The sequence below is a fragment of the Lycium ferocissimum genome, chromosome 4, assembly GCF_029784015.1.
Source record: "Lycium ferocissimum isolate CSIRO_LF1 chromosome 4, AGI_CSIRO_Lferr_CH_V1, whole genome shotgun sequence".
In the NCBI taxonomy this organism is placed as follows: Eukaryota; Viridiplantae; Streptophyta; class Magnoliopsida; order Solanales; family Solanaceae; genus Lycium; species Lycium ferocissimum.
Window position 1 is genome coordinate 32,568,258 of NC_081345.1, and position 54,614 is coordinate 32,622,871.

A 54,614-nucleotide genomic window follows, 5' to 3' on the forward strand; every position below is an offset into this window, starting at 1 on the left:
AATGATTTTTGATATTTTTTCTCTTTCTTTTCACAACCCCCCTTCATGAACGGTTTCCTTTATATGGGGCAGGCGAGCTTCAAACCTGAAGACAACCCCAACAAAGCCAGCATCCCGTTGGCCACCGCGCCGTCGCATTGGACGCCGAAACATCCTACGAGGGATATTTCGGTCTTGGCACGGCGGTAAATCACGCTACTTTTATCGCCTCGTGCCGCTCCGAGCTGGAGACCTCGTTCCCGGTGAGGTGGTCGGGATTCACCCGAGCATAGCCATGACAACGGGAAACCGAGCATGCTTGTATTCTCGGTTTTACCCGTATACACTTTTGTTTAAGGAATTCAAAATTTATATATGTACATAAAAAAAATACCTTATACATACATCGTAAATTTTTGCTAAGGAATTTAGGTGAACACCCTTACCCCCTCCTAGATCCGCCCATATCCCGAAATTTCCAAATCCCGACCGTCTCTGTCCGCAATTTATTTGCAAATATGGATATGTTTTTCAAAGTCCTTTGCCTTAACCTACGGGTCTTGTGTCCTCGTCCACTTAGTTTTATGGACAGTGTAGAGCAACTGTGGAGTGCACAAAAGGACATACAATATGTGACCTTTCAACCATCATATTTGATACTATTAATTTTCATGGATGGTGACTTCGTACGTCTTGTCCTTAATTACATTTCCAGATTAGTCCAAATTAAAGCTTGCATGCATTAAGTTGCATAACATATTTTCCCCACATAAATCATATGAACATCTCTTCTCTAGATATTTATTTTTTCACATATAAAAAGGGTTTAAGCCAGCACATAAGTAGATTCGACAGCAGCACCAACTTTCTTTTAATTTGTATTGTTTTTGGTTCAGAAAAAGATTAAATAAACTTTTTAAAATCTTTCATGAGCTAATTATTGTTTAAATCTGCCACCATCAGAAATTTCATTTCCTTAAGCACATTTCACAGATTTATAATAAATTTGTTATTTGTCTGTGATCTTTGTTCATTTGCTAGAAAGTATGCATATTGATTTTCCTCCCTCATCATGATATGTTTAACAGTGACCTTGTTGGCTTCAATTAAATATTTAAAATTTTCAACAATAGACATAAGAGGCTGGAATTGTATCTCCTCCTCTTCGATAAGCTTGTTAATATGTAGGCAGTGTCTTGTTTCCATTTCAATTTTTTTTATAATTTCTTTTGCCAGATATTTGTTTGATACTATATAACTCTGAGGCTTGAAGTAGGGTTCAAATAAGCTGCTATTCTATTCCTATTTGTGCGGACTTGACCAAAGTAAAATGTGAACTTCTAATTTTCTTGTTTTTTTTTTTTTCTTCCGAATTTTGTTTTTCTTTGCCATTCTTCGGATAGATGATTATTTTGGTAAAACTAGAAGTTACGTAATTGTTTTTGTATTTAGTGCTGTCTGGATCCAAATCGAGTGGTCAATTACAGCATGGAAAGAAGAATAAAGGTTTGGTACCGTCCAAGACTTTGTAACAAAGACGAACAGAAATGGATAGTATTTTTTTCATCCCAAAGGCCTCAGACATCAAATCATATTAGAGTTGTCCAATAAATTGACCTATCCTTTTTATAACCATTCCTATTTTAATAAGTACGATGATCATTTTAACCAACTGCTTGTACTTGAATTGCATTATACTTAAATATCATCCAATATACTTCCCATCAAAGATTAAGAAAAATAAACATATTGACTTATTGTTGTTCTAACATATGCTTAATATATTATATACTCCCTCTGTCTCAATTTATGCAGCATTTTTTGCTTCTAGAGATTCAAACTGCATAAACTTTGATTAATATTTTAAGATGTATTTTTTCATCAATTTTATATGGGAAAAGTTATAACTTAAAATATTAAGTTAATGTAATTCAATTTAGCTTGTCAAATTGACTTTTGAAAAACGAAAAATGTTATATAAATTGATCCGGAGGGAGTATTAGAAATTGTTAAAAAGGAAAACGTCGGCTTATTGTTAATTGTTCTAATATTCGGAATTTTTTTTGGGAAAAGTAAACGTGGCTCGGCAAGTTCTAACATCGTACGGACTAGAATCTGTTTGAATGTATTTGACTTGCACTAAAAGATACGGACTAATCAAATAAGAGCCCGTTTGACTTAAGCTGTTTTTGAATGTTTAGCTAGCCAACTTATAAGTTATTTTGTACTTAAAATAAATTTTAAAAAATAAGTTGATCCGTTTAATTTAGCTTGAAAAATAGGCTCTAAGCGTCTTTGAGATTGCTTTTGACTCTTTTTTAAAATAGCAATTAGTCTAATTGACTTGAAAAGGCATGTTCCATTTTCTCAAATATTCAACCGACAGGCACGGCACTGATATCTGTTTTTTAATATAGGCAAATTTTCTGGCATTTCGTCTTTGGGAACAGCTGAAAGTATTTTAAAATAGTCATAGTACATCTCGCTAATCCTGGAAATTAGAAAAATAGTTGCTGTAATTACAACAAATTAAACTAACGTTCTATCAGTTTAAAAGTCAATTTGAAATGAAAGATATGACGGAAGCCTTAATCAAATTTGGTTTCATGCATTCTAAGACCTCCACTGCCCCTTCTTTGGCCATAGCAATAATAATTCACTGATTCGACCAATACATATCTGATGGCGAACTTATTAATTGGACCATCTACATGTGAAAATTTGTAAGACATAATAACTAAATCAAACTATAACCTTACATCAATATATATACCTACAAGCTCTTTAACCTAATAATTGAACTAATAAAGAAAACATTTCTAAATACTTGTGATCATAAAATCATTACACTAACTTTTTTTATGACTAAAACTATATAAAGTTTAAAGAAATTTTCTGTAGAAACAAATACTTAAGATCATAAAAGCTTATAAACTAATACAGTTATGTTAAGTCAAATCTATAATTATCTGTTTCTGTATTGAAAGTCAAACAAAATTGAGCTAAAGTACAAGTCAATTTTCTGCGTCAACATAAATTGATTATTGTTTTGCTGAACAAAAATGATTAATCCTTTTCAATATCTCTCTAATCATGGGTGGGATTGTGAATTAACAACCGTTGCCGCCAGTAACCCATTATATTAATAAACAAAGAGGAGTTAGGGGCAACGTGGCAAGCTGTGGATCAGTTGTATCTGACACCAAGCTTACCCACTACAGAAATATCGTATTGGCCGACAACGCGACACCCTATGATTCGTGGACGGTATAATCTAGTCACTGTCCTCCGTCCACGTGTCCCTCCTTCTACAACAACACAAAACATCCCATTTTCACCCCTCCACGGACCGTACGGTCACATCACGGTCGAACTCATGTCGAGCGCTCTCTTAACACAGCCAAAATGGACTCCACATTTTCCGTAGAGTACCCTATGCTAAATTGAAACAGAAGGAGTGTATAGATTTTCTCATAACTTGTACGCACACTATCTGTTTTAATTTATGTAAATTTTTTTGACTAAGCACACAATATAAGAAAGAGGATGTTTTTTTAGATTTATTATTTAAAATAAGTCATAGATATCAGTGTAGCAATAATTTATTTCAAAAGGTGAATTTATTTTCAAATTTAGAAAGAAATCATTTTTTTCTGCACTCTCTAAAAAAGAAATAACTTCACATAAAATAAAATTAATAAAATACTATTTATTATGTAGGATTTTAAATTACAAACCAAACATCATAACTCCTAACCAGCTACCAATGTAATACTATTATTTATACTCCATATAGGATTTACTCCGCATAACTCACCTCCAAACCAAACTATCAAACGAACTCTTATAAGACATCATGTGGCCTCCACAGTTATTATCACTGTGCATAAGGGTTATTGTTGTCTTTTGAACTTATTTCCTTTTTTAAATCATAAAAATCATTAAGGTACCACTAGTTATGGAAGATATCCAAGGGATATTTGTCAGATAGGTTCTCTTTCTATTAAATCAACAAGCTGCTATACTTACAGTTGCAGATTCTGATGTCGGCAAATGTGAAATCTCGCCGGAAAAATTTCACCTGAAAACACTAATCTAAGTCCTTACATCCATTTTCCAGCGTTTGTTTCACCCAGAATAATAGCGTAATTTTGTGCTGTTTTGCGGTTTTTTGAGATATGCAAGATATACATCCGATCGGAGGTGGAGGCGGACGGTTTTTCCACGGTGGAGACCGTAGACTAAGGCCAAACCATCACCTAAACCACCAACAAGCCTTAAAATGTCCACGTTGTGATTCACTCAACACAAAATTCTGTTACTACAACAACTACAATCTCTCTCAGCCACGTCACTTCTGCAAGAGTTGCCGGCGTTACTGGACTAAAGGCGGTGTCCTTCGTAACGTCCCTGTCGGTGGTGGTTGCCGGAAAAGCAAACGTTCCAAACCTAAATCCACTCCTACTACCGAACCTGCTGACGTGGACGCTCAAGAAGAACATAAGTCCGATGATCATTCTAGTAGTGAGAGTTCTAGTCTTACTGCGACAACAACAGCTGCAACCGCGGTGAATGCTACTTCTGGTGGGCCTACCACTGAAGATGTGTCGGCCACTTCATCAAACTCAGCTTCAACTTACCTCAACTTTCATGAGTCCAACTTTTTCTTACCTCAAAGTACTAACCAAACTTTCGTTGATCATCAGCCATTAATGGAAAATAACTCAGCAGAACCTCAGTTTCAGGACATTGGGAACTTTACAAACATGATGGCGTCATCGAATGATCAATCTATGTTAGGGTTTAACATGTCTGATATTCCGGGTTACCGGTTGCCGGAAAACCAGAACTCAAATGAGCAGTGGAATCAACAAATGAAGATCCCATCTGATGACTTGAAGATGGAACAGATGGGTACGAGTTACTTGAATCAAACGGGTCGGGTTGAGTTTCCTGGGTTACAGCAGAGCATGGTAAACAACAGTGAACTTGCTTCACTGGATCAGGGGATGTATGATTTAACGGGAGCCGTTGATCATTCTTACTGGAGTCAAACACAGTGGGGTGAAAATGATCACTCACTCAATTTTCTACCTTGATCTTTTCTCCTTTTCTAACAAAAAACATTAAACAAAATAAATGAAGTTGGAAAATTGAGAAAGAGAAAGGGAAAAAAATGGGGAACAAGAGGAATATGCTTCTTTTCTGATAACTATATGTTGGTATGTATATTCATTTCTGATGACATTTTTAAGTTTGGCCTTGTTTTGATTTGGCTAGCTGGAGTTAGGGTTTGGAATTTGTAATTTCTATTATTATCATGCAAATGTAACTGACCTCTCCACGCTTATTACTTTTCCTTTTTGTTTAACTTCCCTGCCGAGGGTACGTATATTTAGATATTATTGCTTCAAGTGTATCGTAATTGTGAAAGTCAAGTTAATCAGAATATAGAGGGCAATTTATGAAGCATTAATTGTGTACTGTTCGTTTCGACTCATTACATATTTGTATGACTTTCTTCTCGACTGGTCGATCGATGAGATCTGTGTATTGTTTTAAGTTCATGATCAGGAAAAATAGTCCTTTGCGCTAATATTTTTCTGCTTACCATCAAAGAGCTTAGGAATAAGCAAAGTATAACTGTATAAGTTGCTTCCTTCAGCACCTTCAAATTAAAATTAGAAGGTATTTATATTACTTGGTAAGTGCTCAATGATCGTTTTGCTGTACTCGATTTTCCACTCAAACTTTGGATCATGTTTCAATTGTTTAATCTAATGTATGATTATTCCTATTGTTTACTAGTAGTTGATTGAAGCTGTTATTTAATGAATTATCTTGGAATGCGAATGCAGTTGGAGATTGGCCACGGAGACATTGTTGTTGAATTAGATCTTTAGATAATATTATAAGATAGGATAGTTTTATTAGGGAAATGTACGGAGAGCAGAGGTTTTGGCTTCGGGGAGTAATGAATAAGTGATGGGGGGCTGGTGAAGGGGGGACGGGGACGGCCATTGTAGAAGGATCGAAAGGGGCCCTAGCTAGCTTCGATTATGGCCTTAACGTGGCATGGATTTATGGAAGTGGAGGTACGTGTGATGATGTGATTGGTCAAGTAAGTGGGCCATCTAGGCCGGTTTGTTTTGTAGTGACCGCTCTGACAGCCTAAGTTTAATAGGGAACTGTAATTGTGCAGTAGTACAAACTAGCAGTGGGGTAACCACTTGGGAGCCTTGCAATGTACACATGTCGGACCCGTTTGGCCATGAAAATTATTCAATTTTTTCCGGAATATTTTTTACTTTATGGTGTTTGGTCATAAAAATTTTAAATGCAAAACTTTTTTCTCACTTTTCTGTTTTTGACCTTTACTTTTATTTTTCTATTTTCAGTTCTTACTCCAAAAGTTTTTATGTTAGCTCAATTTTATCTTAAAAGTTCATATAACTTTTTTTAATTGATCAAAGACAACTTATGTTACTCAGTTGCCCTCCATTCCAACAAACCTTGAACGTCATGTATTAAAAAGCCTTTAAAAGAAAAAGAAGTAAGTGAAAATTTTGCAATAAAGTCATATTTAGAACTACTATGTTTTTTGTGTACACCCTCAGGCTCCCTAGTTGCAGTTTTTTTACGGAAATAAATTATTTTCATAAGCTGATCTCGAGTATAGTTGCTCTGTTTTTCACACTGATTATGTTTATTAATTGGTTAGAGTGATTTTGCACGTTTTTAGAAATTTGGGGGTACTCATATTTCATGTTCTTTAAGAAAGTACATTGCAATAACTAAATATTATTTGAAAATTATGATAAAAAACAACTCTAACTCCAACTCTAATTTCAAAAATTTCAAAAAAAGTTTTTTTTTTTTTTTTTTTTTAGTTTCTATGATCACACGCCCACTTAAACTATATTGTACCATGGTATTATCTTCTAATTATCTTTGGGATCGCTTGGTGGCTGGTTAAAGATGAGTTATTCATGTATTAAGATTTACATAGTTTTATACTTTTTTCGTTTCAATTTATGTGAATCTATTTAACTGGACACGATATTTAAGAAAGAGTGAAGACTTTTGAAACTCGTGGTTCAAAATAAGGATTTCATAAAGTGAATTTGTTTCCAAATTAGGAAATAGATTCACATAAATTGAAACAGAGGGAGTATTTTATTTGGTTATAAAAATGAGAAGTGTGGTAAAAAAAAAAAAGGAGAAAAGACAATCCCCATAAAATATAGTAGCATTAGAAATACAATGTTTAGTTTATATTTTTTTCTTTCACAAAATTAATATATGTATAAATTATGAAAAAATTTATATATTATTTTATGCAGAGTAAAAAATAAAATAACTAATACATCAATAATTAACTCTTGCGCATTACTAATATGTGCACAATTAATTCATATATTTCCAGTACCTGAACATCTAATCTAAATGTTATCAATATTTATATAATTCTAACCAGCAATCAAACGGCTCCGTAATGAGTAGCAACAGCAAGATATATACACTAGTAGAAAAGGAACATTTTACCCTTCGACAAATTAGAGTACAAGTTCTCTAGAAAATATCTCTTAAGCGCCAAGAAAAACAGGGAGAGAGTAGTAGTAAGTGGGGAGAGGGGTTTGATGTGAAATGATGTAATGGAGATGACATGTGATGCGACACATATTGATATAGGCCTATAGGGTATTGGTGGGACCAGCTATTATAAGGAGGGTGGTTGTATTATGTCACTTGCATGTGCATATGCGTGGTCTTCAGTCTTACTCATGCATTTGTTGTGTGCGTCCCTCCCCCGTTGTACTTCACTTCCCTATTGAGCCCCCACGCATCATCCATTTTCTTGCTTTGGTTCCTTATATTTTCCTCTTTTTTGTCCTTTTGCACAGAGAAATATAGCTTTGTTAATGGGAGTAGTTTCTGTTTCATAATCACTTGTGTTTATAGACGGGATATGACCCTAGATAAGAAATTGTGAAGAGCGTTGTCCTGCTTATCCTACCTTACTAGCAGTCTTAGTATTTTTTCTTTAGTTTCTTATCCTTCAATTTTTTATTTGCTGTCTTTTGTTCTTCGCTTAATATACTGTTTTATTGCAGTTATTGTTTTCTTTTTCCTATTTGACCTGCTTTGTTATTGGTTTATCTTGAGCCGAGGGTCTATCGTGAACAGTTTCTCTACCTCCCAAGGTAAAGATAAAGTCTACGTACACTATACCCTTTTCAAATCCCACTTGTAGAATTACACTGGATATGTTATTATTGTTAAACCATCTGTTGATTATTATGCCTTGCTAAGACATGTAACGGAAATTGATGCTATAACAAGCTTGTGTTTGGTCGTTATTCCAAATAATCTTTTTTTATAATTGAGACCAATGGTGCACGGTAGGAATAATGGATCTGTACTCTTACATTTCTCGACTTAAATAAATAGCAAGCTTTGTTTATGATAAAATTCGAATTCGTGACGTGCGATGAACCCACATATCGTTGTGCTGTTAAAATTTCATAATTAACTTCAGTAGAAAATAAAAGAAGAATAAATAAAGTTATGGTCGCCCATTTCCTGTCAAGTGGTCATGCATTAGCATATTGATTGATGAAAGTCTTCGGTAGAAAACGTACGCTAAAAGGCAACATAGTCAAGACATGAGAAATCAAGGCGTTTAGCTTAAATAAGAACTTTGAAAATTACAGTGATTAACCTAAACACGAAAAACTTCCTAGCTTTTATGTTACTCAAGCATTTCACCGTAGAAACTTTGAATTGATAGTTAATGAATACTTTAAAGTTTAAATCATATATTTACTTAAAATAAAGGAGAAATGTAAAATAATCAGCCAAAAAGAATCAGCAGAAGTCACTCGGCTTCCCAACTTTTATGTTCTGCTCTGCTAGAAATCCCGCTATAGCATTTCTTTGCCAACCTTTGAAACTTCTGCTTCCACAGACAAGAAAGCTAAAATCAGTGGTTGAATGGTCAGTATTAAAAAAAAAAAAAAAAAAAAAAAGGAGTCAAGTGTGCATCGAAGCGTCAAGCGTTCGCGCGGCCTAACACGGGGGCGCCCGCATCCCTAGTGGGTGTAACTAACGGATAAGCACTCCAATAGGAACAAATGTTCCTATTGAAGTAGTGAACAAATGTTCCTCACTACTGAATGAAGATCAATTTCCATGATCCGACGCTTCTCATATAGGAACAAAGTTCTTGATCAGAAAGCAACCATATTCCTGATAACTCTTTTTAATGGATAGAGTAATATTTAGTTGTACAAATTTTGTGCTCAATTTGATGCATTATCTCCTCAAAGATAACTTACTTGTTATCAAGATGTACTAGTACTTCTCCTTGAGGAAAAGCTGATCTAGTAGTGTCAAAAGCAACTCTGATTGCTTGTCTCCAGGTTCCACCCACCTCCAAGTTGGCCTGCGCTTTAGATGGACCAGGATCCTCCATTAGTAATGAATATCCAGCAAGAAGGTGTCCGACCCAAACTCCATCTTTCCTGCATTATTCACATAATCACAATAATTACATGAATTGAAGTAAACTATGCAACAAGTCTTCGTCTAGAACCCAATCAATATATGATGATTCATTCTACATTCAATAGCCACTGCAAACAGTTCAAAAAGAAGCCTCAGCTTGTAGCAGCTAACATGAAATCTTCCTCTCTTTTTTCTCCATGAGGGGAAGAGGGAATCGTTTCCCTCTTTTTAAAAGTTATAGGGATTAGGGAAGCCAAGGAACAGGAGAAATTTCAACAAAAGCTGCTGCTTACTTACCATCTAGTTGTGCTGAACATATACAACACAAACAGATTTCTCTAACATTTACTTGAACTGTCTTAGTAACCTGTAATGTTCCTCGTAGAATCATCCAACTTTAATAACATAGACGAAGACAAAGATTTGGATGGTAGTAATCAAAGGCCATACATCTGAACTGCTTACTTGATGCCACATCTGTTTATTTGCTCATTATTTTGAATTACAGTTTCAGGTGACTGAGGAACTTACCGAACTACATCCATATGCCGTGGTACATAATGTCCCCCACCAAGTCCCAGGAGGACCTTTTGCTGACTACAACTTCTGCATTTTATTAAAAGTAGATATTAATAATTGGAGAAGGCTCAGAAATTAATATTATATCAAGCTAGTACGATTTATTTTTTCCTGAGGGATCATATTTCATCATTCTTTTTTCCCTTGTTGAAGAAGTAAATTTATTTTTCCTCGGGGTCTCGGGGTCTCTTTTTTGAGCTTGAATTTATTCTAGCCATGATATTGCGTTCCTAAACAAGAAATGCAGATCAAAGCTACACAAGTTATTATTAAGGAGACGGAAGAACTTCTAGCTTCACAAACGTTCATGAGGTCCGAACTCTGTAAAAAAAGCTGGCAATACATAGAAGTAGAAATAGCAACAATATGACCAATATACAATTATTTGAACTGTACCTGCTCCAATCCCCGACCGCAGCTCCTCCACCGAGCCCTAGTCCTTCCCAAACTAACTGCGAACACCACAACTAGGGAAAATTACGAAAGATCGAACAAATAACGAATAGTTCCAGCATTATTTTAGTCATGCCACCAATTAAGCATAAAAAATATCAGAAAGAGCTAGCTCTGAGATACCATAGGAGCTATCAATATTGTTGCATAAGACAAAGGTTTGAGAGTTTACTTGCAACAGAAACAGACAAGAAACTAAATAAATACTGCAAAAGAGCTTGTGCCGTAAAGGATACCGAACTAAGGCAATGGCTTGTGCAGCATCCTGCCTCTTCCAGTACTCCTCTGTGCTACCTACACAATAAACAGCATTTCAATTGAATAGATAAGGAAATTACTATGGAGAGGATTACAAACATAGAAACAATTGACTTCCATTTGTCTTTGCTATTAGATGAGGTCATATCACCCTAACTATGAAAGAAAATACACAAATCATTTATCTTGTTATATATTGCAGAAGGACAAAAAATTATGATGACATGAAAGGTAAAAGAAAGTATACCGATCTCGACAAACATTGTGGGTGCATTAGTTACAGGTCCATGATGTGTAGCTTCCAATGTGACCTACACCAATAAATAGATAAAGAAAGGTACCTATTACATACAGATGCTTATGCAATAAAGTAGATTAAATTAGAAAAATCAGAAGCATTGCACTTGGTACTGAATTGGAAATCCACGCAGCAAGGGAAAGATCAATCCTAAGGTCATATCCAGTATCAATTCATAATCATTAAAAGCAGTGTTATTGCTCAGCAATCTACTAAAAAATCGGTGTACACTGATAATCTTTGTTCAATTTCTAAACTAACATGTTCTCAAGTTGGTCCTTTGTCATACTAAAATTTCAAACAATTAGTTGTCTTGTACGACAATCCTTTCTTATGACTGATTATTTCATAATCCACATGAAAAAGTGTACTTGTTCTTGCTATAGATTTACTTGTATTATAAACATCAAAGTGTATGACTTTAAATCTATAGATGTGAACTTCTAAGAAAATAATATTCCAATTAGTCATTTTATCTTTTGCCACTTCTCCCTCTGTCCCATGTTTATCATCTCGCTTCATCTTTCCCTCAGAGGGTTTTATTTAAGAAGTGATTCAGTTAACACTAATAATTAATCAAAATTTTGTTTCCACTTTTAATTATTTGTAAGATGTGTCAAATGTATTTTGTGATGTCACATAGCCAATGGAACATAGAATGGTCAGTAACTACTTAATGTCACTCAAAAAGGGGAAAATGTGAGTTTACTCAAGCTAACACAGAAGTTATCAACCCCGTTAATCTGGAATCCTATTAAAAGCAGAATGCTGAAGACTAAAGACTAAGTTAGGAAGTAATTTAGCTTAGTCAGCATTCCAAAAGCGACCATGACAAATCAATGCCGGTAGTTAAAAGAGGCAGAAAAACCAGTTTCCTTACCACTCAAACAGGACCTGTGAAAGTAGAATAATAGCCAACTATTGACTACTGAGAATTAAACTTGAAACAGTTTACTCTCCACAGAGAAGGTTGCAAGCACAAGAAACCAAAATGAACATGTTCACAGAACATTAATTAAGAAGTGAATAAACCAAATGATTCTCCAGTATAAACCCCAACACTGAGTCAAAACCAACAAGGATGTCCAATATAAAAGAACCTTTATGAGCTTATTGAAGTAGAAAAAGAATCTGAGTTGAACATACACTCTGCAATAACTAGTCATCCTAACAGAATCACCTCAACGTTAATAAAAATGCCAAAGTGAAAAGTCACTTAAACAAGGATGTTACCTCGAATTCAGGAGTTAGATTATGTGAGTCAGCAATAGATTTCAACAGTCTAAACCATGGTCCTATACGCGGATTAGGCGGTGCAGCCCAGGCAGGCTTCCCACCTACCGGCAGCTGCTCCCCTTCTGTTAGGTGAGGCACACCTAATGTTATTCATCCCAACATAAGTAACAGGAATTGAGTACTCCACAAATCCAAAGAAAAAATAAACCATATACAGCAAAAACAATGTTATACCTATGGGGTGAACTGTGAGTGCTGGACGGTTAGATGCAGCAGTGTGCTTGCTGAGAAAGATAACCTCATCAACCGTCTCGCCTGTCGTCTCTTTCCAACGTGTGTCCAAGTGGTCCTCTCTCACAATGCTGCTATCAGTTTTCAATAGCCTTACATCTTGATTCGCAAAACTTGGCATATCCTAAGCTTATGCACAAAACCAAACAAAAATTACAGCTTTATCAGTTCAAGAATGTCTTACAACTCTCCTCTCATTTCATCTAGTTCCTTAGCACTGATACCATACTTTTAAATTTACAATACATGAATTAGGGAAAGTATGATATATCTGCTTGAATTTCTACAAAGGAAATAAAGGACACAGATTTATAATGCATCCTTTTACTCTTTCTTCCTTTTTGCAGTTCTCATGGTAATATGACAGCCAGTTTAAAAATAGTCAAAGTATATGCACACTCTGGACCATGTGTAGAATTCATATAGTCGAGCCGATCAACTTGTTTCGATGGTTGTTACATATTGTTTCATGACGTATTGTATTGTACTGTACTGTTTTGATGAATACAATGTTTGAATAGATTGTATTATTTTATATCAATTACATAATACCATACATTAACAATTTGAAGGAGAAACCTAAAATAGAAGGAAAAGTGGGGTATGGGGTAGGGGTAAAGGATAAAATAGGATTATTCAATGAGAAAGAAAAAACAAAAAAATAACGACGCGACAGCACCAAATAGGTTTGTCAGGTAAAATGAGACATGGTTACATAACGACGGTTTTAACGACATGATATAATAAAATTTAAGTAACAATTAGACCAAACATTGTCTTTAAAGTAACAACACAATAAAATTCAATAGGTAATAACCATCCAAAGTAGCTGTTAGTTTAATTGATTAATGGTATTAAAAGGGACTGGTTTCAAGAAATTGGAAAGGGGTAAAATGATAACCAGTGAAAAGGAAAGAGATTGAATTGTAACCTGGATAGGAGGACCAGGGTGCCAGCCAGGCATGGCTAAAAGGGCAGAGGCAGGGCCAATGGAAGCCGGGTCTATGGTGGTGGCCACTATTAATGTCACCATTCCTCTGCAACAGCTAGGGAAATCTTTTATATTCTTGATGGAAAATGTCCTGAAGCAATGTTTTGTTCTAAAACTTGATGTTATTCTATGAGGATGAAGGAGTGTGCTGGTTCTTGCCAGTTGACGAAAAAGCCCAATATTGATCATCTATTACTGGTGGTGGATAACTTGGGATTATAGAATGTTCAACTTAGGGCCGTTTTGGTTCAAAGGTTATCTTCTCCTTATAAATTTTGAGACTGAGTTTATTTAATATTTACTTAGAGATATTGTTTAAAATTAAGTATTATCTTAACAAAGAACATACTCAATGTAGTCCCATAAATGGGGTCTGGGGAAGTAGATGTACGCAGGTCTTACCCCTATCTTTATGGGGTAGAGAGACTGATTACAGAAAGATCCCCAGCTCAAAAAAGAAGACATTAAAATAGCAAGATACAAAACTACGCCATAATTGAATGCTACTACTATGTGGGCTATCGCCCCACACCCTCCCACACAAGGTGTGAAAACATACAACTACTTACTAGCCTTCTACCCTAATCCTCGACTTCCATATTTTTCTATCTAAGATCATGTCCTTAGTCAGCTGGAGCATTGTTATGTCCTGTCTAATCGCCTTTCCCAGTACTTTTTGGCCTACATCTACCTCTTTTAACCCCTATAAAGGCTAACCTCTCGCACCTTCTCCCTGACGCATCTTCGGGCCTCCTATTCACATGCCCGAACCATCTCAGTCGCACTTCCCTTATCTTGTCCTCCACTAATGTCACCCCCACCTTGTCCTGTATAACTTTGTTCCTAATCATATTTCTCCGAGTATGGGGGCACATCCATCTAAGCATCTTCATCTCTGCTATCCTCATCTTCTAAACGTGTCCGTTCTTAATTGGCCGACACTCTCCCCCTTACATTAATGCTGATCTAACCACCACTTTGTAGAACTTAACTATATTATCTTATACAAAATTTTTAGTATAACTTGTCCTATGTATAGGAAGTGAATTAATTATTCAGGTTAAAAGTTTAGAATTAAAATCTTGAAGTTTTTATTCCGATCATAATTTAAAAAATATAAACCTAAAAAAGATGTTTAACTCGCCAGCAAGGATTTCAAGTGTCTGGTCAAAATTAGGATATTTCGGAAACAACTTCTCTACCTTCATAAATGTAGTGGCCTAATAAGGTCTGTGGACACTTGTTTACCCAAAAAATGGTTCTGTTGAATTTGTTTACGTGATCAAGGACACGTGGACCAATACAATTGATAATCAAACTAACGTAGATTGAATATGAAGAAGGTAAATAATTAGAAATAGCCTGAGCTTAGATGCAGATTTCGTGATGCAGATCCGGACTGGCTACTCTAAGACAAAGGAATTATGAGGAAATAAAGAACAAAGTGCGGAAAGTATTCTGTATATATCTCTTGGTTTCCGTCTCCTTTACAATGAAATGATAGTCCATATTTATGCTGGGACCTAGGGGGTACACACTTCATGAATAGCGCCCTGCTAATAATTTATATTACTGTTGTAATAATGATGTAAAATAAAGAGGGAAACAAAGCTTATTAATACCCCGTAGTAGTGGATGGCGTGTGCCATTCCTACGGTTGACCATTGCACTTCCACGGTGCACGTTGCCATGACGTACGGGCAACGGATCACCTTTCTCCTCTACTAATAGATCATTATTGAAGGCGCTGTGTGCTGACACAGATCTGAGTCACGCTTACTGACACGTGTCACCATAGCATTAGTCCAGCTGTATTCCACGAATTTAGCCCAATACAACACTATATCCTTCTCATACTCTACTGAGATTACACTGTATGGTGTTGTCGTTGGTCAAAATTAGGATAATGTTGTTGTCGTTGGTCAAAATTAGGATATCTCAGAATTATGTGTTGGAACCCGAATAATACGTAGAGGAAAAATTCATTAGTTTAATATTTAACAAAATAGACAATGATGCAGCTGTAATAGACTATACTACAGGGAGTAGTATATTATACTAGTACTAGATTAGGTATATCCCGTGCAAAGCACGGGCCCAACACATGATGCATGTAATTTAAAGAGATATATATAAAAACATAATTTTTTTTAATTTAAAGTTTAACTCTTAATTCGTTTGTTCATTTTTTTTTTTTTTTGAGTACCTATAGTCGCAAACTCCTCCTCAACTTTTCACATCAAATTCCAAAAGAGTTAAATGCTCACCACCTTCAAGCAAAGCTTTAAAAAATCTCCATCTTAAGTAAAACACCTTATTTTCTTAATTATTTGTCTAACTTTAACTTCAACCAAAGAGCAAATACTCAAAATACCCCTCAACGTTTGACTAAAATCCCAACTACACACCTAACCTTTGCATTGGTCCTATTACCTCCCTGGACAATTTTTTTCAATATTAAAATGCCCTTTTTTTGCTGATGTGACAGTTCAATATGATAACCCCCAATTATTAACAGGTGCTTGTCCACACGCGTCTGGCCCACGTGCCACATCTTTAATTTTCCCTCATTTTTTATTAATTTCCCCCCTTCCTCCATCCATCTACTCTTCTTAAAAATAAAAATAAAAAATCTCTCAATTTTCCATACTCCATTTTCAGTATGAGGATCCGAAAACCCATACCCAATTCTCCTTCATCTTCATCATCATCTTCATCAACATCATCATCATCATCATCGTCATCATCATCATCTTCATTAGGAGTTGAAAAAAAAAATCACACCAACTTCCTCAAATCGATCCAAAAAACCCAAATGTGAAAGGAAGTTTCCTAACACCAAGTAGAACAAAGTTCATCCATTAATTTGATCAAACAATCAAGAATTTAAAGAAACCCACTTGGTGTTCTTCATAGCTTTCTCCAAAATTCCTAGCAATGGAGTTTAATCTTCTCCCCAAATCAACTCAAAGAATTAGTGCTTAAACAACTCCAACCAAGCAACAAGTAGCAACCCCAAACAAGCAACTTCCAATCAGATTTTCTTTAACAAGATTAGATTTTCAACCTTGTTTTTTTTTTTTTTTCCAGATTTTCGTTTTTTTTTTTTTGATTTTTTTTTTTTAATTTGATTTGGGAAAACAGTGATTATGAGAATAATCACTATCCTAGCTCTAAATTTATAATGGGTATTATTTTGACAAAAAAAATAGAGATGGGTATTAAATAGGGTGAAGAAGAAGATGAAGTAGCCTAAAAAAGGAGAAAATTTAAATTTATCTATGTGGCAGTCCAGTTAGCATTTTAAAACACGTCAAATGCTTTTTTTAAAGGCTATAACGCGCCACTGAGCGGTGTAGTCACGCTCTTGTCCACATCAGCAAAAAAAGGGCATTTTAATACTGAAAAAAATTGTCCAGGGGGGTAATAGGACTAACGCAAAGGTTAGGTGTGTAGTTGGAATTTTGATCAAACGTTGGGGGTATTTTGAGTATTTGCTCTTCAACCAAACTTACTTTTATCTAATTTTAACTTCTTCTTCTTCTTCTTCTTTTTTCCAGATTTTCAAATGTGATCTAAACGAACTTCTCATTAATTCATCATTTTATATGCAAAACATTAGAAAATTTTGATTGACATTTTTTTTTTCATATGTACTTGTATAACAATGTTCAGCATTTTCTAATAGAAAAATTAAAAAAAGTATAATATTTAAAATCACGGTTAATCGATATATATTCTCATTAATTTTTTAACCTAACCATGATAAAGTTTTATCCTAGTCAGAACTCCGTCACCATAACATTTTACCACTTTTATATAAAAAAAAAATGATTCTCGAAATTACTTCTATTTCGTTAAATATTTAAGACATATTCTTTTTACTAATATGTAAGTAAATTCTTAATTTAAACATTGAAGTTATATAAACATAATTTTGCTCAAGTAGAAATGGATATGAAAGTTTAATATTTTTTTCAACCACATGCAGGCAGTGGTTTGGGATTTTTTCGTTTAAATAATTTATTAAATATATTTTCGCAAAATGATTTATATTTGTTTTATTTAAATAGAAAATGTTATAGAAATACAAATGAAAGTATTTAAATGATATCTGCTTGTAATGAATTTATTAAATTTTATTATTGAACTCTATTTTGTATGAAAATATGTAAAATTGTCAAGAACCCTAAATTAAAAAAAAAACTACATCAAGAATTATTGGAGCACTTCTAATAAGTTGTAGACATAGGAACAATCCCCTGGAATTTGGCATTTGATCTAATGGTTTTTATAGGGTTGTTCGTCATTGAACCATTGCAGTTAATCAAAGCTTTTACATTAAATTATAACTCACTCCAGCTCAAAATAAGTGTTCACTTAGTCTTTAGCACATTCTTAAGAAAATATCAACTCCTGGAAAAAACATTAACCCTAATTAAATACAACTACCTAATTAATATAGTTTTTTGATTTCACAAAAACTCACTTGTCTAAATAGGGATAAATTTGGAAAAAAAAAATTCTCTTAATTATGTAAGTGGACACTTAGTTTGGATCAAAATAGAAATGTTAAGTGGACACTAATTATGAGTTGGAAGGTCGCAAAATAAAAATAACTGTTATATAGAAGAGCTGTAGGATGAACGACTAAGGGTAAATTAGTAATTTAGCTCACCCATTCATGCAATTCTTTCCCTGCTTTGTTGTACGTGGCACTCAATCTAGGTGTTTTTTTTCAACAAAAACTTCTAGAAGTAGTAGTTCTTGTTACACCTCGTGGTTTTGTACTTTCGAGATTAATGCCGCATTAGTAGTTCTAGTCTTGGATACGCGGGGGGGGTTATTAAGATAAATGAGATTAGACAAGTTTATCTCATAGTTATAAAGGGTTAAGTTCATGTTTAAAGGTATTGACGGATTAAAAGTCAACAAATTGACGAGAAAATGTTTCAGTGGAAAAAAGTGGGTTTTACGGCTGGATATACGGACCGTATAATTTTTACGGGTCGTATATCTGGCTGACTTCCACCGTAAATTGATTCCAGAAAGGGGTGAATCACTGGTCAGGATTTATGGTCTAATTATATGGATCGTATAATTTTTACGGTCCGTAAAGTTGACCATAACACTGGGTCGGCCCAGACTTTTTTTTAAGTTATATATTCGACCCTTACTCATTTTATTTATTTTTCAACATTCCCCAAATTCTTGAGAGCTCTAGAACTTTCTCCCAAATATATTTAACAAAACCCAAGTGAAATCAAAGATCAAGAGGCAAAGATTAAGAGATTCAAGTGTTGGGAGGCTCACTAGGGTTTGTAGAACCCAAGAATTTCTGTGGTGTTGAAGTTGGGGTTTCACTCAAGTGGAATAGTTGATCCAAAGCTTGCTCTTGTGTGGTTAAGATAAGTTTTCACATCTATTTTCATGTTATTAAGAATGCTTGGTTGTTGAACAACTTGATTGAGGGAAGAAAGTAAAAGAGAAAGTTCAAATGTGATTTTGATGATGTTTTGAGTATAATCTTGTTATGAAGGGTAATAATGATGATGAGGAAGTGTTGTATATAAGTGTATGTTAAGTTGTGTTGAAACTGTTGCTATGTGTTGATTATGAAAAGGGGTTTTGGGCATTGAATGAAGTCTCTTGATTATGGTATTGATGATAATGTCATTGTTGATTGGGAGTTGTTTTATGATATAGTAGAAGTCGATAAAATAGGGGAAACGCTGCTCAAATTTCGTCAATTCACTGATTATACTAGTTTAAACTTAAGAGTGTGTTCAAGACTTAACCTTAGTATGATTCCTCTTGGATGTAGATTTCTTCAAACTTGGTAGGAGAGCGTTAAGTGATTGAGGAGGCGTTAAGGTATGTTAAGGCTATCCTTTCTTTCACTTTGGCATGATGTTATTGTCACGACCCAACTCCGTAGGCCGCGACACGTGCCCTAGATGGACACCCATACGTTCCTTAACCTAAATTAGCAAAATATTACAAATAAGCGAAAATAATAATTTAACAAGGACAAGGGGGCATGCCGCACGAAGGCCGATAAGGCCGTCACAAAACATAGATAAACTCTAAACGTACGCAAATCTCACGAAACATATACAGAACCCACACCACATGTCTACGGACCTACGGAACAAAACATAATCATATGACGGGACGGGCCCCGCCGTACCCGTAATAAATACGTACATATACGAAAAATCTTATACCAAAATACGGGCTCTGGGACAAGGAGCACTTCAACAGGCGAGATAACCTAAGCAACGGATCCACGGATCGGTCGTACGCCTGCGCGGCACGAAACGCAGCCCCCTGAAGAAGGGGCGGTACGGAAAATGTCTTGAATATGTAAAGCGAGAGATATAATAAACAAAACTAAAATCAGAACCGAAAGTGCGGAAAACGAACGAGATGCATAATTAATCAAAAATGCGTACCAGAAATCATACGTAATGCATGCAGAAAACATATGCAAAAGCCGGCCCCGCTATGGGACTCGGTGAACAAAACAGAGGCGCTCCCTTCGTCGCGCCAAAACACATCATACTTCGAGTAGGGAATATCTCCGAAACAAATCATAACATACCAAGCGAGCCGCATCACATCACATAATCGGGATGTCGACGAATATACGTACGGCACATCATACACCGTAACCCATGTACGTGAAATACCGCCTCACACGGGCGCGGCGAACAATGCGAGACATACGCTTGAGAACATATCCTGGCCGGGCTCGGGGAAATTGAGGCATCCACGAGTGGAGTAGTGAGAAACTAAATGCAATAAAAAGATCACATATATATGTCCAGAGACTCGATGAGGCATATCAAATAACAGAACAAATCAATGAAATCGGACGGAGTCATAGTACGTACCTTTCGGACATCACGGAGGGTTATGTCGGAACAGAACGTTCGGATTCGTGATACAGATCAGAACACATCATAGGACTTAACGGAATATTTAAAGCGATTTTTAAGTAATAAATAGAAGAGTAGTTAAAACATTTCCTTTAAAGCTGCTCAAAGACAAGTCATAAACACAGAAGGGTAAAATCGGAAATAGTAGGCCCACCTCGGATCAAATGAGGTGGCGTACTTAAATCACGTTGGGCTCTTCATAATATCATTAGTAAGTGTGTTGGAGTGATCGGATTAGATTTGTACAATTTTAGATGTCAAAAAGACAATCTAGTCAAATGGAGCCTAATTGGGTTCAATTCGATTGAATGAAAACGGCTCAACTTTAAATGTAGATTCCGAGGGATAGGAGCAAATCCAAGAGTCAAATCCGAGACTAACACCCCTACGTCGTGCCATGAAAAGGAAATAAAAAGCTTTACATACCTTTCCTGCTCTTCACGATTGCCAAAAATCAAATCCCGTTTCGTCGAAAATGCCGCAAATGGTCGTCTTTACCAGTTACTATTCATGCAAGTTGACATTTCAACCTTTGGTTTCTATTTGGCTACCGAAATTTCGGCAGCACTTCCCCTATAAACATGACACCCCGAGATTCAGCTCGGCTCAACACAACTAACAACAACCCAACAACAACATCAACAACCACAACAAAACACAATATGATACAACTAATCAACTTTCCAACATAATGCGACGCTTTCATTCCGATTCCACGAGTTCAAATCAATATCGATATTTCCATATACACATATCAATTTGAGATCATTCAACGCAAGCCAAGAATATTTTAAACCTTACCTTCAATATTCGACAATTCCATATTCTATCCAAACTTCTTATATATGCCTCCAAATCATTCCGACACATTTTCTACATACTAATTCATTACCAATAACAACAATCTACACTCAAACGACTTCATTAACTTAATATCATAAAATCACATTAATGCGACGTAATTCTCTACATCTTATTTTCATACAAATCTTAACCCATATGTGCTCCATTTACATTGTAACGATCATGACAACACAATTAGCATATTAAACAAAATAAATCCATCATTAATTCACCATTACACATCCCACGGCCAACATGCAAAATTCCCACTTCATCCAATTTTTGTTCAACTTTCATTTCCAATACAAACTCCACAATAACCACAACTAAAATACAACATAGAATTCAACATCACTTATACACACACCATAGCAACCACACGGCCACATGCACACATACACTTCCACCATGCAAACTTCCATATCTTCATATATTCTACTCATTTACATATTCTACAACACAAATAAACCTTCATAACATAACAACAAAGGATCAATTCTTACCTTTTTCCTCAAGTTTCTTCACTTCACCAATTCATCCAAACGACGAAACCAACGGGTTATATTCCGAAATAATTGCACCACGTTGTAGAGGGACCTTGAATTGGTATAAATACCACAAGAGAATAATTTTAGAGGCAAGATTTTAATGGGATAGAAATGGAGGGGCTGGCCGAATGCCCCTCTCTTGTTCTTGACATTTTTCTTGATTTCTCCTTCTTTCTCTTGTCTTGAATTTTCTAGAAAAATAATGAACCTTTGCCCCTTTTATCTTTAATTGTCACATGACCATGCACATGGCATGGATTTAATTAAATTCCATGCCATGGCCGGCCACCCATTCTTGGGTTGGGCCAAATTCTTTCCAATTTTCCAAGCCCAATTTTCTTAGTCCATATGGTTGGCAATTCATGAAACCATTTTCCGACATTCCAATTTTGCCCTTAGTCCTTTCCGATATTTCCACATCTACATTTCCCATAGCCAACTTATGAACCCAACAAAATCAATACATTACAATGTCCTTAACCTTCCTTAATATTTCCGCTTCAATATTTTCCTTAAACATCCCATGCACACTAAGTAGAATCCAATTAGAACCTTAATTCCTACCATTCCGACTTGTTTCCAATTTTTTCCGAATACGCATAAAATGCAAGGTGTAACATCCTCCCCCCCTTTAGAACATTCGTCCTCGAATGTACAACTGACCTTATGGGGCTTCATAGCACTTTGGGGAGGTTTCTATCTTTCAACTCCTTCTATCATTCGTCGACATCCCCTCGCTAAGGCTGCTCGGGATCTTAAACCGGGTGTACGGCGAACGGAATCCGCGTCGGAGTCAGAGGATCAAACGGACGTCGGACGGAGTCGTATCCGGAATCAGAAGCACAACAGTACAACAGACAGAATCAAGCAGACTCAAATTCGGAGCCAGACGTACAGATACGTATCGAACAGACCCATAATCAGAGTCAGGCGTACGTACACATTTACCGGTCGGATTCGTAGTCGGGGTCGGACGGCGAACGCATATTGGACGATTCATGATCGGAGTCAATCGTACGAGATGTATCGGACGAATTTGTAGTCGAGTCGGAAGTATAGAGGTACGTGGATAGAAACATAATTAGATTCGAAGTATCGGGTATAATAGACGAGTTTCGTCGAAGTCGAGAGGCGCAAATATGGCATACGGAATCGCGTTCGGTGGTCGAGGGCTACTTTTATACTCCTTTAGAGACCTATGGAAATTTCCTCGTCACGTTTACTCCTCGCTTGATTGCAAACTTGTTTTTCTCATTCCTACACAATGATTTCCTACTTGCTTTGTCGGCTCAAAGGCTTTACTTAATCATAGTTCTTATCCATAATTCCTTCCAATACTCCAATTTCTTTACTCTCAATATCTTTACTCAGTTGCTTTTCCAAATATCGTCATGTTGGAACTCTTCCAATCACTATTTGGTAACGCGATCAATGCCGAGTCGGTCTTCCGTAACATTTATTTCTCACCTTTCACTTCACCCCTTATGTTCCGTTTCGTAATGCCTTCCGTCAGTTGCAACATCTTGTCACTGGGACTCGCCTTTCGATTAACGTAATCACCAGGGAAAAAGTCCTACACATACATACACATTCATTACCGTCCCACTTACCAGCATTCTCAGCCATTTTCCAAATTTGCTCTAAACCCCAAGTGATCTCGTACTTTCCGCGCCCACTTTTTGTTATCTCCGCGCGCTTCTGTAAAGGTGCTAGCCGCTTCACATACTTCCTTTTCCTTTAGGTCACCCCAAATTTTCCATTTATTTCTTGTATCCTTCCCACTGCGGTCTTACCTCTACATTCACACCTGTCGCAACTCTTTTTTTTTTTTTTCCGTCCATATTCTTATCGTAACCCTATTATCATCTCCTTAAACTGGTGCTTGTCACAATCCATCCCGTGTACCATAGTTGTTCTTAGGTCTATCTAACTTCTCATTTATCCCTTAAACTCCAAATTTGCAAAATTTTCCAATTACTTCCCAGGGGGGTCACCCATCCTAAAATTGCTCCCCTCCTGAGCACGCTTAACTTCGCAACTTCGACGGATTCTAGTCCCTTAATGTCGGTATAATCATGTCCATTTCCACACACGACCTTTATTACATAATACGAGGCTAATCGAGGCCTTACAGATCCCGAGGCATATTCACAACACGTCCTTCCTTGTACAATTACTATTTTACCCTTCTTGAGCTTCGGCAGTCACCTTCGCAAATTCTTATTACTTCGAAATCTGCACGCCGCAAATACCCATAATACCGTACAGAATATATAGCCTCGTATCCCACTCTAACCATTCAGGACCTGCTGTTTCAGGTAACGGAACAAATATATTCGAACTTACCTGTGTGACCTTTCCCGTCACCACTTACCATTTTCTGCCGTATGCAAAACTCACGCAAGGAATTTTATTTCCTATAACTTGGCTCTATCGCACGATCTAAGACAGAAAGAAGGTCAACAATTCCTAGATGCCCTGTAGCCTCCTGTTTATAAATGTGGCGCGCTTCACACCATAAACAGGACTCTACTAGACACGGTCTGTAGACATTCCGAGGACCTAACCGCTCTGATACCACTTTTGTCACGACCCAACTCCGTAGGCCGCGACACGTGCCCTAGATGGACACCCATACGTTCCTTAACCTAAATTAGCAAAATATTACAAATAAGCGGAAATAATAATTTAACAAGGACAAGTGGGCATGCCGCACGAAGGCCGATAAGGCCGTCACAAAACATAGATAAACTCTAAACGTACGCAAATCTCACGAAACATATACGGAACCCACACCACATGTCTACGGACCTCTACGAACAAAACATAATCATATGACGGGACGGGGCCCCGCCGTACCCGAATAAATACGTACATATGCAGCGAAAATCTTATACCAAAATACGGGCTCGGACAAAGGAGCACTTCAACGGTGAGCGGATAACCTAAGCAACGGATCCACAAATCGGTCGTACCGCGCGGCACGAAACGCAGCCCCCGAAGAAAGGGGTCGGTACGGAAAAATGTCTTGAATATGTAAAGCGAGAGAATATAATAAACAAAACTAAAATCGAACCGAAAGTGCGGAAAACGAACGAGATGCATAATTAATCAAAAATGCGTACCGAAAATCATACGTAATGCACGCGAAAAACATATGCAAAAGCCGCCCCGCTATGGGACTCGGTGAACAAAACGAGGCGCTCCTTCGTCCCGCGCCAAAACACATCATACTTCGAGGGGAATATCTCCGAAACAAATCATAACATACCAAGCGGCCGCATCACATCACATAATCGATATCGGAATATACGTACATGGCACATCATACACCGTAACCCATGTACGTGTAATACTCGCCCTCACACCGGGGCGCGGCGAACAATGCAGAGACATACGCTTGAGAACATATCCTGGCCCGGGCTCAGTGGGGGAAACATTGAGGCATCCACGAGTGGAGTAGTGAGAAACTAAATGCAATAAAAAGAACATATATATGTCCAGAGACTCGATGAGGCATATCAAATAACAGAACAAATCAATGAAATCGGACGGAGTCATAGTACGTACCTTTCGGACATCACGGAGGGTTATGTCGGAACAGAACGTTCGGATTCGTGAACGGACAGAACACATCATAGGACTTAACGGAATATTTAAAGCGATTTTTAAGTAATAAATAGAGGAGTAGTTAAAACATTTCCTTTAAAGCCGCTCAAAGACAAGTCATAAACACAGAAGGGTAAAATCGGAAATAGTGGGCCCACCTCGGATCAAATGAGGTGGCGTACTTAAATCACGTTCGCTGAACTTCATAATATCATTAGTAAGTGTGTTGGAGTGATCGGATTAGATTTGTACAATTTTAGATGTCAAAAAGACAATCTAGTCAAATGGAGCCTAATTGGGTTCAATTCGATTGAATGAAAACGGCTCAACTTTAAATGTAGATTCCGAGGGATAAGAGCAAATCCAAGAGTCAAATCCGAGACTAACACCCTTACGTCATGCCATGAAAAGGAAATAAAAAGCTTTACATACCTTTCCTGCTCTTCACGATTGCCAAAAATCAAATCCCGTTTCGTCGAAAATCTGCAAATGGTCGTCTTTACCAGTTACTATTCATGCAAGTTGACATTTCAACCTTTGGTTTCTATTTGGCTACCGAAATTTCGGCAAGCACTTCCCCCTATAAACATGACACCCCGAGATTCAACTCGGCTCAAAATAGTCAACACAACTAACAACAACCCAACAACAACATCAACAACCACAACAAAACACAATATGATACAACTAATCAACTTTCCAACATAATGCGACAGTTTCCATTCCGATTCCACGAGTTCAAATCAATATCGATATTTCCATATACACATATCAATTTGAGATCATTCGAACGCAAGCCAAGAATATTTTAAACCTTACCTTCAATATTCGACAATTCCATATTCTATCCAAACTTCTTATATATGCCTCCAAATCATTCCGACACATTTTCTACATACTAATTCATTACCAACAACAACAATCTACACTCAAACGACTTCATTAACTTAATATCATAAAATCACATTAATGCGACGTAATTCTCTACATCTTATTTTCATACAAATCTTAACCCATATGTGCTCCATTTACATTGTAACGATCATGACAACACAATTAGCATATTAAACAAAATAAATCCATCATTAATTCACCATTACACATCCCACGGCCAACATGCAAAATTCCCACTTCATCCAATTTTTGTTCAACTTTCATTTCCAATACAAACTCCACAATAACCACAACTAAAATACAACATAGAATTCAACATCACTTCTACACACACCATAGCAACCACACGGCCACATGCACACATACACTTCCACCATGCAAACTTCCATATCTTCATATATTCTACTCATTTACATATTCTACAACACAAATAAACCTTCATAACATAACAACAAAGGATCAATTCTTACCTTTTTCCTCAAGTTTCTTCACTTCACCAATTCATCCAAACGACGAAACCAACGGGTTATATTCCGAAATAATTGCACCACGTTGTAGAGGACCTTGAATTGGTATAAATACCACAAGAGAATAATTTTAGAGGCAAGATTTTAATGGGATAGAAATGGAGGGGCCGGCCGAATGCCCCTCTCTTGTTCTTGACATTTTTCTTGATTTCTCCTTCTTCTCTTGTCTTGAATTTTCTAGAAAAATAATGAACCTTTGCCCCTTTTATCTTTAATTGTCACATGACCATGCACATGGCATGGATTTAATTAAATTCCATGCCATGGCCGGCCACCCATTCTTGGGTTGGGCCAAATTCTTTCCAATTTTCCAAGCCCAATTTTCTTAGTCCATATGGTTGGCAATTCATGAAACCATTTTCCGACATTCCAATTTTGCCCTTAGTCCTTTCCGATATTTCCACACCTACATTTCCCATAGCCAACTTATGAACCCAACAAAATCAATACATTACAATGTCCTTAACCTTCCTTAATATTTCCGCTTCAATATTTTCCTTAAACATCCCATGCACACTAAGTAGAATCCAATTAGAACCTTAATTCCTACCATTCCGACTTGTTTCCAATTTTTCCGAATACGCATAAAATGCGAGGTGTAACAGTTATGATATGAACTAATCAGTGAGTAAACGAGCTTCCATATTACTTTACTCTTAGAAGCACTAAGAGTACTTCAGTCTTTGATATTCCTGTACCCCGTTTATGACTGTTCCTTCTATTCATGGGTCTTGAGATTGCTTATATTTGATGGTTTTAGCTCAAAGGATGTCTATCAGAGGTATTACGACCTTATGTCACTCCGAGAGTTCTATGTATTCAGTTTATTCATGCATTGCATTATATACATATGCATATTGACCCGTGATCAGAAGGCATTATATACGTGTATATTATATGTATATGGGGTATGAGGGAAAGAGATAGGCGTTATATACACATTACCCCCTGATCAGCTGGTGTACAGTGATGATGATATTGATGATGGCCGCAGAGGGGCCGACGGGATATGAGATACGGATTGGGCTGAACGTTCCTCAGCACTATGACCTATATATACATACATATATACACGATTATCATTGAGAGCATGCCTATTATACGCCCACAAAGGCATTGTCGGTTATACAGAGTTATATGGATGCATTCAGACAGTCAGTTTGGCTTTTGAGTTTCAGATTCTGTTTATGATTCTCATGTATGTGTTACTCTTATGCCTTGCATACTCAGTACATTATCCGTATTGACTCTCCTATTGCTTGGGAGAGCTGCATTCGTGCTCGCAGGTTCAAGTAGACAGACAGGCGGTCTAGCTCAGTAGGACTTTCATCCAGCTGTGGTCAGTGCGCTCCACTTGATCCGGAGCTGCAGTTCATTTTGGTATGCTATTTTTGAGATGTAGATATGCATCTTTGGTATGACGAGTGGCCCGTCCCCGTCCTTTCTACACTTTGTATTCCGAGAGGTACGTAGACGGTTGTATGTATTTGACATATGATGCAGCTTTGTCGGCTCCTATTCTTTTGTGTACAACATATGTAGCGGCCTAGTCGGCTTGCACTGTTCTTTTCAGCATATATATACAGATGGTACAGAGTTCATGATGTTATCCTTTCGTGAGTCAGTATATTTCAGATTGAGTTACTTGTAGGCCACCTTGTTATTCAGTGTTGTCCAGGTACGAGTATAGGGGTGTTTGGTCGCTAGACATCAGGCACTCGTCATGACTCATCAGTTTGGGTCGCGACAGTTCTTCTATCCAACGACACAGCTAAGCTAACATGAAATGTGTATTCCTTCTTCATTAATTTTCAAAATACTTTTATCTGATATCTTAAAAAGCACTACACCTGTGCACCAACTATGAAAGGCAATATACATTCTATATAGAACCGGTTTGTATTAGCTAGAAAAAAAGTGGCTTTTAGGCATAAGTACTTAAAGTACTTTTAAGTGCTGAAAGTTATTTTATAAATAAGCAATTACGTGTTTGGATAAAAATGCTTAATGGGTTTTTAGAAGTAAGAGTAGTATTGGAATTAACAGAAAATATAAGAGATAAAAGGGTAAAGTTGTTGGTCAAACCAAAATGACTTTTAAGCCCAAAAAAATAAGTTGGGGTTGAGCAACTTCTTGGTTTTGGCTTATTTTAAGCACTTTTAACTTAGTTTAAGCTGTTTTCTATTTTTGTCAAACATTCAAATAAGTTAAAAATGACTTATAAGCTGGTTTGACCAACTTATAAGCCAATCCAAACGAGCTCATAGTTAAAATGGAAAATAATCATGCTTTTTATCAGGGTGCGGAAAAGATGGAGCCACCTTAGGTCAAGCAGTGTCTAATGACAGCATTTGGTTAGAAAATTTTATTATATACAAATAAAATTGAAAGAATAACATGTATTTTCATGTTTTAATGAGGAAAAGATTTTTATAGAATTATATTTTTTAATGATGTTATCATAAGTACATTATTAGAAATAAAAACTTAGTAAAAAAATGTTATAGTAATATACTTTAGTTGTGTATTATTAATTATGTCGGAATTTATCTTTGATTTGTTCATTTGTTCGATTCTTTAAATGGTAACACTGCTTACAAAAATCCTATGTGCGCTACGGGATGCGAATCTGCTCTAGTAAAAATACTTTCAATTTCTTCTAGCTAGTGCTAGTTCAAAAACTTTCGAAAAAACACATTTTTGTGAGAAACTTTTGGTAGAAAGCGCTTTTTCCTGTTAATGAATTTTATACGGTGCGAATTTAAATTCGTCAAACTAGTGAATATTGAATATCAAGATGATTAATTGAAAAAAAAAATACATGAAATTTCTCTTGTTCTAGAGTAGAAGTATATCTTATTGGGTTTTAGATAAGTTTCAAGCCAATGAACTCATAAAGCAATTCTAATGGTAGTGAAAAAGTAGGAAAGAGTTGAAAGAAAATCCTTCCAAAAATCATAGGGAGAAAACTGAAAAGCAAGTAGAACAAGAAATCTATAAAGCGTGAAGACCGCGGTAATTATTTGATCCAGACCACCACATTTTCCGCATCAAAATCATAATTTCACTTTTCTTATTTTTCAAGTTATGTTTGATCCATAAAAAAATATCTTTGTTTTCCAAAATAATTTTTTTTTCTTGTATCGTGAAACGTTGCAACGGTATGGACATAACAACGTACTCCTTTTGTTTCAGTTTAGGTAACCCAATTTGATTTAATACATAATTTATAAAAGAAATGAGAATTTATAAAATTTATGACTTTAAACAGAATTTATAAAAGAAATGAGAATTTAAAAAATTTATGACTTTAAACATGTCATAACATGTGTTTTGTTACAAAAGCTTATCAGTAAGAATAAAGAGAGAAGTATAAAATCACTTATTACTGAATTTAACAGTGTGTCGTTTTTTAATAACAGATTAAGAAAATATGTCACATAACATAAATTAAAACGGAAGCAATACATAACAAACCAACAAACAAGATTGCTTTTTGGACAAAGCTTTCTTACAAGCCTATTTGAGTTTCCTTGTTTAAACTTTGACCCATCCATGTGAAATCGCCCAAATGCGCGTAGAAGACTGAAGACTTGGCACTAGAGTTGAAAAGAAAGAAAAAACAATGAAAAAGAAAAAGTAAAAACAATTTGTTAATTATACCTCAATTTCAAATAAGTTGCACTCAATTATATAAATCATCAGATCGATAGACTAAGTACGTAATACTCCCCCTGTCTAAATTATTTGCCCTTTCTTTTTGTTTTATACGCCCCTTAAAAAAATTTAATTAAGAGGAAAATTTGACTAATTTTATCTTTATTTATGTCTTAATTATAATCTCTCTTCATTAAATATTTGCTCTATTTATGTGTCATCTCCATTAATGACAAAATTTATTAAGGGTAAAATGGAAAAAAAGGTAATCAATTGTGTATTGAACTACTAAAATGATAAATAATCTGATACAACTATTTTTAATAACCTGATAAATAATTTGAGATGGAGGGAGTATCTGTTGCTATTCCAGCATGTCAGATTTTGTCCCACTTAATATTTTTATCTTTAATTAATTTGTTGAATATTCTTTTCCCACTTGGTACTTTATCTTTCTTGACTATTTTTTTCCATTAGCTGGCTAGAATTTGCAGTACTACCGTCATCCGTGTTTTTCTAAGTGACATATGTAACAAGTAAATCGAATATCAGGAATTAAATTTATCGTAAATACTATAATTTTAATATTTAATTAAGTGAAAAAACGTATAGGAATTAATATCATAATATTCACCGAGTTTTAAATTATATCGTTGCTTTTCGAAGATTTATCAATTAATAAAAAAATTATATTACTATTCAATATTCGTGCAACATGTATCGATGAACAAGAGTTGCAGTAAGATGAACAAAATTTTCTCATATTTAATAAGAAGTTTCGGGTTCGATCCTGCAATTGAAAAAATTCTAGCTAGCCAATGCTTTCTTCTTTAATGAGTCTTATATGTTGCGAATTTAAATTAGTTTGATCGAAATTTTAAAATGAATACTGAATACCTGATAAAAAAACAAATGAAATCCAAGGTGCATATATTAAAGCAAGTATTCATCTTTTGGTACATGCAATAATTCATCATCTTTCTCGTAGCTCCTTTAAAAGCATGAGTATTTTCCATTTTAACTATGAGCTCGTTTGGTTTGGCTTATAAGCTGGTCAAATCAGCTTATAAGTCATTTTAACTTATTTGAGTGTTTGACAAAAATAGAAAGTAGCTTAAACTAAGTTAAAAAGTACTTAAAATAAGCCAAAATCAAGAAGTTGCTCAACCCCAACTTATTTTTTGGCTTAAAAGTCATTTTGGTTTGACCAACAACTTTACCCTTTTATCTCTTATATTTTCTGTTAATTCCAATACTACCCTTATTTCTAAAATCTCTTTAAGCATTTTTATCCAAACACGTAACTGTTTATTTATAAAATAACTTTCAAAGACGTAAAAGTACTTCAGCTAATCCAAACGGGTTCTATATAGAATGTATATTGCCTTTCATAGTTGGTGCACAGGTATAGTGCCTTTTAAGATTTCAGATAAAAGTATTTTGAAAATTAATGAAGAAGGAATGCACATTTCCTGTTAGCTTACCTGTGTCGTTGGATAGAAGAACTACTACTTCTAGAAGTTTGTGTTGAAAAAATCACCTAGATTGAGTGCCCCGTACAACAAAGAAGGGAAAGAATTGCACGAATGAGTGAGCTAAATTACTAATTCATCCTTGATCGTTCATCCTACGGCTCTTCTATGTAATAGTAAAAGTATTGGTATCCGCTGACATTATTGGAGAAAGAACCTTACCATTTAGAGAGGAAAATATTTGTTTAAACCTCGAAAAGGGGAGACGTTAACGGACCGATTCATCCTCGTAACTGTTCCAAAAACCAGGGCTAATCAACTAGTAGTAGTTTATTCAACATATGAACAAAAACCACCATATCGTGGCGTTATTCATTTTCTCCCTTACAATCCATAACTAAAGCACGAGAAGCAACGTTATTTTGTTGCTTTAACGTGCTATAGTAATATTGGTGAGTACATGCATATATGGGTTGGGCAATCGCATTGCATGGTGGTGCTGGTGACATTCCCCGTGATCTTCCACTGGAGTTGCGTGAACTCAGAGAATCCTGTCTCCACCGTTGCTTAGACATCGCCATTGACGCTTTTAATGCCTGCAAATCACCTTTGGACATTGTTGAACTTGTGGTATGTATATTAGTACTTCTCTAGTTTTTTGTGTACTTTAGTTTTATTTCAACCTATTATCATATATTCGCAGAGTGTATGTTGATTCTGATCCTTAGTTTATTTTGTTCTTCCTTGAGTTGGACATAAATTCCATTCCCACACAAAAGTGGTACTAATTTCTTAAGATTTGATTTCTTTTATTATAGTAATGTTTATCCTTTGTACCGAACATGACCGGATCTATGATTTAAACATGGTTGGTATGTATGTATGTTTGTATAATTTGGGTTTGAGAGAGGTCAGTGTACCTGCGCTCATAGCTTATATGATGGGTGGCCGTTGACCTTAAATTAATACTCCTATTAACTTCTTTGAGGAAATAAATCTTGTAAATAATAGAACTATCATGTTAAAGGTCTCAAAATGTTTTTGTCTCAAAATGTTTTAAGGAAGATACCAAAGATTGCTCCTTTATCGATTCTGATCACCACCTCAAGGATTTGCTATGGGATGCTTTAGCTCCCGTTTGACCATAGATTTTGAGAGCATATTTTGAAAATTTGTTTTCAAATTCTTGTTTAGCCACTAAGTTTTGACAAATTTTGAAAACAAATAATCAAATCCCAAATTTTTGCTCAAACCTATTTTTGGGCCAAATCTATGTTTTGGCCTTTTAAAAACTTTTAAAAACTACTCCAAACTTTTGTATTTTATAAAAAAAGCCTCATCTATTTATGATCAACTAATTTTATCTATCATGTTCCTCCATTAAAGTCGTATCTATCATATTTCCACAATTAAAGCAGTCTCTTCTATAAAGTGAACGAGCTAATTTGTGCCCAAGTAGAAGAAGAAACCCAAGAAAATTGTTTTGCCAACTGTAGAAATCCGCTGTGAAGATAAAAATAGATCTTTGTATTGTAATTTGAATTGTAGTAGCTAGTAAGTGTTTTATTAGCAATTGTCATTAAAATATCATGTTCTGCATAATTTCGGATTAACAAGTATGTATGTTTTGCATGGTTGGGTATTCTTGAGAGTTTTTAGAACTTACGGGTACAAATAATGTTTCATGTTTTCCAAAACAAAAAGTGAAATATGTTTTGAAAAACTATGGCCAAACACATTTTCAAAACTTGAAAAATTTCACCCAGATAAAATTTTTCAAAACTTTTTTGGGAATCTATGGCCAAACACTAGCTTAATTTGTCATAACCCCTCAATAGCATGTTGAGTACCCTAAAATGTGGCTTGTTTCTGTGGAAACAGTTTTGGATGATGTTCTGCCCTTACACACTCCTTCAGATTGTTGAATGAATATATGCATTTATATTTGCAAGTCTACTCCTAGCTGATACTTTTCCAAGTCCATAGCTAGGCTGACCACATAAGCTAGTGGCAGATCTAGAATATATGTGCATTTTGCTAGGACTATATATGTGTATGAGAAAATTGACACATAAATAACAGATGACACATAAATAACAGAACCTATTGACTCTAAATCCTGAATTCATCACACAAATAACATTGATATTCTATGAATGCAATGGGAACCATGGGCAACTTCACGGTACTCTAAGTTTGTGGATCAGAAGCTTCTGGTTTTTGTATACTGTTGCCAAATAGTAGTGATACTGAAAGAATATAACTTGAATCAAACAGGTGCGAGAACTGGAAAATGACCCACACTTCAATGCTGGTAGAGGTTCGGTCTTGACCGACAATGGCACCGTAGAAATGGAAGCTTGCATCATGGATGGAACTACAAAGAAATGTGGAGCTGTTTCTGGCCTCACCACAGTTGTTAATGCTGTATCTCTGGCTAGGCTAGTCATGGAGAAAACTCCACATATATATCTTGCATTTGAGGGTGCAGAAGCATTTGCTAGGGAACAGGTTTGTGATAAATTTTCATTAGCTTATTCTCTTTCCAGACATCGCAAATAAATTTGAGACAGTGGCATTTGCCTAGTACCTTGACTAAATTAATTTCATAGTTAGCAGTAATTAAACTCTTCTCAGGTTTGTGAAAAAGTATGCTTGGTTAATTGTGGTAATTTTGTTATCTAGGGGGTTGAAACCATAGACTCGAGCCATTTTATCACTCCGAAAAATATTGAGAGATTGAAACAAGCAAAAGCAGCTAACAGCGTTCAGGTATGCTGCCTCATCTCATCAATTTCATCGTCGTTGCTGCAATGTGTCATCTTCGTGTTTGATTAGACCTTGAATTTCACTTGCATCGATATTGAATGAAGTTTGTCTTTCTCTTTATATACAGTATTATGTATGATTCGTCTTGTTTTGTGCTAACATCGAGCGATTCTCAGCCCCGGAGTTAAAGACTAAAGTGTATGCTACCAATTTTTCAGGTAGATTATACACAGCCTATACCAATAGTTGATGAACCACCAGTTCCCAATGGGGATAGCCAAATTGGGACAGTAGGATGTGTAGCTGTCGACAGTTCTGGAAATTTAGCGGCTGCTACGTCTACTGGAGGACTAGTGAACAAGATGGTTGGTAGAATAGGAGATACTCCCCTTGTTGGTGCTGGGACATATGCAAATAAATTCTGTGCAGTGTCTTGTACAGGCAAAGGAGAAGAAATTATCCGCTCGACTGTAGCAAGAGATGTGGCTGCTCTAATGGAATACAAAGGGCTAACTCTGAAGGAAGCAACAAATTACGTTATAAAAGAATGTACACCACAAGGGACTACTGGCTTGATTGCTGTGTCTGCCACAGGGGAAGTTGTTACACCATTTAATACCACTGGCATGTTTAGAGCTTGTGCTACTCAAGATGGAAGATCAGAAATAGGAATTTGGTAACTTCGAATTTATTTTGTTGTATTTGCTTTGCTTTTAACAATGCTTAGTTGAGGCGTTTGTGTATTTCCTCAAAGTTAGAGACATTGAAGATGTTCCTTGATATTTACTTAGATTTTATTTCAATAGCTACTTGCAAATGCTTTCCTTGCCTTTTTTTCTTGATTTTGCAACAATGAGCTCATGGGAGCTATTCATTACTCAATATCTACACTATACCTTATTGCTCCATCTGTAATTCAAACACCAGCGAGTTATGAAAGAGAGTGTGTATAATGGAGTCATAATTGGGCTAATTGTTATTTTCAAATAATGAAAATCAGAGGCGGATCCAGACTTTAAATTCTAGGGGTTCAATCTTAAGATTTTTAGTATTGAACCCATTATATTCTTAAAGTTATGGGTTCATATCTACTATTTGTTACAATTCAAATAATTTTTTACACATAAACTTATGCTCCACGACGAAAGTTAGGGGTTCAATTGAACCCCCACTTGCTATGCTACAAACGCCACTGATGAAAACATAATGAGATATTTATAGATATAGAATATGCGGCCAACTATTGAGGACATGATGCGTTTTGAGTCCGGAACTTTTTTAACCCAAAAAATAACTTTTGGAACCAAACTAACCCTTTAAAAAAAAAAAAAAAAAAAAAAAAAACCAAACTAGGCTTCACGCACAGAATCTGTGCGTGAAATCCTCTTTCCCCCAACCCCAACCTTTATTATTTGGAAATCAAACTCAAAATTAAGCTTTTTTCCATACTTTGACAGAAGATTAGTTACGTTTCAAAACATCGGAATATAAATATTTTATATAGAACTTAATATTTTTTTAGCTTAAAATAATGTCAGCTCATTACATCAAGTATACATATATGTTTGGATCATCATTTTAGGGGTTGTAAAGTGCCTCGAAGTAAGTTTGGAAACTTGTTATCTTTAAGTTTTTTTTTTTTTTTTTTTTTTTTTTTTGACCGAAGATTACTCACGTTTCAAAACGTCGAAATATAAATATTTTATATAGAACTTAATATTTTTTTTAGCGTACAATAATATCGGCTCATTACATCAAGTATACATAACATTTGGATCGTCGTTTTAGGGGTTGTAAAGTGCTCCGAAATAAGTTTGAAAGCTTGTTATATTTATGTTTAAGTGTCATATTTTATAGGGTTTTGATTAATCTCTTTTGTTTCATTCCGAAAGCTATGAAAGTACTTTTCTGGTTCAACAAAGATAGAAAAGAAAAAATTACTCTGCTTTGTATTAGGTTATTTTTTTCTTTTATGTCTTTTTTATTTCGTTATTGTGTTGTGTAATCCGCACCTTTTTAACGTGCAAAACTAAATATAATATTTAAAAATAATTCATCCAATATGAGAGGTTCATAATAATTGAAAAATATTTCATTCCATTAGCAACGAAATACATCATTAAGAATGCATATTTACCAAGTTTGATTAAATTGTTGAGTTAGATTTTCCAGCGGCACCTGGCCATTCAAAATGTCCCCGTAAGAACTAATATCTCCATAAGCGTTAACTTGACTGGGTTGTTCTTGAGGGGCCTCTTGGGGCATCTTTTCAATATACATCTCAAGAACATTAATGACGACTAAATGTTTAGATCCAAGTGGGATTCGGACTGTGAAATGTCCAATGAAGATTAATATTTTTCTTATAATAAGGTAAGTAGATAGGGTCATAAAGACCCCTCCCCCCCCCCCCCCGAGGGTAGTTGGGGGTTTGCAACTATATAAGTAGCCATTTCTTTTGTTATTATTAGACTACAACATATTCAATGTCGAGTAGTAGAAATGCAACTTAGTCTTTACTCCTTCCAAAGAACCAAACAACAGTAATGATGAGAGTTCAAATCATAGCAATTTGTATTTTTATTTTATGATGAAGTCATCAATTTGAATTAGTTTGGCATGTTTTTAATTTACTTTTATTATTAAAGTCTATTATTAATTGACAATTTAATAAAGAAACACAAATAAATTAGTACATAAAGGGTGCGGATTACATTATAGGGAAAAAGGTACAACGAGTAAAAAAACATAATCCATAGAAATATTAAACTTAATAAACAAAATACATATAAATAATAAACAATAACAAGATAGCACAAATAATCTTCCACAATTTAAGTTTTTCTTTCAAACCTATTTTCTCGTGTTGAGCGTCTCTAAGGTTAGCCTTGAGCAAAATTCATTTTTTTTCAGAACCGGTGAGCAAGACCTCCAAAAGTTCAATTTTTTCTTCAGCTTCCACATTGCGAGTCCAACTTAGCGGTATCTCTAGAGATACGTGAAGTCGCGGTATCTCTATCAAAAAGTAGAATTTTAAATTTCGCCGCTACCGTTTTATCCACGTGAATGTTATCTTACCACCGAAAGTGTTTGCAACTGCCCATATCCTATAAACATTACAAGAAAATCAGTTTTTTAAAGTAAAATATATAGATAACGTAAAAAAAAATATTAAAAAATGTAAAAATACTTACTTCGGGCACTTTACAACGCCAAAAACGGCGATCCGGATTATCTTGGGTCTTTGATGTTTTTAGTTTACAGTAATAACCGCATTCACAAATATAGGGTTGTATAGCAAACTTTGAAGTTTCAAAACTTTGAGACATATTTTTGGGAGTGCAAAAGTGTGTTGAAAGGGTGAAAATGGAGAAAATGAAAGAGAAGAGTATGCTGGAAATGGGAGGTTTCTGGTGGGTTTTTGTTTCGCCTTTCACTGCGCATTAAATGCGCGCGATTTTTTTTTTTTTTTTTTTAATTTTTTTAAAGGCTTAGTTTGGTTCCAAATATTATTTTTTGGGTTAAAAAAGTTCCGGACTCGACGCGTTTTAGGATACTTGTCATAAGACAATGACATGTGTCACATTGATTCACCACACTTGTCCAACATAGTGACAAGTCTCAATGGTTGTCTTGTCACTAACCTCCATTTTGGCCAATAAATCGTTGAAATATTTTATTTTGCTGACAAAGCAAAGCTCAACACTAGAAGTTTCTGATTAGTTAAGGTCTCAAAATGAGTATTGGAGAACAAAACAAAAACTAGAGCATTGCTCTAAGCATATTGTTTTATCAAAACTAATTAGATGACAATGTTACCTTCGTCATCTTGCTTACAATTTAAGCTTTGTCAAAGTAATTTCAATACACATGATGCAGAGAATGACAAAGACATTCAGAGAATAAAAAATAAAAAGCTTAAAAAACAAGAGTCAGTTTGATTAGTAGGTACAATCTGCAAGATCAGTTGTACCTTTCAAGACTGGAAGTGGTTATAATTTGTTGGCCGGCAGTCATCGGATATTATTATTTACTCCCATTATTGTAGTCAAGAAATTGAATCGGTGAAACCAAGATATCAAAGAGACAAAGACTAGGAAAAAGATAAATAATCTCTGTACTTTAAGCTACTGGCCTATCTGCTAGGTAGTTCTTTATCTGAAAGTCTGAACCATGGCAGAGGAGCCAAAGAAGGTCCCTGATGAACTTCCTAAAGAATCATCACCAGCCCCATTACCCATTCTTGGTCAGCTGCTCTACCCCTTACTCCTTGTAAACTTTTTTTATGTTATGTGTATGTCCAATAATTTAATATTCAACTAACTAATTCTAGATCTTGAATTCGCATACAATCTTAGCCTTATTTGATACTCCCTTTGTCTCAATTTATTTGTCTTAGGTACTATTTAGACAGTCAAAACATTATTTTCTTTGATCATGTTTTTTTAAATACTTCATAATATTCTGAATCGTTAACCATCATGAATTATTGTACTTTTTATGTAGTTTTTTAACTTTATCTCAAAGAAATTGAAAATTTTATGTCCGAATTCACACCGAACCTAAATTAGTTGGACCTTCCTGCTCCGGAACCAAGCCAAACAAATTGAAACAGAGGGGCTGGTATTATATTACAATAATTAATTAAGAAAGTTTTGGAACAGATTGGAGTAACCCACCAACACCAGCTGGGAAAATGTCATGGCCAGAATTACTAGGAGTGGCAGCAGAGGAAGCAGAGAGGAAGATAAAGGAGGAGAAACCAGAGCTGAATGTACATATTATTCCACCTAATTCCATGGTTACTATGGATTACCGTTTAGAAAGGGTTCGTCTCTTTGTGGATGAATCTGGAAAAGTTGCTCAAGAGCCTAGACTTGGCTAATCATATTTCCCAAAAGCAGATTTGTAAACATTGTTGAGAATCAAAGTGCCTCCTTTGATTTTCTCTGTGAATTAATGTTGTACTACTATGTCCAATGTGTGTGTATATGCCTATCCTATCTGGTTGTCTATGGATTATGAATAAAGGTTGGCACTTGAACTATCATGTTCATAGGTTCTTGTTTTTATCTGTTTTCCATACTGTTTTACTTGCTTCATTATTCGTTGGGCCACGCACTATTACTGAGACAAATAAGCATGTTCTGTGTAATCAAGAATGCATTTTGGTGGTAGAATAGTATAGTTTTATGGCCCGGATAAGTATTTTTGTTCTTGCTAGTCTCTTCTCTGTCATGATTTATTGCCAGTAATGGATTTGATACTCACCATCTATATATGCTCTCAACATTTTCTGTTTTAGTCTGCATCGCTGGTATTGTATTTGTACCCCCATCCATTGTTTCTAACATACAGAACCAGTCTTATACTACTACTAAATATTTTGGAAGGCAACAACCAACTATTTTATTAATGGAAAAATTGGTTAGATATTCATATAACGGATAGTATGGTAGGCCACAAATCCGAGGAATTTGGTCATATTACATTTTAGAGGACGTAGAAAAAGTGATAATTGATCTCGTCTTGGTTACACAAGTAGACAAGTGGCTACAAGGGATTCACCTTCCTGGCGGCACATATGACATGGCTTTAGGCTGCAGCACGTATTGACCACTATCCATTTATTGGTATATCCCTCTCTCCAACCCTGTTCTTTTTACTGATTTATTAGTTAAGTGGTAGAATTTCACATAAAAGATATGTATATGACCTTCAGCCACCACAGAAGGCATCAGATGGTGATACCAAGCACTAACTCTAGCCTTTCAATATAAGAATTGTAACTTTTTTTCGTCGATGAATTTAAACCTCACAAGTACACTTCCTGTTTTTTTGTTTTTTTCCTCTCATCTCCAATTAATAATGAAAAGAGTAATTAGTGTGTGAATAAAGTTCCGCATTAAAAGTTGATAAAATTATTTTATATTCCTTCCTTCTCAAATTATTTGTTGTTTTTATATTTTATACGCCCTTAAAAAAATACTCCGTATTAATTAGTTGGGCTATTTGACTAACTTTAATCTTATTTATGTCTAAGTTATAATATCCTTCCATTAGACGGTTACTCTATTTATGTGTCATCTTCATTAATAACAAAATTCTAATAAGGATAAAATGGGAAAAAAATTGAGTCTTGAATTTTTAAAATGATAAATAATTTAATACAACTATTTTTAATAATCATGATAAATAAAGATGTGAAAAGATTTCTTAATAATGCAAGGCTATAGAAGAACTAATACATATTTGACCCAATTGACTGGTGAAATGGTGTGAATACCAATTGACTCGTCTGAAAAAAGAAAAGAAAGATAAACATTAGTAGTAAAAGAGGATGACAATAGAGAAATGAAAATAATAAATAAAATAAAAAAAGGATAAAGACAAGAGCGAAGTTTATGGGATTGCACATTTCGACGCCAAAAATAATGTAAGAAGGCACAAGAGAACAGACCCCTCATATAATGTAAGACATTCATAAATCTAAAAAAAGAGAAATAGCAAACCACCCTTTTTCTTTCACCTTCCGCCACCTCCCTGGTGGTTGGTGACCTCTTCAGGTAACTTTATTTCTTGTCTTTCTTCATCCTGTTGCGTATTTCTATTACCCAAGTTTTTTGTTCTTTCTTTTGCTGGATTTATCTCCCTGAATCCTGGATTTCCAGAAAATGTTGATAATAGAGGTGTAAACAGATTTTAATTGACTTATTCAAGAAACCAAGTTGAAGGCAGGTGGTGAAGGTTAATAACAATGACATTATTTGCAAGTTTAAATCTTTATCAACGTAAACCTCGTAAATGGCTTGTTATATGGAATTCATTTTTGTGGAACTTATTGTTTAAAATATGAAGAAATGTCAGCTCTTAGATACAACAATAATAACTACGTGTCAATCCCAATTATGTTGGGTTCATTCAACTATATTAATCTGTTTGGTTAAGTTTGGAAGCCAAAAGTGTTTTTTATAATGCTTATTTTAGGGGGAAAAAAATAGTAAGTGTTTTTTAGTAGTAGCATAAGTTGTTTTTCAGAAGCCAAAAAAGTAGCTAACTTTTGGAACCTTGGCCAAGTAAAACTTGTTGTTCTAATATTGATAAAAGTGGTTTTCAAATTGATTAAACCAAACACAAATTTTCACTTGTTGTGTGTAGTTGCTTGTATGATGTTTGTGGTCGTGGATTGGGATCATGATGATAACATCCACCAGGAAAGTAGGTAAGAGGCTTTAAGTTGGAGAGTTCTATTTGTTGAGATGTTTATGCGCCTCGGGTTGCTTTTGCAGGATTAAGGAGAAAAACTTGGGGCCTAAAATGGAAAATAGATCAGAAAAATTTTCTGTGGATTTTCTGATGGGAGGAACGGCAGCCATTTTAGCAAAAAGTGCTGCAGCACCAATTGAGAGAGTAAAGCTTCTGTTGCAAAATCAGGGAGAATTAATGAAGAGGGGTCAACTCAAGAGACCTTATTTGGGCATTGGTGATTGCTTTCGAAGAGTTTTGCGGGAGGAGGGTTTTTTGTCAATGTGGAGGGGAAACCAGGCCAATGTTATAAGATATTTCCCAACTCAGGTGGCGATTCCTCCTCATTCCTCTATTATTCCTTGTGATGTTAGGGACCGCTATCTTTATATTACTTGACTTTCTATGTCTGTTACTAGCATACTGAACAGTTAGTCTTCATGTTCCACTTTCTCCTGAAAGACACCTAATATTAGATTGATGAGGCCCCACTTATTCATTAAAAATATGTTTACAATCTGATATATTTGTAATGCTTTAGGAAGTTGGCAACTCACTTGAGTTGTCAAACTAGTCAGCGTTCTGCTATTCCCCCTGATAGCCGCTAAGGTTTAAAAAATAGTTTTGTTTGCTTCAGCAATCTTGGAGATAAGCTCAAAAACTTTTCTTTGCCAAACATTTTCCTTATCCACTGTAAATTATCGCAATCTTTTGCCTTGGACTTGGACAGTTCGTGATGATTACTCTAGTAAGTAATCCTTTACTTGTTTCTGGATTGGATTCACAATGTTCTCTGTATGATTCAGACCCCTCCCGGTTCCCCGAAGCAAGGTCTTTCTGAGGTGCCCGGCCAACTTCACTGGAAAGCCTACAGCTATTTCGTTAATGCTCGTTAGGATTATACTCATCTGTACATGTGACCTAAGATAGCCACTAACATTTTATACATATGATTATGGTAGCTGCATGTATGTATTTACCAAGGAATACAAATATTCTTGCATTTTGAAACTAAGTGAGAAATATAGATATTATTATGAAACTAAGGTGAATAAAGAGAATGCCAATAGGCACAGGCTGTGACGGGGCGAATGCCCACTTATTGGGGTGTTGGGCCATGAAACGATTACTCCATGCTCGTTGAGGACATTTTAGAGCACGCTTTGCATTAATGCAAGTTCGAGCCTGGAGTTTACTGTATAAATATTGGTTACTCCTATTCATTCTAATTTAGCACTTTCTGGGCAGCCCTCCGTAGACTCAACACATCAGGTCCTCAAGCAGATGTACTAAATATCACTAGATCCAATATGTTCTTCTCATAGCTTAGTCTGAATGGAATATTACTGTTTACTGTCGTGTCAGATGTACTATAGAAGAGTATGGTATGCATATTATCTATTAGATTTCCGCCTAGAAGATTGCTCATACACCTTTACAACAAAGAAGAAATCCGTGATTTCTGCTGTTATTATTGTGCTGGGATGCGTTCGGTCAAGCTACATTCATCTCAAATACTTAGGGGGGATATTGCCGAGTTTTGGTTGAAATAAGGCTGTTAATGCCGAAACATACTGCATATGCGGTGCACTCAATCTATAATAAAGTCCTCGTGCATCACTCAAACAGTCTAATGCATTGCTTTTCCTTTTTGTTTCATCTATCAGTGCTTTGCTTTACATCCGCAAAAGGATAGTCCTCTTTAGTCTTCACAATTGCATCAAGTGCAAAAATGAATATAGTATCAAATAATTTATGGGAATGTTTCTGTATTTAAATCTTAATATTGTAAATTATAATTATGTCTTCATATGCATTTTTTTTTATCAGTAAATTCTCATAGATAGCATTTTCAATCTTTCAACTAATATTTGCTGTGCTTACACAATTGTTTGTTTCATAGGCTTCCAACTTTGCTTTCAAAGGTTACTACAAGAACCTTTTTGGATATTCAAAAGAGAAAGATGGATATGTCAAGTGGTTTGCAGGCAATGTGGCTTCCGGTAGTGCCGCTGGAGCAACTACTTCCATGTTCCTTTATCACTTGGACTATGCAAGGACTCGGCTAGCAATGGATGCTCACCATTGTCCACTTCATGGTAAACGTCAATTTAAGGGGCTAATAGACGTTTACGGTAAGACATTGTCAAGTGATGGAATTGTTGGCCTCTATCGGGGTTTTGGGGCCTCAATTATGGGAATAACCCTGTACCGAGGCATGTACTTTGGGATCTATGACTCCATGAAACCAATTGTTTTAGTTGGACCCTTAAAGGTAAGTTCGATTCCTACTGATTGGATTTTTTCTCTTTGTTATTGCACCATTTCCTTCTTTTCGTTGTAGTTCACCCAACATACTAAAACCCTAAACAGCTTGAGCCTGTGTATGACTTGAAACGTTACTTGCTATTTGTTGGTTTTTATAAGATAATGCATCAATAAAAGATTAAAAATGATTGAAATTTTCTCTCAACTTAAATCAAGCATAGAGGGCTTTAAATAGCCAACTAAAAAACAGAAATCTGCAGAATAATTCGAAAACCTAAAATATCTCAACAACCTAATCTATCTGACAGAAATTTAAATTTATATAAAACTCCTACAACTAAATTACTTATTATTCTAGTAAATCAGCGGTAACAGAATCAATTTTCAACACTATTTACATTAAGTTATGCGGTATTTGTGGGGAGGGAGCAGGGAGGGAAAATTTGTTATGGTGCTGATCTTCTTTAACAAGGGCCAAGCATATGGCCGGTTAAATATGGCTGAACTAATCTCAACATTCGTTTGTATACACAGGACAATTTTCCTGCCAGTTTCATGTTGGGTTGGAGCATAACCACTTTCTCTGGAGTCTGTGCCTACCCATTTGACACTGTCCGCAGAAGAATGATGCTAACTTCAGGACAAGAAACAAAGTATAGGAACTCCATGCATGCACTCCGCGAAATAATACGCGTTGAAGGTTTTGCTGCACTTTTTAGAGGAGTGAGCGCAAACATGCTTTATGGTGTGGCAGGGGCTGGAGTACTTGCAGGGTATGACAAATTACACCAAATTGTATATAGACCGAGTCTCATAGAGCCTTCAACAAATAAGAGCTTTGCATGAATACTGTATATGTATACAACACTAATTTGATGCATATGGAGGGATGAGTTGTTAACAGAAGCAGTGGCAGCATTCATTTCACCAACTAACAAAAAAGAGAACAACAACATGCAGGAACAAATGTTGTAGTTCCATTAATATGAAGTTCATCGCTTGTGCTACTGTAGACTACTCACTTAGATGCTGTGGACCATTTGAACAGAATAATGAAGTGCAGTGGCATACACGATTACACCATGAAGGAGACTTGGTTGCATCAGACTATTGTCTATACCCTCTTTAACTTTTTTGTTTTGAAGCTTGGAAAGAGTTCCCATGTGCATATACAAGAGAAAACAAGGCAGAAGAATTGAAACAAGGGCCTACATCCTGTATTTTCTGTACAGTCCATTCTAAACTTTGTTTCTTTCTTTTTTTTTTTTTTTTTTTTTTGCTCTCTTTTTCACCCCCAACTCCCGGTGAAATTAACCATTGGTACTGTAGGCTTTCTTTTTCTTTAGACAATTATGTTGAAAGTGCAAATATTAGATCAATTCACTTGTATAAATACATTGTTTTCCTTGGCATGATGTGATTCTGTTGTGGTGTTAATATCTTCACTTTCGTGATACTAGCTCCAGCTGAAGTTTGCTTAGTGGTCGCTTTTGTTCTTCTGAGTTCTGACCTTGCTATAATGAGATTACCAGATTGTCTACTTGAATTGTTTCTCAACCATACATTCTTGCTTTACTTTTGGATTTGTCTTTGTTATTGCTTCTTTCTTACACATCTTTTCAAGTTTCTCATTCTGGTTTCCTATAGTCTGATTTTGCGAGAGAAAACAACCTTGGGCAGTGAGGGTTGTTGAAATTAGTACTTGATCGTGTGTACAAAAAAACAATTATAGCACAACCTGTTGTTTATAATTTATTGCTAGTTTTTCTATCATCTTTCAGGTACGCATAATCGGGTGCAGGTAGGACTCGGAGCGTGGAATAAACTACCCTCTCTGTGTTTATACCAAATCCAATAGTTTACTATGGTTAAATGGTAGATTGAAGTGATAACATATGTTACTTAACTACGATTAACATAGGTTAACTACGATTTTGGAGATAAGGGTGCATATGAAAGATACTTGTCAAATGTGTATTGGTTTGGTTTAAATACTGGAGTGAATAAATTTTCTCTCTGTGGGCGTTTTAAGGTTCTGACAGATCTGATACCTATATATGCCAATTATCTCGAACCAGGAAGAACAGAAAATATTCATGTCGAAATGAAAATAATTATTTTCTTTTGCAGCTAAGTGCTTCCTGCACAGGACAACAGAATCAAAATAGAACTTGCAAGAACCAAAAAGGTGGATTGAATCATCAAAATTAAGTTCCATTAAGCCAAAAGCCAAAAGTTCTTATGACGCTTAGTAGTAATCAGATACCCATACTTGCTGCTCTTCCTTCTCACAGCAATTGTCATGCAGTTTGCTTTTTGAATACAATATTCCACAACTCTACTTGACTTTTTCCCTGACCATATCCTTAGCAGGCGCCACATTATCGATCTTTTCCTCTGTCCTAACACCAGTAAAGACACCTTATGTTTCTTTGCTTCTTCAACAATCACAGGCCCTTTCTCTTTTCCTTCTTGCATTACAATCTCCACTTGCACCTAATGTGATGCAGATAATGAAATAATTAGCAGCTGATTGAATTCTAAGGACTTCTCTTTCAAAATAAGAAAGTCACTGTGACTTAAAGATGTTGGACTTAACCAACCCAAAGCACTCTAAACATGGGGGTACTTTCAATTTGGGCCGATCTTTCATGGTTTTTTTAAAAGTCTCACGTCATTAAGAGTATCTACATCATAAACGTGGTTTCTTTTTTCTTATCTATTTCAAACGTGGGACTTTGTCGGTACATCCAACCAAATAATCTGAATGATTATTTTGATACGATCAATTTGGATTAAGATTTTTCCCGTTAACCTTGCGCACTAATTGACTCGGGTGGATTAAAAATAGGAAGAGGGTCAAATTTGCCGCTTTACTATGCGAAAAGGATCGATTTTACTCTCCAATATACTATCCCTATAGAAATATCACCGCCATTACTTATATGATTCAAATATACCCTCCTTCGTTAGGGATATCCAGCGTGAACACTCAAGTGACACTGACATTTTGATGATGTGAACACTGCGTGGCATGTCACCTCAACGCCCTAGTATATTTTACCCCTTCCCTCCACTTGGCGTCTTGATCCACTGTTAAGTTTCCATATAATTTGATTCTGAAGCTACAGAATATTTTAGGTGAACCAGGTTCTATCGATCAAAAGCTAATATACTAATACATTGCAATTTAAATATACTTACTCCTGGTTTCCTTGTCTGGCACATATTTTTCATGGAGAAAAGAAGTTCATACGCCTTCTGATTAATTTCGCTGTTGGCTTTTTCACCTACAACATATTAAACAGAACATAATAAGTACTTATCAAATAAAGAACCGTTTCATATGTGTTGGATTCGCTGAGGGTTAAAGGAAGAGTAACAAAAGTTTTTACCATCTTTTGAAATCTTGCCAACATAGAGAAGAATAACAGTATCCTGACTTTGGACAGTATGAGACAGTGCCCATTGCAAAGCACAATTGGCATCAAGACTAGGATCTACCACAACCATTACTCTGTTATTATTATTGCCACTACTCTCAGAATCCGTCCTCGAATCAACGCTGTTAAAGCTCATTTCCGTGCTGCTACATTTGCTATCAGTGTCATTGAATTTGATCAAGCCCGTCTTCTTGTATGGTTGAGGAGGAGAACGGGCTCGAATACTGGCCACTGCTCGGGTCCTGCAGAATCCAGGCAACTTTGCACCGAACTTATTCATCCTTATAACCAATTCCAAGTGAAAGTAGCTGAAACACAGTACTGCTTATATTTATGGCTAATGGAGAGGACTGAGAAACAGGGTGAATTTTACTAGGTGTTCTCCAACTAAGGAACCAATGTAGCATCTGTATTTGATTGTAATGTGTAGTACGTGGAGAGGGGAGTCTTGACTTTGTATATATGTGATGAATAGTGACATAAGTTAGAGGATTTAAAAGTCATGCCAATCATTTTCAGGAATCTGTTTGTATCTTTGGATTTTCCAAATGTGGGGTTTTGGTTCTTGACGTGCCTACCATGAAGTGGCTGTAGACTCAATAATGACTGGTTGTTGAATTCAAGATCAGTAAAGCTGGGGAGTTGTAATAGCGCTTTCAGTTTCATAGCATTAAAATATTGTTGTCAGGCCCATTTGTTTTAAGGATTCAAATAGTATACACTTACAGCAAAAAACTTTTATATTATCAATATAATTTAATGCAAAAAACTTTTATATTTTCAATATAATTTAACCTGCTATAGCATATCCCTTACCATTTGGCCTTTGTTCTACAATTTCAATCTATGTTCAATAAATAACAACAACAACAACATACCCAGTAGAATCTCATAAGTAGAGTTTTGGGAGGGTAAAGTGTACGCAGATTTTACCTCTACCTTTGGAAGGTAGAAAGGTTGTTTCCGATAGACTCTCGAGTTAGGATAAAGCTAAAAACAAAGCAGGTCAAAAAGGGAAAAGGAACACTAACTACGCCAAAATAGAGTTTCTTAAAATTAATTATTTTGACCTTGACCTGATTAAGTAATTTTTTTTTTTTTTTTTTTTGCACTATAAATGCATAGAGTTTAAACTTTTATCATATAAATATTTGAATGTAGGAAAGCCAGCAGAGACCATTCATTTGTCATTCTAGAAATATGAATGCAGGAAAGCTAAGGCGGCAGGAAAGCCAAACCAGCACAGACCAACTACGCCTCTCCCCACTCGTTGAAATATTTCTTGGTAGGTCCAAGTTATCCTTAATTCTAAGCCTTGTGTATCACTTCACTTGGTTTTTTTCCTTTTTATTTATATAACTGATGGTTGTCCTGATCAGCTCGCGCACCTCGACTAATTCTATTGACTATTTGCACCTCTCACCAGCATAGGTGTCTGATAACTCTATTTAGAAGCAGGGCCACCACTCGAGTTACGGTTCAGCAAAACCTAGTAACTTTGGCTCAAACAATGTATTTGTATTTAAAAATTTATTCAATATGTACAAATCATCCTTCCAAAATTCAGAAAGTAAAAAAATTGTGATCCAAACTCATTAAATCAAAAATTCTGGCTCCCCCTTTAACTCTGTTCACCAAAACTTGAACAAATCATAACCAAAAGAAACCATTTAATACTTTTATCTCCGTTGAAATTTAAATCTTAAACCTCATAGTTCTCCGCTCGCTCCAATTAACCACAGAAAATTAGTCGAAACCACAGTAAAAGTTGATTTTTCGCTTGAATTATTTGTAGGAAGTTAGGATCATTTCTTAGCAAAAGAAGTTTTTCTTGCCATTCTACCCTTTCTTTTGCAAGGAAAAAAGATTATAAAATTTTAGTTATTTGGATGTTGGGATATAGACAGATCAAAGATTTATAACTCCTAATATATATATATATAACATCTCTAAAATTACTGCATGATGAGTGACTGAGTTCGAGCTTAAACATTGGATCCCCTTTGTGTTGATTGCGGAGGGTAAGTGGGATGGATTAAACAATTTAGGGTAAACGTATGAAAGATTTATTCTTTGGATAAAATTATATTATTATAAGATCAAAATTTGGATTGGTTTGTTTAGAATCACTGGCAGCCATTTCGGAACAAAAATAAAATTTATTGTAACTACGGGTGTGAGGCTCACACAACTAGTATCAATTATTTGAGGTTTATTTTCTTTAAAGTGAAGCCAAAATTTATGGACCCAAAAATATAAGATTTGATTCATCAACTTGTGAAACAAAAGAAAATCTCACACTATTGAAAAATAATAAAAAAATTAGATATTTTAAATTTTCAGAATGTACTTCCACAGCCATTTTTTAAATCGTAGGATCCATTTTTGTGGATCCCTACGTACGAAATATGGTTAAATACGTATGATTTCTGAAAGTTTTGTCCCTTCCAAGGGAAAGTCAACTTTATTGGCTAATAATGAGTATTAATTCCCTACGTGTCAAGAATTTATAGCTTAATTATATTCCATGTTGCTCTCTCCGTACACTTTTACTTATTCATTTTTTATTATGCACACCTCTTAAAAAATAATAATAAATAAAGTGCATAATTTATCAATATATCCATATTAATTGGTGCATATTTTTATTGAATTTGAAAAAATTATTTAAAGTGAGAATTTAATACTATGAATAAAACAGGAAAAAAGATATTGTCTTGTCTTGATATGCTAAAAATGGTAAGTAAAAATAAAAATTTATTTTTAAAATATTAGATAAATAAAAGTGAACGAAGGGAGTATATTTTAAGCCGTTAATTGCTTGGGTATCTATCAAAAGCCATAACCCATTATTTCAATTCATGAATTGCATGCATTTCTCCGTCTCCTGTGTGTCGTCTAATCTTGCCCTTGTCCCTTTTAGTTTTTTTTTTTTTTGGAGGGGGGAGGGGTAAATAAATTCGCCAAAAGTTGGTGGTATATCAGACTCAATATCATCCAATTCATAACTTACTTTTTGATTCCAACTTGGAATTCTAGAAGAGAACCCACTCTTCGTGTAAATCACTTTTTAAGGAGTAATTAATAAAGGGTCTACCAAACTGATGACGACCTTTACAAGTTGCTTAAAAATGAATTATGTTATTCTCAGTCCAAATAAAAATTAGAAATTATAATGTGGGGTGGAGGAGGGGATAAATGACGATTCTGTACCAGCAAGAAATGTGTCAATTATTAATATTATATATAAGGGAAATCTCTAAGGGGTCGTTTGGTGCATGGTATAAGCTGGGATATCCCAGCACTAATTTTTTGTACCATATTTAGTAGAAGGTATAAATTTATCCTGGGATAAATTTATATCTTGTACCAAACAAAGTATAAAATGCATCTCATGATATAAGTGATATCCCAAAGATATCCATTTCTATCCGGGACTATTTTATACCATTTAGAAGATGGTATAAAATAGTCCCAAGATATGGGATAAATTAGTCCCGGGATTATAATCTCGGGATTTTTGGCCATGCACCAAACGACCACTAAGGGAAATCTCCAATAGAGTCCGGAACCAAAGTGACCCAAAAAAAAAACCTTTTGAACCAAAATACCCAACAACAAAAAAAAGTGACAAAAGTACCTTTATCGCAGTAAATTACTACGCTAAAGGACTTAACCGTAACGGTGCAGTTAAGTCCTTTAATGTAGTAAAATACTGCGTTATAGAAACAGTACCAAAAAAAATTGGCCAACTTTATTTTTTGCAACACTTTGTGTTTTTTTCATACTTTGACCAACGATTAGTTGTGTGTCAAGACTCCGAAACGTCAATATTTTATATAGAATCTGATATTTTTTCTGCGTACAATAATGGAGGCTCAATACATCAAGGATACGTAAACGTTCGGATCGTTATTTTAGGGGTTGAAAAGGTGCCCGAAGTAAGTTTTGTTTGAAAACTTTAGGTTTAAGCGTTCTATATACATAAACGTCCATTTTTGTTTGAAGACTTGTTGTCATTAGCTTAAAGTTTTTTATTTTTAGGGTTTAGATTTAAGTGTGTTATTTTTTAATGCGTAACTTTATTTCGAATATACGCTGTTTTTTGCACTCGGACATCCGATTTACGCGTCTTTTTTTTTTTGCAACATATTCAAAATAAAGTTACGCATTAAAAAATAACACACTTAAGGAACACTTAGTGTTTTTTTCATAAAAAGATCGCAACATATTTTAATAAATCTTTTCTTTGCAACACTTAGTGTTTTTTTCATACTTTGACCAACGATTAGTCGTGTGTCAAGACTCCGAAACGTCAATATTTTATATAGAACCTAATATTTTTTTGTGCGTACTATAATGTAGGCTCAATACATCAAGGATACGTAAACGTTCGGATCGTCATTTTAGGGGTTGAAAAGGTACCGGAAGTAAGTTTTGTTTGGAAACTTTAGGTTTAAGTGTGTTATTTTTTAAGCGTGTTATTTTTTAATCAAGACATAACTTTATTGTGAATATAAATCTAATTCTAAAAAATATAGGGTGAAAAACTAGTTATAAAGTGGTCAAACTTTAGATGGTCATAACTTTGCTCTGGAATGTCCGTTTTACCCGATTTTTTTTTTGATCTAGTGTATTTTTTCGAGATCTACGCTGACAAACTGCAAGGCGGTTTGGCCGAGCCAATTTTTAAAAAAACACCATTTATCCTATTTAATTTCAATTTTCCCCCAAATTGCCGTGAAGTTTTTAGTTTTCTTTATTTATAATATGATGATACGCAATAGATTTCAACGTAAAAGTCCCGGGACAATGTAGCTGTGAATGTCAATTTCACTTTTTTGGTTTCAATTTTCAAAAATAAAGCTGACTAATTTTTCGACATATAAAGTTGACTAAAATAACCTTATAAAAATAGAACACTTAAATCTAAAGTTTCCAAACAAAACTTACTTCGGGTACCTTTTCAACCCCTAAAACGGCGATCCGAACGTTTACGTATCATTGATGTATTGAGCCTACATTATTGTACGTAGAAAAAAATATGAGGTTCTATATAAAATATTGACGTTTCAGAGTCTTGACACACTACTAATCGTTGGTCAAAGTATGAAAAAAACATTAAGTGTTGCAAAGAAAAGATTTATTAAAATAAGATGTTGCGATCTTTTTATGGAAAAAAAAACACTAAGTGTTCCTTAAGTGTGTTATTTTTAATGTGTAGCTTTATTTCGAATATATTGCAACAAAAAAAAAATCTCGTAAATCGGATGTCCGAGCGCAAAAAATTGCGTATATTTGAAATAAAGTTACGCTTTAAAAAATAACACACTTAAATCTAAACCCTAAAAATAAAAAACTTTAAGCTAATGACAACAAGTCTTCAAACAAAAATGGACGTCTATGTATATAGAACACTTAAAGTTTTCAAACAAAACTTACTTCGGGCACCTTTTCAACCCCTAAAATGACGATTCAAACGTTTACGTATCCTTGATGTATTGAGCCTACATTATTGTACGCAGAAAAAATATCAGGTTCTATATAAAATATTGACATTTCGGAGTCTTGACACACGACTAATCATTGGTCAAAGTATAGAAAAAAACACTAAGTGTCGCAAAAAATAAAGTTGGCCAATTTTTTTTTTTTTGATACTGTTTCTATAACTCAGTATTTTAGTGCGTTAAAGGACTTAACTGCGACGTTACGATTAAGTCCTTTACCGCAGTAATTTACTGCGCTAAAGGTACCTTTGTCATTTTTTCTTTTGTTGGGGTATTTTGGTTCAAAAGGTTTTTCTTGGGATCATTTTGGCTCCGGACTCAACTTTTGTAGTCCTCACATGAATTTTTTTGTCCATATTGACCTTGATTGATGCTTTAATTACATTGCAAGTTCTCACCTATTTTGGTAAATTTGAATAACTATATGGGCTTTTTAATGCTACAATGAGTGATGGTATGGAAAAGGTGATAGTGACACTAAAAAAAATCTATTTATTTAACCAAAATTTAAAATTGATCCAAAAGTTTGTTGTCTTTCTTTTATGTGGAAATGATTATTAAACTTGTTTCAAATTAACTTTTTTCCTATAAAATTTATTATGGACAAGCAAAAAAATTATCGTAACATTCTCTTTCTACCTTAGTATATGCTTAATTATTAAATTAAAAATTATTTTTTATATATAGCTAAATATTTGAAAAAAGTAATTAAAAAATACAGTTTAGCTCTCCAAATAATTAAAATGCTAAATAATTGCAAACGAGAGTGAATTTTTTGGATATTAGAATACTTTACAAAAGAGGAGATAATCAACGTTTTATATAATTTAGGACAAATTGTTAGTTAAACATGAAATACTAAAACTAAATACACATTTAAGAAATTACAATATAAATTTCTTTACAAATAAACTAAATTAAGAAAAAATAAAAAATGCATTATTTCTTAACATGCTTTTGTTAAGGAAAGGAAAGATTAAAGTAAGAAAAACAAATAATTTCATTAACTTTTCAATTTCTTTTGTACAATTTAATTGGAAGGAACATCTATAAAAGCATTTCGTCATATCAAGACTTTTATTTATTTGATTCTAAATGCTATCTCTATTGATAAGTTAACTTCATTGATGTCATCATACAACAATTTTTAGCATTAAATATTTTTTATATTACTTGAATACCGTAAATATTTTATTTTTCTAAAAATGGGTTAGCCAATATAAGTTTAACTGAGAAAAAAATAATTAAGTAATCTAACATAAGGTAAAACTTAATTTGAATCATTAAAGACTTTGACCC

General features: G+C 35.0%; 6 protein-coding genes across 9 annotated transcripts; 4 read left to right on the forward strand and 2 right to left on the reverse strand.

The window, feature by feature from the left end:
- Positions 1 to 3,804: 3,804 nt before the first annotated feature.
- On the forward strand, positions 3,805 to 5,348 carry LOC132052352 (dof zinc finger protein DOF5.4-like). Its single transcript, XM_059443852.1, has one exon. The coding sequence runs from the start codon at positions 4,158 to 4,160 to the stop codon at positions 5,076 to 5,078; it is 921 nt and encodes a 306-aa protein (XP_059299835.1). The 5' UTR covers positions 3,805 to 4,157; the 3' UTR covers positions 5,079 to 5,348.
- A 3,298-nt stretch (positions 5,349 to 8,646) lies between these two features.
- On the reverse strand, positions 8,647 to 13,845 carry LOC132052353 (D-aminoacyl-tRNA deacylase-like). The gene is made up of 9 exons (XM_059443854.1): positions 13,533 to 13,845; positions 12,545 to 12,725; positions 12,308 to 12,450; positions 11,024 to 11,087; positions 10,760 to 10,812; positions 10,462 to 10,517; positions 10,018 to 10,092; positions 9,318 to 9,503; positions 8,647 to 8,935 (listed from the first exon to the last, which is right to left on the reverse strand). Exons 1-9 carry the CDS (start codon positions 13,779 to 13,781, stop codon positions 8,848 to 8,850), a joined length of 1,095 nt encoding a protein of 364 aa, XP_059299837.1. The 5' UTR covers positions 13,782 to 13,845; the 3' UTR covers positions 8,647 to 8,847.
- Positions 13,846 to 32,262: 18,417 nt separating this feature from the next.
- LOC132052354 (isoaspartyl peptidase/L-asparaginase-like) lies at positions 32,263 to 35,669 on the forward strand. 2 transcript variants are annotated; one of them, XM_059443855.1, is made up of 5 exons: positions 32,263 to 32,437; positions 32,470 to 32,713; positions 34,361 to 34,594; positions 34,769 to 34,855; positions 35,071 to 35,669. In XM_059443855.1, the coding sequence occupies exons 2-5, from the start codon at positions 32,552 to 32,554 to the stop codon at positions 35,530 to 35,532; spliced, it is 945 nt and encodes a 314-aa protein (XP_059299838.1). In that variant the 5' UTR covers positions 32,263 to 32,437; positions 32,470 to 32,551; the 3' UTR covers positions 35,533 to 35,669. The 2 variants fall into 2 exon arrangements, with proteins under 2 accessions (XP_059299838.1, XP_059299839.1); XM_059443856.1 differs by having other exon boundaries at positions 32,267 to 32,408; positions 32,487 to 32,713.
- Positions 35,670 to 38,679: 3,010 nt separating this feature from the next.
- On the forward strand, positions 38,680 to 39,902 carry LOC132052356 (subtilisin inhibitor-like). Its single transcript, XM_059443860.1, has 2 exons — positions 38,680 to 39,098; positions 39,517 to 39,902. Exons 1-2 carry the CDS (start codon positions 39,026 to 39,028, stop codon positions 39,735 to 39,737), a joined length of 294 nt encoding a protein of 97 aa, XP_059299843.1. The 5' UTR covers positions 38,680 to 39,025; the 3' UTR covers positions 39,738 to 39,902.
- A 1,332-nt stretch (positions 39,903 to 41,234) lies between these two features.
- Positions 41,235 to 45,819, forward strand: LOC132052355 (ADP,ATP carrier protein ER-ANT1). Of its 3 annotated transcripts, none has more exons than XM_059443857.1 (5): positions 41,235 to 41,418; positions 42,011 to 42,074; positions 42,142 to 42,427; positions 44,001 to 44,372; positions 44,900 to 45,819. In XM_059443857.1, the coding sequence occupies exons 2-5, from the start codon at positions 42,019 to 42,021 to the stop codon at positions 45,209 to 45,211; spliced, it is 1,026 nt and encodes a 341-aa protein (XP_059299840.1). In that variant the 5' UTR covers positions 41,235 to 41,418; positions 42,011 to 42,018; the 3' UTR covers positions 45,212 to 45,819. The 3 variants fall into 3 exon arrangements, with proteins under 3 accessions (XP_059299840.1, XP_059299842.1, XP_059299841.1); XM_059443859.1 differs by having other exon boundaries at positions 41,240 to 41,418; positions 42,011 to 42,070; XM_059443858.1 differs by lacking the exon at positions 42,011 to 42,074 and having other exon boundaries at positions 41,242 to 41,418.
- Positions 45,820 to 46,447: 628 nt separating this feature from the next.
- On the reverse strand, positions 46,448 to 48,427 carry LOC132054606 (uncharacterized). The gene is made up of 3 exons (XM_059446581.1): positions 47,761 to 48,427; positions 47,570 to 47,655; positions 46,448 to 46,861 (listed from the first exon to the last, which is right to left on the reverse strand). The coding sequence occupies exons 1-3, from the start codon at positions 48,086 to 48,088 to the stop codon at positions 46,583 to 46,585; spliced, it is 693 nt and encodes a 230-aa protein (XP_059302564.1). The 5' UTR covers positions 48,089 to 48,427; the 3' UTR covers positions 46,448 to 46,582.
- Between the last annotated feature and the right edge of the window lie 6,187 nt (positions 48,428 to 54,614).

Bases quoted from the DNA above. Each gene is read 5' to 3' on its own strand.
- LOC132052352 (XM_059443852.1), top strand. From the start codon at position 4,158: ATGCAAGATATACATCCGATCGGAGGTGGAGGCGGACGGTTTTTCCAC.
- LOC132052353 (XM_059443854.1), bottom strand. From the start codon at position 13,781: ATGATCAATATTGGGCTTTTTCGTCAACTGGCAAGAACCAGCACACTC. The intron at 10,518-10,759 runs GTTCGGTATCCT...TGGTGTTCGCAG, and splicing joins CTGCACAAGCCATTGCCTTA to TTAGTTTGGGAAGGACTAGG. The intron at 9,504-10,017 runs GTAAGTTCCTCA...TGAATAATGCAG, and splicing joins CGGCATATGGATGTAGTTCG to GAAAGATGGAGTTTGGGTCG.
- LOC132052354 (XM_059443855.1), top strand. From the start codon at position 32,552: ATGGGTTGGGCAATCGCATTGCATGGTGGTGCTGGTGACATTCCCCGT. The intron at 34,595-34,768 runs GTTTGTGATAAA...TTTGTTATCTAG, and splicing joins AAGCATTTGCTAGGGAACAG to GGGGTTGAAACCATAGACTC. The intron at 34,856-35,070 runs GTATGCTGCCTC...CCAATTTTTCAG, and splicing joins AAGCAGCTAACAGCGTTCAG to GTAGATTATACACAGCCTAT.
- LOC132052356 (XM_059443860.1), top strand. From the start codon at position 39,026: ATGGCAGAGGAGCCAAAGAAGGTCCCTGATGAACTTCCTAAAGAATCA. The intron at 39,099-39,516 runs GTCAGCTGCTCT...GTTTTGGAACAG, and splicing joins AGCCCCATTACCCATTCTTG to ATTGGAGTAACCCACCAACA.
- LOC132052355 (XM_059443857.1), top strand. From the start codon at position 42,019: ATGATGTTTGTGGTCGTGGATTGGGATCATGATGATAACATCCACCAG. The intron at 42,075-42,141 runs GTAAGAGGCTTT...TTGCTTTTGCAG, and splicing joins AACATCCACCAGGAAAGTAG to GATTAAGGAGAAAAACTTGG. The intron at 44,373-44,899 runs GTAAGTTCGATT...TTGTATACACAG, and splicing joins TTTTAGTTGGACCCTTAAAG to GACAATTTTCCTGCCAGTTT.
- LOC132054606 (XM_059446581.1), bottom strand. From the start codon at position 48,088: ATGAATAAGTTCGGTGCAAAGTTGCCTGGATTCTGCAGGACCCGAGCA. The intron at 47,656-47,760 runs GTAAAAACTTTT...AATATGTTGTAG, and splicing joins TGGCAAGATTTCAAAAGATG to GTGAAAAAGCCAACAGCGAA. The intron at 46,862-47,569 runs GTAAGTATATTT...GCATCACATTAG, and splicing joins GCCAGACAAGGAAACCAGGA to GTGCAAGTGGAGATTGTAAT.